Source organism: Rutidosis leptorrhynchoides, chromosome 4, assembly GCF_046630445.1.
Source record: "Rutidosis leptorrhynchoides isolate AG116_Rl617_1_P2 chromosome 4, CSIRO_AGI_Rlap_v1, whole genome shotgun sequence".
In the NCBI taxonomy this organism is placed as follows: domain Eukaryota; kingdom Viridiplantae; phylum Streptophyta; class Magnoliopsida; order Asterales; family Asteraceae; genus Rutidosis; species Rutidosis leptorrhynchoides.
Genome location: NC_092336.1, coordinates 341,859,376 through 341,931,464, shown reverse-complemented (window position 1 = coordinate 341,931,464; position 72,089 = coordinate 341,859,376).

The window sequence follows — 72,089 nt, the reverse complement described above, 5'->3', positions numbered from 1 at the left end:
TAACAAAATTGCATTAGGTAAAAAATTGGTAATTATCACAAAAACTAGGAATTTATAGAGTTTAGGGGTGTAATTTTTACCAATTTGCTGAAGAATGAGAATCTAGGCATGATTAGAGCAAGAAAAATGACGAATTACGGTGGAAAAATGGCAAAAATTGGTGAATTTTTGGGTGAGTTTCGTGAATGTGTGCGTGTTGTGGTGAGGAGGACAGAACAGGCTGCTGTATGTATCAGGTCTGATTTTTGCCTCCATGCGATCGCATGGAGGTATAGTGAAAATACCATGCGATCGCATGGGGGTCCGGGTACAGTGTTTTCAGCTTTTTTTTTTTTTTTTTATAAAACCTCATGCTTTATAAAACTTATAATTAATTAAATTTTAAAAATTTTGTTTTCCTTTAGGAGCGAGGGCGTTTCGGATCGTTGTCCTAGTCTGTCCCTCACAAAATTTTAAAATTTGTCAAATCAAAGCGCGGTTTTTAAAAGTAAAGATTTTTGGGTTTTTTAATGTTTTTGGCATACTTTAATTCAATAAGATTAAAAATAATGATAATAAAAGTTCTCTTCCCTCCCTCGGGTAAAGCAATTTCGGTTCAAAGACCTAGTCTTCAACTTACGACGAATTTTAAAAATCATATTTTTAACTTAATGAGATAAAGTAAATTTTTGTTTTTAAATTCACACAACTTAAATATAAAATTCAAAATTAATATTAAAAATTCACACCAAACTTAAAATTTGAAATGCATAAAATTAAAAATTCATATTTTAAAAATTAAAAATTCACACCAAATTTAATTTAAAAATTCAAATATTTACAATTTTAAAAATATTGTTTTTACAAAGTTTACAATATTAATTTAAGATTTAAATATTAATTTTAAAAACATGGTAAAAATAAAATTAAAAATCTTTTTGGCTTTTTATCCCACTTTAATCAATCAAATATTATCAAAAATATACGCCCCTCTTTTCGGTAAAGTAATTTCGGTTCCAAGACCTAATTTAACTCATGACGAATTTTTGAAATATTTTGGGTTGATTGATTAAAGATATTTATACCTTAAGAATAAACGTTAAATTTCGCAGTGATGTAATAAATTTTTTGAATGATATCAATAATTTCGGTCGCCAAACCTAATTTTATTTAATACCAATTTAATACTTTATAGCGAACAAATTAGCTTTTATTATCAAAAGGTTTAAAAATAAAAATAAATAAAAAAATAAAAACTGTACAGACTTACCTGTGAGATAGTATTCTTAGTTATATGATCTATCTCATTCATAAGATAGTCGGTTTAATTGGTTTTCCATAGCTACATAGGCGTAACCTCAAGCATTTAGTGTTTTTTCTTCTAAACATATGAACGGTCCGTCTCTGCATAAAGTAACAAATTCGGTGTTTGAATAGGTTTGATTATTTGAACATTTACCTCCATGTGACCATTTTCCGCATTTGTGACATCTTTCTAGGTGTCGTGCTCTTCTTTTCGCTGCGGATTTTGATTTTCCTTTACCAAATTGTAACTTATTATCTTCGCATCTGGATTCTTTTCTAACTCCGTCCATTCTTTCCCTGATTACTGATACTATTTCACTCAGAAGTGTGTCATTATTACGTTTAGTGATCAAAGCGTGTAGCATTAGACCATGGTTTAGTTCACAGGCAGTCTTCATTTCCTAAAAAAAATAAAAATTCAGAATGGGGGGAGAAGACTAGTTCTTTAGGGTCTGCTAGGGAAAGACCATTCGGGTTCCATTTTCGAGAACTACACGAAAACAGACAATCTAACTCTAACAGAAATACATATTATCCTTTAAAGACTTGATTCTCCCCACACTTAGTTAGCTGTGGTATCGGAATTGTGATTAACTTCATTGTCAACTTCCATCGGACCATGTATGTAATGTTTAACTCTGTGACCATTAACTTTAAATTCAATCCCATTTGAATTTATTAATTCTATCGTTCCGTATGGGAAAACTCTTTTGACTATGAATGGTCCAGACCATCTTGATTTCAATTTTCCAGGAAATAGCTTGAATCGTGAATTGAAAAGAAGAACTCTGTCTCCTTCTTTAAATTCTTTTGAACTTCTGATTCTTTTATCATGCCATTTCTTCGTTCTTTCTTTATAGATTAACGAATTTTCGTATGCTTCATGTCTTAATTCTTCTAATTCGTTTAGTTGACTTAATCGTAGACGTCCGGCTTCATGTAAATCAAGATTACATGTCTTCAAAGCCCAAAATGCTTTGTGTTCAATTTCTACTGGAAGATGACATGCTTTTCCATAAACAAGTCTAAAAGGTGTGGTTCCAATTGGAGTTTTGTAGGCTGTTCTAAAATCCCAGAGTGCATCCTCCAATTTAATGGACCATTCCTTCGGATTTGATCCTACGGTTTTCTCTAGAATACGTTTTAAAGCTCGGTTGGTATTTTCAACTTGTCCACTTGTTTGTGGATGATATGCGGTGGAGATTTTATGAGTTACTCCATATCTTTTAAGAACTTTCTCAAGTTGATTATTACAGAAATGAGTACCCCGATCACTTATTAAAGCTTTCGGTGTTCCAAACCTTGCAAAAAGACGTTTTAAAAAGTTGACTATAACTCGTGCATCGTTAGTTGGGAGAGCTTGTGCTTCCGCCCATTTAGATACATAATCAATGGCTACGAGTATATATAGATTATTATGAGATTTTGGAAATGGACCCATAAAGTCAATACCCCAAATGTCAAATACTTCACATACTTGGATGCCATTTTGTGGCATTTCATCACGTTGACTTATTTTTCCGGCCCTTTGACAAGCATCACAGGATTTGCAAAGAAGGTGTGCATCTTTGTAAATTGTAGGCCAATAGAATCCAGCATCATAAACTTTTCTTGCTGTTAGTTGAGGCCCATAATGCCCTCCTGTTGGTCCTGTGTGACAATGGTTTAAAATTTTACTAGCTTCATCTCCAAATACACAATAGCGTATTATTCCATCGGGACAACTTTTAAACAGATGTGGATCTTCCCAAAAATAGTGTTTTATATCACTGAAGAATTTCTTTCGTTTTTGGTACGATAATCCTTTTTCAAGGAATCCACAAACTAAGTAGTTTGCATAGTCTGCAAACCATGAGATTTCTTTATAATCTATCTTCAATAGATATTCATCAGGAAAGTTGTCTTGTATGGCCTATTCATTTAGAACTTCTAATTCGGGATTTTCAAGACGAGAAAGATGATCAGCGGCGAGATTTTCTGCTCCTCTTTTATCTCGGATTTCAATATCAAACTCTTGTAAGAGTAATATCCAACGGATTAATCTTGGTTTAGCATCTTGTTTTGAAAATAGGTATCTAAGAGTAGAATGGTCGGTATAGACCACCGTTTTTGCTAGAACGAGATATGATCGAAATTTGTCAAAAGCAAAGACAATAGCAAGGAGTTCTTTTTCAGTAGTTATATAGTTCGTTTGTGCTCCTTGTAACATCTTACTAGCATAATATATAGGTTGAAATCGCTTTTCAATCCTTTGTCCTAAAACGGCTCCCATTGCAAAATCACTTGCATCGCACATTAGTTCAAATGGTAGATTCCAATTTGGTGTTATCATGATCGGCGCATTAGTGAGTTTCTCTTTAAGAATATTAAAAGATTTGATACACTCATCTGAAAAGATGAATGGAGCATCCTTTTCTAGGAGTTTATTCATAGGAGTGGCAATTTTAGAAAAATCTTTTATGAAACGTCGGTAAAAACCGGCATGCCCTAGAAAACTCCTAACTCCTCTAACATTGGTGGGATGTGGAAGTTTAGCAATTACATCTACTTTAGCTCTATCCACTTCAATTCCTTCCTTCAAAATTTTATGACCAAGAACGATGCCTTCTTTAACCATGAAATGGCATTTCTCCCAATTAAGTACTAGATTTGATTGTTCGCATCTAATAAGCATTCGTTCAAGATTAGCTAGACATGTTTCAAATGTATCACCGAAGACTGAAAAGTCATCCATGAAAACTTCCATGCATTCTTCTATCATGTCATGAAAAATCGCCATCATGCACCTTTGAAAGGTTGCAGGGGCGTTGCAAAGTCCAAATGGCATGCGTTTGTAAGCAAAAGTACCATAAGGGCACGTGAATGTGGTTTTCTCTTGATCTTCGGGTGCTATTAGAATTTGAAAATATCCGGAAAATCCATCTAGGAAACAATAGTAACTATTTCCGGCTAATCTTTCCAACATTTGATCAATGAAAGGTAAGGGAAAGTGATCTTTTCTGGTGGCGTCATTTAATTTTCTATAATCAATACACACACGCCATCCTGTTACAGTCCTAGTAGGAATAAGCTCATTTTTCTCATTTGTAATGACAGTCATGCCACCCTTCTTAGGCACGCATTGAACTGGGCTTACCCATGGACTATCAGAAATTGGATATATCAAACCTGCATCTAGCAGTTTAATAATCTCTTTTTTAACTACATCTAGCATATTAGGATTTAGTCTTCGTTGGCGTTGCACATACGTTTTATGACCTTCTTCCATAAGGATTTTTTGTGTGCAATACGAAGGACTTATTCCTTTAATATCATGAATCTTCCATGCAATGGCTGGTTTATGAGCTTTCAACACAGAAATGAGTTGTGATTTCTCATTTTCAGTAAGAGAAGACGATATTATTACAGGTAATTCAGATTTACCATGTAAATAAGCGTATTCCAAATGGTTTGGAAGTGGCTTTAACTCTAATTTCGGAGGTTCTTCTATCGATGATTTGTATCGATATCTGTCTTCTTCTTTTAGCATTTGAATTTCTTCTGTTGTTGGTTCATATCCATTAGCTATAAGTGTAGCTAACATTTCAGCTTCATCAATTGGTTCATTACCTTCTCCTAAAGAACATTCTCCTGTTCCTTGTAATTCTAGAAATTCTTCTAATAATTCTGCATGTGCATCTATAGTTTGAATATAATAACATGTATCATCTGCAGATTATGGTTGTTGCATTGCTCTATCAACTGAAAAGGTAACACTCTCATCCTCTATACTTAGGGTCAATTTCTTAACGAACACGTCTATCATTGCTTTAGCCGTGTTTAAGAATGGTCTTCCTAATATGAGAGGAACTTGAGAATCTTCTTCCATGTCCAAAACAACAAAATCTACTGGAAATACTAAAGTACCAACTTTAACTAGCATGTTCTCCATTATCCTTCTAGGATATTTTATTGATCTATCGGCTAGTTGTATGGTTATTCTGGTTGGTTTCAATTCTCCAAGGTCTAGTTTAGCGTATAGTGAATACGGCATTAGATTTATACTAGCACCTAAGTCTGCCAATGCTTCTATTGAACTAAGACTACCCAGAAAACATGGAATTGTGAAACTTCCTGGATCAGATAGTTTTTCTGGTATCTTATTCAACAGCACTGTTGCACAATTAGCATTCATAGTAACAGCCGAGAGTTCTTCCATTTTCTTTCTATTCGTGACCAGATCTTTCAAGAATTTAGCATATCTAGGCATTCCTAAAATCACATCAATGAAAGGAAGATTTACATTTATCTGTTTAAACATATCCAAGAATTTGGATTGCTCGGCTTCAAGTTTCTCTTTCTTCATTTTACTCGGGTAAGGAAGTGGTGGTTGGTATGGTTTAACATAAGGTTTAGCCTTAACTGTGTTATCTTCATTAACCTTTTCAACTACCGTTCATTTTCCTTATCTTGATTAGGTCGTGGTTCTTGTGGAGTAGGAATAGCTTCATCAGAAGTTACAGGTATTTCAAGTGGTTTAAGTGTTGTACCACTTCTTGTGGTAATGGCTTTAGCTGTTTCATTCCGGGGGTTAGCATTTGTATCACTAGGTAGACTTCCCGGTTTTCTTTCACCTATTAACCTTGCTAGGTTACTTACTTCTTGTTCCAGATTTTGAATAGAAGCTTGTTGATTTCTAAATGCTTGAGCATTTTGTTCATTGGTTTGTTTTTGAGATGTGAAAAATTGCGTTTGAGTTTCAACTAGCTTCGTCATCATATATTCTAAATTCGGATTTTTATCATCGGTTTGCTGTGGAGGTTTGTTTTGAAAATTAGGTCTTTGCTGATTGTAAGTATTATTAGATACTTGTTGATTGCTAGGACCTTGTTGGTTGTTGTATGGAATATTTCTGTTATAATTTTGGTTTTGATTGTAAATCGGTCTTGGCGGTTGATAATTATTCTGATAATTATTTCCAGGCCTTTGGTTTATGTATGAAATATTCTCTCTTTGTTCCATTGTTAATTCAATACTGAGACAATCTTTTGTCAAATGTTGTCCTTCACACTGCTCACAACTAATTCGTATTGAGTGAATATCTTTAGTCATCTTTTCCATTCGTCTCTCCACATCATCTATCTTTGCAGAAATGGAATCTAAGTCATGGCTAGAATCGGCTCTAGCTGCTTTAGATGATCTAACGATATCTTTTTCTTGGTGCCACTCATGTGAGTGGGAAGCAGTGTTATCAATAATTTTGTAAGCATCAGTTTCGGTTTTCTTCATAATAGAACCACCAGCTGCTATATCTATGTCTTTCCTTGTAGTGATGTCGCATCCTTGGTAGAATATTTGTACTATTTGACAGGTGTCTAAACCATGTTGCGGACATCCTCTTAAAAACTTTCCATATCTTGTCCACGCCTCATATAGAGTTTCATTTGGTTTCTGTGTGAACGTAACAATTTCTGCTTGAAGTCTTACGGCTTTAGATGCAGGAAAGAATTGTTTAAGAAATTTTTCAACTAAAACATCCCATGTATCGATCGGCCCTTCAGGTAACGATTCCAACCAATCTTTGGCTTCTCCCTTTAAAGTCCAGGGAAATAACATGAGATATATCTGTTCATCCTCCACTTCTCGGATTTTAAATAGTGTGCAGATCCTATTAAAGGTACGTAGATGTTCATTTGGATCTTCCTTCGGCGCACCACTAAATTGGCATTGATTGGTCACCATGTGTAGAATTTGTCCTTTGATTTCATAATCTGGCGCATTAATGTCTGGATGAGTAATTGCGTGACCTTGGCCAGTGCGTTTAGCTCTCATTCGGTCTTCCATACTTAAAGGTTCCAGATTCTCCATAATTGAACTTGTTGAATCGGAATCACTAGAGGATTCTGATTTAATGGTTCGTTCCTCAACAATCTCTGTTTGAATGATTGGTGGTTCCGGAGGAAAGTTTAATGGTTCAGGATCTACGAATCGTTCCTGAATATTCTCCGGATTCTCAATTGTGAGGTCGGGTTCAAAAAATGGATTATCGGAAATTTGAACTGGAGTACTTGGTCGACTGGATGACGATTCTAAAGAAAAATCAACGGCGGTAATATTTGCTAGATGTCTTGATCTAGTTACAGGTGGTGAGCGTACAAAAGGTGGTGAATGTCTTGCTCGGTGCATTCACTGAATATCCTATTAGTTTTTAAAAGGAAAGAAAAATTATAATAAGTTATCCAATCAATAGACTTTTCTGATTTTGCCCACGTTTCGAATAGCCAAAAGATGCAGTAGAGGGGCAGGATTCGTTTGGTCTCAATATAATTGAGGACTGTTTGGCTCCAATAACCCAGTCCACGTACAAATCCAACTATTACTACGAACCAGAAAATTTTGATGTCTATCAATTTAACCACTTAAAATAAATTTTCGTAATTTTAAGAAATTTAGATAAGAAGTAGAATAAAAATCTATGTCCTAAAAACTAGAATAGCGAGAAATAAGAAAGAAAAAGAGTTCGTCGAAAAAGGTCGAAAAAGAAAAATGGTTAAAACATAAAAGGTGACGGAAAAATAAAAGAAACTTATAAAACTTAAAAACACTTGACTAACCTAACCTTATTACTACAACTAACTTAAAATTATAATCGCAAATTGAGATTACTAATTGGAATGATAATTAATACATAGGTAAAAGTCGTCTAAAAATATTAAAGCTTACAGGAAAAACTAAATCCCAAATGGAAATAACTTAAAAAGAAACTAGAACTTAAAAAGGCGTCGCAAAATTCTAAAGCACCTAAATCTTAGTCTAAAGAAAAAGCACTTAAGGAATTCTACGGCAAAGCCTAAAAATCTAGAAGTAAAAATAACTATGGCAAAAACTAAGTTTAAAACTAAATATGAGCGAAAAATACAAATATTACACTAAAACGATTAAAAAGGGACAAAATATAAAAATATACAAAAAGTTGTAAAAATTACAATTTTTATAAAAATATTATTTTTATATTATTTATTTTATAAAACTATTAATTTTACAATTTAATTAAACTAATTAAACTAAATAATACAAATTAATAATAAAAACTAAATTAATATATATAATATATAACCCTAATTAGGGTTTAAATATAATAATAATAATTATAATTATTAGCCGTAATTAATGCAGGCTGCAGTCTGGCGTGTCAGATGGGCTCATGCGATCACATGAGTCCTAAACTATCCGGCCATGCGATCGCATGGGCTAGGGTTTCGGGCCACAGAGTGGGCTGCTACAGTACCGGCCGAATTAATAAATTTTTTTTTTTTTGTAAAATATAAAATATATTTATAAATTAAATAAAACTTATATTTTTACAAACTAAAGAAAATAGAAATAAAGAAACTTTATAAAACTTAAATATTTACCAAACTCTTAAAAAAAAAATATTTATATTTTTGTTTTTCTTTTAATATTTTTGAATATTTAAAACGTATTTTTACAAAAGCGTACTAAAAATAAAAATCTTTTTTTTTTTATATATATTAGCGTTGCGCTTCCGGCTTTTAAGCTAGATTGATTCTCCGGCAGCGGCGCCAAAAATACTTTGATGTTTCGCGAGGTGTATATAAAATACTATTAATTTTAGCAAGAAAATACTATTAAATACGATACAATTTTACACAAGATATTTATTTATTTAGAGAATGGATATACTTAAACCTTACTACAACACTTATAGGCAGTGTACCTAATCGTACAGTAGTGTAGTTTTTAGTAAGTCCGGTTCGTTCTACAGGGAAAATCTTTAAACAAAGCTTAACGCTATATTAGTTTACTTTTATAAAAATACAAATATATATACAAGTAATATTATTATTATAAAGGGGGGTTTTTACCGTTTAATGACCGGTTTGTCGATTTTAAAACTTTAGTCGCAGTTAAAACCAAATGTAAAATATTAAAAATAAATACAAGACTTAAATTAAAGCGTAAAGTAAATAACAATAATGAAATTGCGAATAATAAAAGTGCGATAAAATAAACTTGCGATAATTAAAAAGTACGATAATTAAAAGTGCAATTAAATACAATAACAATAAAAAATGCGATAATTAGAAGTGCAATTAAATATAAAATAAAGGAAATTAAATATGAAATAAAAGAATTATGCTTATTTAAACTTCCGTAATCATGATGTTTGATGTGTTGATTTTAGTTTTATGCCCATGGGTTAATTGTCCTTTGTCCTGGATTATTTAATATGTCCGTCTGGTTTTTGTCCATAACAGTCCATCAGTCATAAATATAAAGTGTGAGTGTCCTCGTCAAATTATCCTTATACCCGAAGTTAAATATTCCAACTAATTGGGGACTTAAATGTAACAAGATTTTAATACTTTGTTTAATAATTACACCAGGATGTCGACTGAGTGTAATCCAAGGTTTTAATATTTTGTTATCAATTATACCAAGTGTCCTTGTACATAATTTCACCCCTGTTTTAATTATTCTAGTGGCTATTAATCCATTCCCGTGTCCGGTTAAATGAACGATTATTCGTACATATAAATACCCCGCCCATCGTGTCCGATCGAGTGTATATGGTAATTTATAGGGACGCCCAATTGTAAATCTTTATATTAACATTAACAAACTATCATTTAGTTAAACAAATATAAAGCCCATTAATAGCCCATAGTCTAATTTCCACAAGTGTCGTTCTTTTGTCCAAACCCCAATTATGGTACAAAGCCCAATTACCCAATTTTGGTAATTAGCTCAACATCATGATTACTTCGTTTTAAATAAGCATAATAATAACTTAGCTACGAGACATTAATGTAAAAAGGTTGAACATAACTTACAATGATTAAAAATAGCGTAGCGTTACACGGACAGAATTTCGACTTACACCCTTACAATATTCGCTAACATACCCTTATTATTAGAATTATAATTAAAATTAAAATTAAAATATAAATTATAAATATAAATATTACGTATGAATGGAGAGAAGAGAAAGATAGATGGATTTTGTGGTGCACCAAAGCTCGATTTTTATAGGCATGTGGGCTGGAACTGGGGCTCATGCGATCGCATGGATTTATGCCTTCCAGGCCATGCGATCGCATGGCCAGCTGGGGAGGCTCATATTTGGTTGTTTTCTTCTGCCGACGGTTTTATAAATAATATAATATATTAAATAATTATAAGAATTATTTAAATATTATATTATATTTATGTGCATAGTTGACTTGTAATTTTTAGTCCGTTGCGTCGAGCGTTGAGAGTTGACTCTGGTCCCGGTTCCGGATTTTCGAACGTACTTGCGTACAATTTAATATCTTGTACTTTTTGTTTTGAATCTTGTACTCTTGTAATTTTGAGACGTTTCTTATCAATAATTGGAACCTCATTGATTGTATTTTGTACTTTTGAGCTTTTTGGTCGTTTGCGTCTTCAATTCGTCGAATCTGTCTTTTGTCTTCACCTTTTATTATTTAAGCGAATATCACTTGTAAATAGGACAATTGTAACTAAAAGCTTGTCTTTCTTGAGGAATAATGCTATGAAATATATGTTTGTTTTTAGCATTATCACTCTTCAAACAAGAAGAACAAGAACAAGAAGGGTTCCGAAAGCATCAATAGCGTGAAGAGGGGCGCTACAGGTGGTATTTCTTATGCATGCTACAATTTTGGGCAACCGAGTCATATGGCTCGTGAATGTCCGAAACCATTTTCCGGAAACAAAATCACTTGTTTTAATTGCGGAAAAGAAGGGCATAAGAAGCCGGAGTGTCCCGACTTGCGAAACGATAATGTGAAGCGGTTAGAGAAGGCGGCGGGTACGGCTAGGGGTCGCAACTATTTGATGACCAATGATGAAGCCAAACAATCGCACGAAGTTGTCTCACGTACTTACATGGTTAATTCTAATCCGGCAAGGATTCTTTTCGATAGCGGTGCAAATTTGTCGTTTGTGTCTCCTAAATTTGTGCCTAAACTTAATAGACCATTAGCTAAGTTAAGTCGTCCGGTAGAAGTCGAAATAGCGGACGGCAAGACGGTGCTAGTGGTCGATGTGTGCAAAAATTGTGATGTTGTGTTTGATGCCGAAAACTTTAAGATAGATCTCATTCCGATGACTTTGGGCGACTTTGATATCGTTGTGGGTATGGATTGGCTTGATCGTAATAGAGCCGATATTGCATGCCATGAAAAATTTATTCATGTGAAGACCCCAGGTGGGGGAGAGTTAATTATTCATGGTGATAAGCGAAGGAGACCGGTGCCGATATGCACTTTTGCACGGGCACGTCGTTTTGTTGTTAGTGGTGGCATGGCTTTCCTTGCTCATGTTGTCGATACTCGTAATGAGCCGCCACCCATTCGTGAAATTCCGGTTGTTAGTGAATTCGAAGACATTTTTCCGGACGAATTACCGGGTGTTCCGGCGGAAAGACAAGTTGAATTTCGCATTGAGTTGGTTCCGGGAGCTACTCCCATTGTTAAAACTCCTTATCATTTAGCACCAACGGAAATGCAAGAGTTGTTAAATCAAACCCAAGAGTTGCTTAAGAAGGGTTTTATTCGACCGAGTGCTTCTCCATGGGGCGCTCCGATTTTATTCGTGAAAAAGAAGGATGGTAGTATGAGGATGTGCATCGATTATCGGGAGTTAAATAAGGTGACAATCAAAAATCGTTACCCATTGCCTCGGATTGACGATTTGTTTGACCAACTCCAAGGTGCGACGTATTTCTCAAAGATTGACCTACGGTCCGGCTATCACCAAATGCGAGTCCGTGAGGAAGATATTCAGAAAATGGCTTTTCAAACGCGTTATGGGCATTTTGAGTTCGTGGTTATGCCTTTTGGTCTTACGAATGCACCGGCGGCATTCATGGATCTTATGAACAGAGTGTGCCAACCTATGTTGGACAAGTCGGTAATAGTGTTCATTGACGACATACTAGTCTATTCGAAAAGTATGAACGAACATGAATGTCATTTGCGTGAGGTATTGAAGACGTTACGAAAGGAGAAGTTGTACGTAAAGTTCTCCAAATGTGAATTTTGGCTAAGGGAAGTCCAATTCCTTGGTCATATTGTGAACAAAGACGGTATTCAAGTAGATCCGGGGAAGATCGAGACGGTGAAGAGTTGAGGACGACCGACTACGCCTACGGAAATCCGAAGTTTTCTCGGATTGGCCGGTTATTATCGTCGGTTTATCCAAGACTTTTCTAAGATCGCTTCTTTGTTAACGAAGTTGACGAGAAAGAATGCTAAGTTTAATTGGGAGAACGAGCAAGAAATTGCTTTTCAATTGCTAAAAGGGAAGTTGTGTCAAGCTCCGGTGTTAGTATTGCCAGAAGGTGTGGAAGACATGACGGTTTATTGTGATGCTTCGCTAAATGGGCTCGGGTGTGCTCTAATGCAAAGAGGTAAAGTCATCGCTTATGCCTCACGACAATTAAAGGAACACGAAATAAGATACCCGACTCATGATCTTGAGTTGGCGGCGGTTGTGCATGCGTTGAAAATTTGGCGCCATTACTTGTATGGTGTCAAGTGTACGATTTATTCGGATCATAAGAGTTTAAAACATCTCTTTAATCAATGAGATTTGAATTATCGCCAACGTAGGTGGATGGATGTGGTGAAAGATTATGATTGTGAGATACTTTATCATCCGGGTAAGGCGAATGTTGTCGCGGATGCGTTGAGTCGAAAGAGTCAACATCCGGCGATAAAAGTGGGATCGTTACGTTTGATTAATTCCAACGATTTTCTTGAGAGGCTTGGCGAGATTCAAATAGAGGCTTACGTTCACAACAAGCATGCTGAACGAATCGTGGGCTAATCGGAGTTCATTACTATGAGCTCGCGTGGTTTGTTGTCTTTTCAAGGAAGGGTGTGGGTGCCTAAGATGGGTGATTACCGGCGGGTGCTACTTGATGAAGCACATAAGTCCAAATATTCCATTCATCCGGGTGCGACAAAAATGTATCATGACTTGAAGAAAGATTATTGGTGGCCGGGCATGAAACGTGATGTTGTGAAGTATGTTGAGCAATGCGTCACGTGTTTGCAAGTAAAAGCCGAACACCAAAAGCCGTATGGTAAATTGCAACCATTAGAAATCCCGAAATGGAAATGGGAGCACATTACCATGGATTTCATCACAAATTTACCTAAAACGGCGAGAACCCAATTTGATTCGATTTGGGTTATAGTTAATCGATTGACGAAAAGTGCTTTGTTTCTTCCCATTAAAGAAGCAATATCGTCGGAGGTCTTGGCTAAGTTGTTTATCAAGGAAGTGGTCTCGTGACATGGGGTACCTATATCAATTATTTCGGATCGAGATACTCGTTTTACATCTCGGTTTTGGGAAAAGTTTCATGAAGATATGGGTACACAATTAAAGTTGAGCACGGCGTATCATCTTCAAACGGACGGTCAAACCGAACGTACGAATCAAACTTTGGAAGATATGTTACGGGCGTGCATTATTGATTTCGATGGTAGTTGGGATGAGCATTTGCCTTTGGTGGAATTCTCGTATAATAATAATTACCATACTAGTATCGGGATGCCACCTTACAAAATGCTATATGGGCGAAGGTGTCGAACTCCCATTTGTTGGGGAGAAGTGGGTCAAAAAGAAATCGGGAGCACCGATTTGGTTTTAGAAATGAATAACACGATTGATATTATTCGGGATCATTTGAAGAAGGCTCAAGATAGACAAAAGTTGTATGCCGACAAACGTAGATGGACGATCGAATTTCAAGAAGGTGACATGGTGATGCTTAAGGTTTCGCCATGGAAAGGTATTATTCGATTTCGAAAATGGGGAAAGTTAGCTCCTCGGTTTATTGGGCCATTCAAAGTTTTAGCTCGTGTTGGTGAAGTTGCGTATCGCTTGGAATTACCCGAAGAGCTTGCAGGGATCTATAACACGTTTCATGTTTCCCATCTCCGTAAGTATCTTGCGGATGATTCTTCATGGATGCCATTAGACGAAATCGAACTAAACAACAAGTTAGAATATGTTGAAGAGCCGATTGCTATACTAGATGAGAAGGTGAAAATGTTGAGGAATAAAGAGGTGAGGACCTTTAAGGTTCAATGGCAACGGAGTAAAGGTTCCGAGTTCACTTGGGAGCCCGAAGAATTCATGTTGGTTTATCTTCCCTCTTGTCATGCGGCTTGGATTGCGAGGATGCAATCCGAATAAGTGGGGGAGAGTTGTAAGACCCAAATATTATCCTTGTATATAAGTGAAGTTAAAATACTTGAATTGGGGTTTTGGTTGTTCAAATTTAAAAAGAAATGCAGAATTCTGAACTGGGGGTGTCGCGCGCCGCGCTGTCTGTGACAGATTCCCCTTTTCTTTTTAATTAGATATTTTGAGGGCATTTTGGTAAAATCACTTTGGGGACCAAATTTAATGCCTTAGATCAGTTTTGGGAGCTCATTAACTCCATTCACAACCACCTTATCCTCTCCAATTCAATTCTAGTGAGAGAGTGCATTTCTTGAGTGAGAAAGCTTCATTAAAGGGTAAAGGAGGCTGAATCGGGTCTTAGTGCGAGTTCTAAAGTCGTTCATCTAGTCGCTAGCTACGTAGTGATTGTATTGGTAAGTTCTAAAACCTAGATTCTTACCTTAATTGCATTAAGGTTTTGGGTTTGGGTTAGTGATGCACACAAAACCCACTTGCTAGTAATTTGGGGGTTTTGGGTGAATTTGGGTCATGTAGACTCAAAGGTAACTAATTAGGGTTTTCAAAGTGTTAATTTATGTTTATGAACCTAATTAGTTAATTAAAGTACTAGAACACTTCAATGATATGTAAATGGATGTTAATTGGGCATGGATGACCCAAATGGGTGTGTTGACCTTGAAATGGGTCAAATGGGTCTTTAATGACCTAATTGGTCTTGCATGTGTGAAAATGAGTTAAATTGGTGATTTAAAAATGTAGTAAGACCATATTTGACTAGAGTTAGGGTTTTTGGTGAAGTTGACCCATTATTAGGGTTAATGGTGCAAAATGGGTCGGGATTGCACTTTGGGTCAAAATGACTTAGGAATGGTGAAAGAATTGGTTGACCGACTTGAGTTTTCGTTTGATAATATGTATAACGTGATAGGTACGTTACTTTGAGGTTTCTCAAGCTCGAGTATCTTTTCACAAGACTTTGAGGTGAGTGGAGTAATTATATGCGTAGGTATATAATGTATCTATTTGTTGTAGCGTGAAATGTGTAGTGTCGAGGTGTTAAGACACCACGTTTCACGTGAAGAGTGTAGCATCGAGGTGTTAAGATGCCACTCGGGTGTAGCATCGAGGTGTTAAGATGCCACCTAGGAGTGTAGTGTCGAGGTGTTAAGACACCACTCCGTAAAATAATTAGTGAAGCATCGAGGTGTTAAGATGCCACTAGGGGTGAAGTGCCGAGGTGTTAAGGTGCCACCCTAGGGGTTAGTGGTGCGAGGTGTTAAGTGCCCTAACGGATGTTGTGAATACCGATGGCGTTTTCGCGAGCGCCGTTCCCTTGTACTATTGGTTAACCATGGTTATTTGTGTTGTAAGCATATTATATTATTCGAGTTATATTTATATGCGGTTGTTATGCTAGCTTGGGGGTATTGGTGTATTATAGCTTGTTATTGCGACGATAAGCTAATGTTGTTTGCTAGCATGTTTGCGGTTGTGTAAGTGTATGCAAGTAGGTATAATTATATATGTATTCGTATAATTATTGCATTCACTAAGCTTTGCTTACCCTCTCGTTGTTTACTATTTTTATATGTTCGGTTGTGGACAAGGGTAAGGGCATTATCATGGAATAGAGATTCCCGCTTTGTTGATTAGGGGACGCTTTTTGGAAGTTTAGTTCTTGGAGTTTGACCGAGACTTGGGTAGTTTAATCCCAAACGCCATGCTCGTAGTGTAGTTTGGTACTTAAACTTTTTGGCGGTCGAAACTCATATTTTGTATTAAACTCGTAAAACGGCCGAAGTGGGCCCCGCTTTGTAAAACTCATTTTACGTTTGAATTGTGTTAGTTTTACATATTTGAATGTGTGGTTAAAAGTGTGTCGTCTAAAAATGTCGGGAACTAGTTGATCTTTTTCGCATTTTGAGACTTTCCGGACAGACCCGAATGGAGCGCAGCGCGGCCATCCTGGCGCGCCGCGCGGCCATCCTGGCGCCCCGCGCGGCCATCCTGGCGCGCCGCGCCAATTCACTGTGCTAATTTTTTTTTTTTTTTTGTATTTTTCACGTGGTTTGCTCGCGGGTTGGTTTGGGTTGTTACAATCTGATAATTCATATCCTAGCGTATCTGTTACTGTAGATTTGCCTGACATATGCCGTAAATTCCTCCGTAATCTACAAAATCTTTTGTTCTATATATATGAGTATTCTATATATTTAGAATACCATCAGATAGCCGGAAATCATTTCATATCGAAAAATCCTTTATTCAATCGTACGCAATGGAACTCACCACTAGTTCAAGTCCCTCGGATTCCAATATGGAGTCCCACTCCAGCTCCGAAAGCAGCGGCACCAGAATGAATCAATCAATCAGCCATCCCCAATTCATCTGATGAGTTCATAGATGACTTAATCAATGGAGACGAGAAGAATACGATACTTTCCATCAACAAATTCACCTTTTGGCAAAGAACCTGAAATATTTACCGGTGAACCTATTAGAAACACCATTTTCATACTCATTTCCCGAAATACCTCACCACGATTAGATTCTATCTAAAATTTTAAACCTTATTCACCCGCTTGCTTCAATCGACAATCATCCCGGAGTAATAAGTCAACGAGCTTCGCACCCGAGTTGTAACCTTGAAAAGTATGGTGCAAAATGTACCAGCTTCAACAACATTATCGGCATCAACAGTACCACCAACAACAACATCCGCATCCCAAGCCTCAATCTCACAATCTGTCCCACGAACATCAATATCATACGCACCATAGATACCAAAGAGTACCAACAGCAATGAACGATGAAGTATTGATCCATAACTTCATTAATATTCTGCGAAGAATATGTGGATCCTAATAGTTTTAGAGATTACTTATTCTAGCTCAAATTGAAAATCAAATGAGTCTAATATTATATTGACTCATTAAATCAATGATTTACATCTGAAGAAAATATATACGTAAGTATATTTTCATAATGATTGTGATTAAAAATTCTTTCGTACAAACTGTTAATGGTGAAAATATTTTAACTGGTAGGTAAAACCTGAGGAATATTTAGATTTCACATTAATAAGTTACAATGTACATTCTTCGAATCTGATTCAGCGGTCATTCACTATCCTACTTACTCTACAGATATACGTATCCGTTCACCAAAGAACAACTATTTTCATCCAAGTTCAATTTCATATTCGGATTTTGACCTATCAGAATCCAAGTAAAGATTTAACAAGTGGCATAATGAAGAAAACATTCGACGGAATAAAATTTTGTTAAGAATTCACGCTAACAAAATCCTAGCTAACTGTTCCTATATGACTATTTCCTTAAAATATACTAGTTTTGGTGGAACTATTGAACTATTGAACTATTGGACTACTATTATGGACAATTAAAAAGTATTAAAAGAGTAGGAAATACTAAATACAGTACATTTCGACTTAAAAGATTGTAAATAAGTTACATCTACTACAGTTAAATATTTTCTCAAGTTTGCCACTTGATTTTCATCTTAAACCTCATTTGTATCGTGATGATTACAATCTACGTTCAAACCTTTCGTGATTCCTGAAAACACCTAAATCGAGAGGTTGAACCGACCACACTTCATCTATGGAAGAAAAGATTTACGCATATAGCTATGCACCTGAAAAACACTCAGAACCTGAGTAAACATTTAACAAGTATCTGTGCTAGCTCCTTTAGCGTTGTTATTACCGAAAATAACTTTGCAATCCCTTTTCAAATTAGCCAATTTTGTCACAGCTCCAACAAGCCAACTTCGACTTTTCGTTCGAAACAACCTTATTATAATCTTGATATAACTGCGTGCTCTTTTATTGTTACCGGAGAACCTTTTATATTACACCATATTACCATTAGCGTTTAATCATCTAAAAACACCATTCTCCTGAAACCACCTCGGATTGATAACCGACGATTCAAATATGGCTGCATTAAATGCAGAGGAAAAAGTAAAATTGTAGATGGCCTAAATGGACAAGAGTTTGATGATAAAGAATGGAGTGTTGGGAACGCTCGATAGAAAATTTGGTATTGAAAAACGGATTGAGCTAACCGTGAAGAAGACCAAGGACAAATACAAGGACCAAACCCTATATTCAAAGAATCCAAGTAATTCTGGATCCGATGAAATCTTTAGAGAATATCTTGCTCCGAGGTCATGTTAAAATCTTGCGAAAAATTTTTCTTCATCAACCTTCGAACTTAGAAATTCCAAAATATCATCATAAATATCTTCGATATTTCTGAAGATATTTTCATAGCTATTCTTATCTGAAATCATTTATCTCGCCGTAATATCTGCAACATAAAAGAAACTGTGTTAGTTTCTAAATTCGGAAAAATTCGAATATGAATGTTTTTGAAGTGGTGTTGGGAACTGAAACATGAGTTAGTATAATATAATGACACTTGATCAACGTGATTATATTACAGTAATTCATGCTGAGTTTCTAATGGAACGTGATGATTCACAGTACCATCATCATGTGCCATTTACACGACTCTTACATTCTATCTAATCTCCAAACATATTAAGAACATATCTTCTTAATAGTTTTATCTTTTTGGATATTCTGGTAATTTGACAAATCAAGATCGTGCCATTACGATTTCCTTCTTAGAACATTAACTATGTTCATTTTAAAATCCATACCTACGAATTCTGGACCATTATTCGCTTGACTTGTAGTTGGGAAGAGGAGACAAAAGTTTGAAACCCTTGAATATAAAAGAGAATATAAAGCTCGACAACAACACATAAATTACAAAACGTGCATATCAATACGTATTGCCACGTAAAGGAACGGAAAAATAAATAACACTATAATCCCAAGATAATAGCAGAAGTAAATAAAATCCTCCGGTGGTAATAAAAAGAAGAATGACAGATATGAAGTTTAAGAGCATATCAAGGATCAGAATGGGATGGAGAATATTAACGAATGCTATAAAGTATGAATTGAGGAGAAAGAATGGAAAGTGTGAGTTGTAAGGAAAACGACGGGGGTGGATTTATAGTAAAATATCCGACAGAGCAATCATAACAGATGATCGCATTTAAAGCAGATCCTAATTTCCTGAATCGCCGAAGAACCAAATCTTATTGCAAAGATTTTCTTTAAATCCCATGAATTTCGGAAATCAATCATAACTACATCATCAGTTAAAACGAATATACATTTATTCATTGCACTCTCTTGCGATAGCTTCACTTATACTCTTCGTATAATCAAATTGTTTTATCTATATTACTCAATGATGATAAAACTCCATTTTCACCTCATATTCATCATGAAAACATTTTTTATAGTTAGCCATGACGACCACGATCAAATTTCGGGACGAAATTTCTTTAACGGGTAGGTACTGTGATGACCCGGAAATTTCCGATCAAATATAAACTCTAATCTTTAAATGTTTCCGACACGATAAGCAAAATTTGTAATGTTGAGTCTCGAAAGTTTTGAAATCTATATTCATGTAATCAATTACCCTTTGACCATGCCCGACGATTCACGAACAATTAATCGAATATATATATATATATATATATATATATATATATATATATATATATATATATATACATATATATATATATATATATATACATATATATATATATATATATATATATATATATATATATATATATATATATATATATATATATATATATATATATATATATATATATATATATATATATATGTATATATATATATATATGTGTGTGTGTGTGTGTGTGTGTGTGAAGTTCTATACATAAATATTATTATATGTGTGTCGTAGTATGTATATATAATTTATAAATATTAAATAATTAATATACATTATTATACTAGTCAATATTACAAAATTTATAATATGTAAGGTTAATACATTAGATTTTATTTCAAGTTAAAATAGAATGGCTATAGTAATATTATTATTTACTTTCAATATTAATATCAACATTTATATAATTAATATTATTATTTTAAAGACACAACATATAAATATGAAATTTGATATAAATTGATATATTATTATTACATATATTTATTAGTTTTAATTGATAGTATTATTATTATTATCAATTATCAATAATAATGTTATTATTATCATTTTTATTATTATTATTATTGTTACTTATTATTATTATTCTTGTAATTACTTGTATTAATATAATTTTGATAAGGTATTAGTAATATTATTATTCTTATAAATTCTATTATAATTATTATTAGGATTCTTATTAAAAATTAAAAAAAATAATAACAAGTTATATTAATAGATTTATATTATTAACTAAGATTACAGAAAATTAATATAATAGATATATAAATAAAGACAAATGCAGTTACAAGGATATATAAATACAGATATAAAGATATATACAAATGTATATATATGTACAGAGATACATACGTAAACATAATTACAGGAAAGTGAAATTCTGTTTTCCATCATTGTCAAAAGCTGTAGGTGATTAGCTTAAGTCGTACGAATCAGATTCTAAACACACAGATAAAACCAAAATCAGTTGCCCATCTCAATCTAATACTGTAATTGATTTTTGTTATGTTCCTAAAACGTTTTACATCATTATCACTCGTACAACTCAAATTAACATCACCATTAAATCATCAAACGCTGCAACTCTTCCTGTTTCCTCTTCTATTTATCTGTTGCAGTAAACCAAAATTGTACCACTAGGTACCTGATGTTTTAGCAGAGGGGTATAAAATACTATTAATTTTTTACAAGAAAATACTATTAAATACGATACAATTTTACACAAGATATTTATTTATTTATATAATGGATATACTTAAACCTTGCTACAACACTTATAGGCAGTGTACCTAATCGTACAGTAGTGTAGTTTTTAGTAAGTCCGGTTCGTTCCACAGGGAATCTTTTTCACAAAGCTTAACGCTATATTAGTTTAAATTTATAAAAATACAAATATATATATAAGTAATATTATTATTATAAAGGGGGGTTTTTACCGTTTAATGACCGGTTTGTCGATTTTAAAACTTTAGTCGCAGTTAAAACTAAATGTAAAATAATAAATAAATACAAGACTTAATTTAAAGCGTAAAGTAAATAACGATAATGAAATTGCGAATAATAAAAGTGCGATAAAATAAACTTGCGATAATTAAAAAGTACGATAATTAAAAGTGCAATTAAATATAATAACAATAAATAAAAGTGCTATAATTAGAAGTGCAATTAAATATAAAATAAAGGAAATTAAATATGAAATAAAAGAATTATGCTTATTTAAACTTCCGTAATCATGATGTTTTGACGTGTTGATTTTAGTTTTATGCCCATGGGTTAATTGTCCTTTGTCCTGAATTATTTAATATGTCCATACGGATTTTGTCCATAATAGTCCATCAGTCATAAATATAAAGAGCGAAAGCCTTCGTCAAATTATTCTTATTCCCGAAGTCAAATATTCCAACTAATTGGGGATTCGAATTGTAACAAGGTTTTAATACTTTGTTTAATGAATACACCAGGTTATCGACTGCGTGTAAACCAAGGTTTTACTACTTTGTTAACAATTACACCAATTACCCTTGAATGTAATTCACCCCTGTTTCAACAAGTCTATTAACTATTAATCCAGTTCCGTATCCGGTAAAATGAATAATTATTGGTATTTATAGATATCCCGCCCACCGTACCCAGTCAAGCGTATGTGGTTATATATAAATACGTTGAATTATAAGTTTGTTTATTAAATTAACAAGGTATTGTTTAGTTAATATAAAACCCATTAATAGCCCATAGTCTAATTTCCACAAGTGTCGTTCTTTTATCCAAACCCCAATTATGGTACAAAGCCCAATTACCCAATTTTAGTAATTAGCCCAACATCATGATTACTTCGGATTAAATAAGCATAATAATAACTTAGCTACGAGACATTAATGTAAAAAGGTTGAACATAACTTACAATGATTAAAAATAGCGTAGCGTTACACGGACAGAATTTCGACTTACACCCTTACAACATTCGCTAACATACCCTTATTATTAGGATTAAAATTAAAATTAAAATTAAAATTAAAATTAAAATATAAATATAAATATATACGTTTAGATAGATGGATGGATATATTATCTATTTTTGCGATCAGAATTCGTTTGTTTTTATAGGGAGTTTCAGTTTTTGGGGCTCCGCGACTCGCGGCCCATTCCTTCTTCAAACTCTGCGAGTCGCGGAGTTTGTTTTTACAGCTCACCCACATTTGGCTCTTTGTTTGCCGACGATTTATTTTATAAATATAATATATATATATATATAATTAATATAATTAATTATATATTATATTATATTTATATACATAGTTAACTTGTAATTTTTAGTCCGTTGCGTCGAGCGTTGAGAGTTGACTCATGTCCCGGTTCCGGATTTTCGAACGTCCTTGCGTACAATTTAATATCTTGTACTTTGCGTTTTGAATCTTGTACTCTTGTAATTTCGAGACGTTTCTTATCAATAATTGGAACCTCTTTGATTGTATTTTGTACTTTTGAGCTTTTTGGTCGTTTGCGTCTTCAATTCGTCGAATCTGTCTTTTGTCTTCACCTTTTATTATTTAAACGAATATCACTTTTAAATAGAACAATTGCAACTAAAAGCTTGTCTTTCTTGAGGAATAATGCTATGAAATATATGTTCGTTTTTAGCATTATCAAATATTCCCACACTTGAGCGCTGCTTGTCCTCAAGCAATATCGTCTTGAAATACTAGAATCACTTCTTTATTCTTCACACTTTGTACATCAGTGATTTCTATACGGCGGTATAAACAATGGTAGTAACGATATGGTTTACAGTCCCACATGACTATAAAAATTTAGATCCATTAAGGAAATTGGATCTTTATGAAAACATTTGATCTTTTTGAAAATTAAATCTAGTTTTTACCCTAGATAAGTTTTCTGGAATAACCCTTCACCGGTGTTTGCAAATTATTTTTGTGGGTTTGGTGGGTTTCAGATTTGAAGATTTTAGCTCAAAACTTGCAGTTTTGTGTCACCCACTTGCTAACCTTGTATTAGGAAAGCAACACGTCCAGTTTACTTGTCCCGTATATTACCTTTTGGTAAACTACCGTCCGGTTGTAAAGGAAAGCGTTGAACAAGCAACTGTTAAGGGAATGTCCTCTGACATGCTTTTAATTATGGTCTATAACGTGTCAGACGCAATTACTATCCTTGGTAGGAGCAATAGTAAAGCTCACCCTTATAATTTGTAGGTTTGGCACAAGGTCCTGTCTTTGACCATGCTATGCAACCACCGTTCTTACGGTTGACACCCGATTTGGTTCAGATGACCTAATGAATTCCCGGTGAATTCCTAGGATTTTACGTTCAATGGTAATGAACGCATTGAAAATGGGTTTTCAGAAAACAAATCGGTTTATAATTTGATCAAAATATTTTCTCGTTCAGGCTCGAGTTTAGATATCATTGAATTCCATGAGTTTGTAATCCTCAATCTTTAAGGTCAATCTCAAGGATTAAGTAATATCAGGCTTAAAAGCTGATTTTTGATCTTTTAAGGAGATTATCCTTTCTGAGGATCTGATTCATTAGTCTTATCCAGCTAATTTGCATGGTGCCCTCCCCATTTTACAAGACAGATCCTCTCATGGTTAGGATAAGTCTGACCACTTGGCGTCCCTGTTTGATGCTGAGGTCCGTGGATTTCCTGCTAATTTTAGTGATGACTTTTTCTAGGTTTTTCGTCAACCTACAGCTGGTCTGGACTACAACTTCTTGACCTAAATCAAGAAGCGCGTGTCTTTTTCGGAAGACTTTACTTCCTTTTAATGATGGAATTGATTCATCGTGTAGATCCATCTCTTCTTTTCTTTCATTGGGTAAAACAGTTTAGTTTAGTCCAAAGTAAAAGTATTTTCAGTTATTTGTTACAGATATATGTGACATATGTTTAAGATAACTTGGTAAATTTTCCCACACTTGGCTTTTATTTTCCTTTTTATTGTCCTTTATTCCATTTTAAATGAATTTTAACATTTTGGTTTGTTTCTCAATTTATGTCCTTTCCGAGGTAATAATAATTTCGGTATTAAAACCTAGTTTTATCGTTCATAAATATGTATAAACATGATTTTGAGTTCATTTAATTGAAAATTTTGAAAAATTTTACTAGAATTGGGTAGTCAGTATATAAGACTAGGGCTGTTCTTTATTATCAGAGAGCACTAGATTCTAATACAACTACTACTTTACTAGTATTTCTAATGGTAACCAAGTGTATAAAGTAAAAATTTTAAAATCCGAAAGAATTTAACCCCTTCCCACACTTAAGATCTTGCAATGCCCTCATTTGCAAGAAATCAGTAACAATTTAAATTATTGAGGGTGATTTGTGTGAAAATGATTAAATTTTACCAAAGTTTCCAAACATATTTGTGTTTGCTTGCTGAATGATAAATGGTGCATATCATTTGTTCATTCTGTCTTGTTGTTATTTCACATATATTTTGCATCTTGTCGTCAAAATTAGTTGCTTTTGCTTAACTTAATGCCAGTCTTTGAAAATGCGTTGTTTTACCCTGTTGTGTACATAAGATAAACTGCAAACATATATACATATTTTTGAAGTTTGGTATATTACCCCACATTCAAAAATTATTAAAAATCTAAGAATAAAAGTTAGAAAATAATAAAACTATTACAAATCCAACATAAGTATTAAATGTATCAACATTACAAATAATAAAATAAAAAAATAAAACTAAGTAGACTAGGGATGATACTGATACCAGTAGGGGTTCCATGTATAACCATAGGTGCTATAAAATGCTTCGGCTGGGTTATACGTAGGATACGATGGTTGAATCTCTATAGACCAGGGAGGGAATATGGGCTTTGGAGTAGGAATATAGTTTCTACCTATATGTTGGCAATAAGCTATGATTTGGTTTTGATGAACTTGCCAATCTTCAAATGCTCTATGTCTAGCATTTTTGTACTCCTGTGAAGCTATAAACCTTTGCATTTCTTGCATTTCATTTCCCCCTCCTACATTACCTTGCTGTTGGTTTCTCTCAACCTGTGGATGTCTACCATGGTATTGTACTGCGGCGTTATTTCGCCTCTTCAAAACTTTCGCACCATGGTATACATTTAAACCTATTGTATCGCGGGGTTCTGGTTCTTCGACTAATAATCCCCCCGACTTATATCCACACCGAGATATTCAGCAATCAAAGTAATAAATATACCACCTCCTATTATGCTATGTGGTCTCATCCCCCTATTCATAGCTGATAAATAATAACCCACACAATAAGGTATACTTACAGCGCTTTGTGGGTCTCGAATACACATATGGTAAAACAAATCCTGTTCATTTACCTTTTCCTTGTTCTTACCTCTTTGTGTAATCGAATTAGCTAAAAACCTATGAATTACTCTTAATTCAGCTCTATCTATATCCAAATAAGAGTAATTTCCCCATTTGAATCGGTGATGGCTTGTCATTTGACTCCATACGCCATGCGTATCAAAATTTTCGTCTATCTTCCTACCGTTCAATATCAACCCTCTACAATCGGCAGATGCTAACTCCCCAGGCGTATATATACGTAAAGCCTGAGCCATGTCTAGTAAAGACATGTGGCGCATCGAACCTCCTAACAAAAATCTAATAAAAGATCGATCGGTTAAACTAGCTACCCGATCATTTAATTCTATACTACACAACAATTCTTCACACCATACTTTATATACAGGTCTACGCATGGTGAATAAACGTACCCAGTCGTTAAAAGTAGAATTACCATACCTCTGTGCAAGTAATTCCCTAATTGGCCCGGCCAATTCTACAGCTTCTAATGGTCCCCATTCTATGACCCTAGGTACGTCAACAACTTTAGAATGAAGAGTATGCAAACCCCTTTGGTATTTTAGATAATCTATCCAAAGTCTGTCAAATCTCAGGTTCGGGTGCAAATCTTCCAAGTGCATATCAGAAAATGTCATGACTGGATGAGGTATATCTTGTTTGTAGTAGTTATCCACCTCCTGTTGTTCCGCATTCTCAGCAGGAGCATTGCGAGCTTGGGATGAAGATTCACCCCTTTCAGTCTGCAAAACACATCAAACACAATTTTTGTGCATCAAAATATGCATTAGTGTCAGCAAAATCATCAATCAAAATAATTACAATGACATGATCAATTTATATCAAACTTAAGCTCATTTTCATATTTTTATCAAATCTACACTTTTTCAAATAAGCATATACGAAAATGTTCGCCAAGTTCATAAGCATTCAACTCAAATAACATGTCAAAATAATCATTACTAGCAATTAAACAAGTTTCAAATGGCATTATCTTTCAAAAATCAAGTTCATGAATTTTAGACTTGAAAAAGTCCACTTTAATTCTCAAAATCATGTTTAGGCTCAAAGTTTGGATCATTTAACTACCTAAACATGTTACACTACTTAATTTAGCAACAATTCATGACAAAAATCGGCCATAACCTGTTTATATCAAAAAGCCCCAAATTTGCTCAAGAACACAAACCCTAGATTACTCAAAATTTGAAGTTTAAGGCTTCTAATCATGTTAAATAGCATCAATCTAGGTTATACAAGCATAATACATAAACAATTTAAGCATAATTACACTAAAAAGCATCAAAATCAAATTGGGTATAAAATTGCTCAAGAACACTAATTTTCGGATTAAATGGTGTTTAGTTGTAGAAATTTACCCTTTTTCTTGAGTAATTCCTTGATAGCATCCTTCTCAACATGATTTTAGTAAAAGATTTGATGATTAACGGTTAAAAATTGTGATTTTGGGAGTGTTTTTTTTGGGGTTTTTCGGCTGTGTTTCGCAGTATTTGTGGTGTGGGGATGTTCAACTGTCAGTTTTTGCGTTTTTATTTTTTTCTGAGTTTTGGTCCCTCCACGAGTCGCGGTGTTTGAACCTTCAAACTCCGCAAGTCACGGAGTTTGTATTTTTTTATTTATTTATTTTTTTTTTATTTTATTTTTTTTACATCTTATACTAATTAAAACAATTAAGTAATTAATTTTGAAATTTTGTTTCCCTTGTTATTTAGGACGAGGTCGTTTTGGATCGATGTCCTAATCCGTCCCTCGACAAAATTTTAAAATTTGTCTTTTTGTAGCGATTGTTTTAAAAGCTAAGATTTTTGGGTTTTTTTAATGTTTTTGGCATACTTTAATTCAATAAGATTAAAAATAATGATAATAAAAGTTCTCGTCCCTCTCTCGGGTAAAGCAATTTCGGTTCAACGACCTAGTCTTCAACTTACGACGAATTTTAAAAATCATATTTTTAACTTAATGAGATAAAGTAAATTTTTGTTTTTAAATTCACACAACTTAAATATAAAATTCAAAATTAATATTAAAAATTCACACCAAACTTAAAATTTGAAATGCATAAAATTAAAAATTCATATTTTAAAAATTAAAAATTCACACCAAACTTAATTTAAAAATTCATATTATAAATTCACATCAAACTTATATTAATTTTTCAAATATTTACAATTTTAAATATATTGATTTTACAAAGTTTACAATATTAATTTAAGATTTATATATTAATTTTAAAAACATGGTAAAAATAAAATTAAAAATCTTTTTGGCTTTTTATCCCACTTTAATCAATCAAATATTTATGCGCCCCTCTTTTCGGTAAATTAATTTCGGTTCCAAGACCTAATTTAACTCATGACGAATTTTTGAAATATTTTGGGTTGATTGATTAAAGATATTTATACCTTAAGAATAAACGTTAAATTTCACAGTGATGTAATAAATTTTTGAATGATATCAATAATTTCGGTCGCCAAACCTAATTTTATTCAATACCAATTTAATACTTTATGGCGAACAAATTAGCGTTTATTATCAAAAGGTTAAAAATAAAAATAAAAAAAATAAAAACTGTACAAACGTACTTGTGAAATAGATTTCTTAGTTATATGATCTATCCCATTCATAAGATAGTCGGTTTATTTAGTTTTTCATGGCTACATAGGCGTAACCTCGAGCATTCAGTGTTTTTTTTCTTCTAAACATATGAACGGTCCGTCTCTGCATAAAGTAACAAATTCGGTATTTGAATAGGTTTGATTATTTGAACATTTACCTCTATGTGACCATTTTCCACATTTGTGACATCTTTCTAGGTGTCGTGCTCTTCTTTTCGCTGCGGATTTTGATTTTCCTTTACCAAATTGTAACTTATTATCTTCGCATCTGGATTCTTTTCTTACTCCGTCCAATCTTTCTCTGATTACTGATACTATTTCACTTGGTAGTGTGTCATTATTACATTTAGTGATCAAAGCGTGTACCATTAGACCATGGTTTAGTTCACAGGCAGTCTTCATTTTGTAAAAACCTAACAAAAATAAAAATTCAGAATGGGGGGAGAAGACTAGTTCTTTAGGGTCTGCTAGGAAAAGACCGTTCGGGTTCCATTTTCGAGAACTACACGAAAACAGACAATCTAACTCTAACAAAAATACATAAACCCCCTATACTTAGTTAGCTGTGGTATCGAAATTGTGATTAACTTCATTGTCTTCTTCCATCAGACCATGTATGTAATGTTTAACTCTGTGACCATTAACTTTAAATTCAATCCCATTTGAATTTATTAATTCTATCGTTCCGTATGGAAAAACTCTTTTGACTATGAATGGTCCAGACCATCTTGATTTCAATTTTCCAGGAAATAGCTTGAATCGTGAATTGAAAAGAAGAACTCTGTCTCCTTCTTTAAATTCTTTTAAACTTCTGATTCTTTTATCATGCCATTTCTTCGTTCTTTCCTTATAGATTAACGAATTATCGTATGCTTTATGTCTTAATTCTTCTAATTCGTTTAGTTGACTTAACCGTAGACGTCCGGCTTCATGTAAATCAAGATTACATGTCTTCAAAGCCCAAAATGCTTTGTGTTCAATTTCTACTGGAAGATGACATGCTTTTCCATAAACAAGTCTAAAAGGTGTGGTTCCAATTGGAGTTTTGTAGGCTGTTCTAAAAGCCCAGAGTGCATCCTCCAATTTAATGGACCATTCCTTCGGATTTGATCCTACAGTTTTCTCTAGAATACGTTTTAAAGCTCGGTTGGTATTTTCAACTTGTCCACTTGTTTGTGGATGATATGCGGTGGAGATTTTATGAGTTACTCCATATCTTTTAAGAACTTTCTCAAGTTGATTATTACAGAAATGAGTACCCCGATCACTTATTAAAGCTTTCGGTGTTCCAAACCTTGCAAAAAGAAGTTTTAAAAAGTTGACTACAACTCGTGCATCGTTAGTTAGGAGAGCTTGTGCTTCCGCCCATTTAGATACATAATCAATGGCTACGAGTATATATAGATTATTATGAGATTTTGGAAATGGACCCATAAAGTCAATACCCCAAATGTCAAATACTTCACATACTTGTATGAAATTTTGTGGCATTTCATCACGTTGACTTATTTTTCCGGCCCTTTGACAAGCATCACAGGATTTGCAAAGAAGGTGTGAGTCTTTGTAAATTGTAGGCCAATAGAATCCAGCATCATAAACTTTTCTTGCTGTTAGTTGAGGCCCATAATGCCCTCCTGTTGGTCCTGTGTGACAATGGTTTAATATTTTACTGGCTTCATCTCCGAATACACATCGACGTATTATTCCATCTGGACAACTTTTAAACAAATGTGGATCTTCCCAAAAATAGTGTTTTATATCACTGAAGAATTTCTTTCGTTTTTGGTACGATAATCCTTTTTCAAGGAATCCACAAACTAAGTAGTTTGCATAGTCTGCAAACCATGGAATTTCTTTATAATCTATCTTCAATAGATATTCATCAGGAAAGTTGTCTTGTATGGCCGATTCATTTAGAACTTCTAATTCGGGATTTTCAATACGAGAAAGATGATCAGCGGCGAGATTTTCTGCTCCTCTTTTATCTCGGATTTCAATATCAAACTCTTGTAAGAGTAAGATCCAACGGATTAATCTTGGTTTAGCATCTTGTTTCGAAAATAGGTATCTAAGAGCAGAATGGTCGGTATAAACCACCATTTGTGCTAGAACGAGATATGATCGAAATTTGTCAAAAGCAAAGACAATAGTAAGGAGTTCTTTTTCAGTAGTTGTATTGTTCGTTTGTGCTCCTTGTAACGTCTTACTAGCGTAATATATAGGTTGAAATCGTTTTTCAATCCTTTGTCCTAAAACGGCTCCCATTGCAAAATCACTTGCATCGCACATTAGTTCAAATGGTAGATTCCAATTTGGTGTTATCATGATCGGCGGATTAGTGAGTTTCTCTTTAAGAATATTAAAAGATTTGATACACTTATCTGAAAAGATGAATGGAGCATCCTTTTCTAGGAGTTTATTCATAGGAGTGGCAATTTTAGAAAAATCTTTTATGAAACGTCGGTAATAACCGGCATGCCCTAGAAAACTCCTAACTCCTCTAACATTGGTGGGATGTGGAAGTTTAGCAATTACATCTACTTTAGCTCTATCCACTTCAATTCCTTCTTTTGAAATTTTATGACCAAGAACGATGCCTTCTTTAACCATAAAATGGCATTTCTCCCAATTAAGAACTAGATTTGATTGTTCGCATCTAATAAGCATTCGTTCAAGATTAGCTAGACATGTTTCAAATGTATCACCGAAGACTGAAATGTCATCCATGAAAACTTCCATGCATTCTTCTATCATGTCATGAAAAATCGCCATCATACACCTTTGAAAGGTTGCAGGGGCGTTGTAAAGTCTAAATGGCATGCGTTTGTAAGCAAAAGTACCATAAGGGCACGTGAATGTGGTTTTCTCTTGGTCCTCGGGTGCTATTGGAATTTGAAAATATCGGGAAAATCCATCTAGAAAACAATAGTAACTATTTTCGGCTAATCTTTCCAACATTTGATCTTTGAAAGGTAAGGGAAAATGATCTTTTCTGGTGGCGTCATTTAATTTTCTATAATCAATACACACACGCCATCCTGTTACAGTCCTAGTAGGAATAAGCTCATTTTTTTCATTTGTAATGACAGTCATGCCACCCTTCTAAGGCACGCATTGAACTGGGCTTACCCATGGACTATCAGAGATTGGATAAATTAGACCTGCATCTAGTAGTTTAATAATCTCTTTCTTAACTACATCTTGCATATTAGGATTTAGTCTTCGTTGGCGTTGCACATACGTTTTATGACCTTCTTCCATAAGGATTTTATGTGTGCAATACGAAGGACTTATTCCTTTAATATCATGAATCTTCCATGCAATGGCTGGTTTATGAGCTTTCAACACAGAAATGAGTTGTGATTTCTCATTTTCAGTAAGAGAAGATGATATTATTACAGGTAATTCAGATTCACCATGTAAATAAGCGTATTCCAAATGGTTTGGAAGTGGCTTTAACTCTAATTTCGGAGGTTCTTCTATCGATGATTTGTATCGATATCTGTCTTCTTCTTTTAGCATTTGAATTTCTTCTGTTATTGGTTCATATCCATTAGCTATAAGTGTAGCTAACATTTCAGCTTCATCAATTGGTTCATTACTTTCTCCTAAAGAACATTCTCCTGTTCCTTGTAATTCTGGAAATTCTTCTAATAATTCTGCATGTGCATCTATAGTTTGAATATAATAACATGTATCATCTGCAGATTATGGTTGTTGCATTGCTCTATCAACTGAAAAGGTAACACTCTCGTCCTCTATACTTAGGGTCAATTTCTTACCGAACACGTCTATCATTGCTTTAGCCGTGTTTAAGAATGGTCTTCCTAATATGAGAGGAACTTGAGAATCTTCTTCCATGTCCAGAACAACAAAATCTACTGGAAATACTAAAGTACCAACTTTAACTAGCATGTTCTCCATTATCCCTCTAGGATATTTTATTGATCTATCGGCTAGTTGTATGCTTATTCTGGTTGGTTTCAATTCTCCAAGGTCTAGTTTAGCGTATAGTGAATATGGCATTAGATTTATACTAGCACCTAAGTCTGCCAATGCTTCTATTGAACTAAGACTACCCAGAAAACATGGAATTGTGAAACTTCCTGGATCAGATAGTTTTTCTGGTATCTTATTCAACAGCACTGCTGAACAATTAGCATTCATGGTAACAGCCGAGAGTTCTTCCATTTTCTTTCTATTCGTGATCAGATCTTTCAAGAATTTAGCATATCTAGGCATTCCTGAAATCACATCAATGAAAGGAAGATTTACATTTATCTGTTTAAACATATCCAAGAATTTGGATTGCTCGGCTTCAAGTTTCTCTTTCTTCATTTTACTCGGGTAAGGAAGTGGTGGTTGGTATGGTTTAACATAAGGTTTATCCTTAATTGTGTTATCTTCATTAACCTTCTCAACTACCGGTTCTTTTTCCTTATCTTGATCAGGTTGTGGTTCTTGTGGAGTAGGAATAACTTCATCAGAAGTTACAGGTATTTCAGGTGGTTTAAGTGTTGTACCACTTCTTGTGGTAATGGCTTTAGCTGTTTCATTCCGGGGGTTAGCATTTGTATCACTAGGTAGACTTCCCAGTTTTCTTTCACCTATTAACCTTGCTAGGTTACTTACTTCTTGTTCCAAATTTTGAATAGAAGCTTGTTGATTTCTAAATGCTTGAGCATTTTGTTCATTAGTTTGTTTCTGAGATGTGAAAAACTGCGTTTGAGTTTCAACTAGCTTCGTCATCATATCTTCTAAATTCGGCTTTTTATCATCGGTTTGTTGTGGTGGTTTGTTTTTAAAATTAGGTCTTTGCTGGTTGTAAGTATTATTGGATACTTGTTGATTGCTAGGACCTTGTTGGTTGTTGTATGGAATATTTCGGTTATAATTCTGGTTTTGATTGTAAATTGGTCTTGGCGGTTGATAATTATTCTGATAATTATTTCCAGGCCTTTGGTTTATGTATGAAATATTCTCTCTTTGTTCCATTGTTAATTCAATACTGAGACAATCTTTTGTCAAATATGGTCCTCCACACTGCTCACAACTAATTCGTATTGAGTGAATATCTTTAGTCATCTTTTCCATTCGTCTCTCGACAGCATCTATCTTTGCGGAAATGGAATCTAAGTCATGGCTAGAATCGGCTCTAGCTGCTTTAGATGATCTAACGATATCTTTTTCTTGGTGCCACTCATGTGAGTGGGAAGCAGTGTTATCAATAATTTTGTAAGCATCAGTTTCGGTTTTCTTCATAATAGAACCACCAGCTGCTATATCTATGTCTTTCCTTGTAGTGATGTCGCATCCTTGGTAGAATATTTGTACTATTTGACAGGTGTCTAAACCATGTTGCGGACATCCTCTTAATAACTTTCCAAATCTTGTCCAAGCCTCATATAGAGTTTCATTTGGATTCTGTGTGAATGTAACAATTTCTCCTTGAAGTCTTACGGCTTTAGATGCAGGAAAGAATTGTTTAAGAAATTTTTCAACTAAAACATCCCATGTATCGATCGCCCCTTCAGGTAACGATTCCAACCAATCTTTGGCTTCTCCCTTTAAAGTCCAGGGAAATAACATGAGATATATCTGTTCATCCTCCACTTCTCGGATTTTAAATAGTGTGCAGATCCTATTAAAGGTACGTAGATGTTCATTTGGATCTTCCTTCGGCGCACCACTAAATTGGCATTGATTAGTCACCATGTGTAGAATTTGTCCTTTGATTTCATAATCTGGCGCATTAATGTCTGGATGAGTAATTGCGTGACCTTGGCCAGTGCGTTTAGCTCTCATTCGGTCTTCCATACTTAAAGGTTCCAGATTCTCCATAATTGAATTTGTTGAATCGGAATCACTAGAGGATTCTGATTTAATGGTTCATTCCTCAACAATCTCTGTTTGAATGATTGGTGGTTCCGGATGAAAATTTAGTGGTTCAGGATCTATGAATCGTTCCTGAATATTCTCCGAATTCTCAATTGTGAGGTCGGGTTCAAAAAATGAATTATCGAAAATTTGAACTGGAGTACTTGGTCGATTGGATGACGATTCTAAAGAAAAATCAACGGCAGTAATATTTGCTAAATGTCTTGATCTAGTTACAGGTGGTGAACGTACAAAAGGTGGTGAACGTCTTGCTCGGTGCATTCACTGAATATCCTATTAGTTTTTAAAAGGAAAGAAAAATTATAATAAGTTATCCAATCAATAGACTTTTCTGATTTTGCCCACGTTTCGAATAGCCAAAAGATGCAGCAGAGGGGCAGGATTCGTTTGGTCTCAATATAATTGAGGACTGTTTGGCTCCAATAACCCGGTCCACGTACAAATCCAACTATTACTACGAACCAGAAAATTTTGATGTCTATCAATTTAACCACTTAAAATAAATTTTCGTAATTTTAAGAAATTTAGATAAGAAGTAGAATAAAAATCTATGTCCTAAAAACTAGAATAGCGAGAAATAAGAAAGAAAAAGAGCGTGTCGAAAAGGGTCGAAAAAGAAAAATGGTTGAAAAATAAAAGGTGACGGAAAAATAAAAGAAACTTATAACACTTAAAAACACTTGACTAACCTAACCTTATTACTACAACTAACTTAAAATTATAATCGCAAATTGAGATTACTAATTGGAATGATAATTGATACATAGGTAAAAGTCGTCTAAAAAATATTAAAGCTTACAGGAAAAACTATATCCCAAATGGAAATAACTTAAAAAGAAACTAAAACTTAAAAAGGCGTCGCAAAATTCTAAAGTACTTAAATCTTAGTCTAAAGAAAAAGTACTTAAGGAATTCTACGGCAAAGTCTAAAAATCTAGAAGTAAAAATAACTATGGCAAAAACTAAGTTTAAAACTAAATATGAGCGAAAAATACAAATATTACGCTAAAACAATTAAAAAGGGACAAAATATAAAAATATACTAAAAGTTGTAAAAAGTACAATTTTTTATAAAAATATTATTTTTATATTATTTATTTATTAAAACTATTAATTTTATATTTTATTTAAACTAATTTAACTAAATAAAACAAATAAATAAAAACTAAACTAAACAATATAATATAAATAAACTAATTAGGGTTTAAAATTAATTAAAATTAATAAAACCCGTAATTAATGCGAATTAGGGTTCCTGTGTACCCGTGTCAGGTCTGCTCCGCGAGTCGCGGTATTCGATGCTTCAAACTCCGCGAGTCGCGGGGTTTCAAAATTCAACTCAGGTACAGTTTTGAAATTCGACGCGTGTTTTCTTTTTTATTTTTTTATTTTATATTTTCTGTTTTATATTTTCTGTTTTAAAATCTAAAATATTTATATAATAAAAACTTATATTTAAAAAACTAGAATAAAAATAGAACTACTTTATAATTTTATAAATATCTTAAAAATAGATTTATATATATATATTAAATTTTTTTTTTATGTTTTAATTAAAAACAAAATACTTAAATAAAACTTATATAAAAATAAAGAAACTTTATAAAACTTAAATATTTAACAAAATCTTAAAAATACTTATATTTTTGTTTTTCTTTTTATATTTTCGAATATTTAAAACGTATTTTTATAAAAAACAAATTTTAATAAAAGTAAACTAAAAATCTTTTTTTTTTTAAATATTTAGCGTTGCGCTTTCGGCGTTTAAGAGTTCCCGGGCAGCGGCGCCAAAAATACTTGATGTTTTAGCAGAGGGGTATAAAATACTATTAATTTTTTACAAGAAAATACTATTAAATACGATACAATTTTACACAAGATATTTATTTATTTATAGAATGGATATACTTAAACCTTGCTACAACACTTATAGGCAGTGTACCTAATCGTACAGTAGTGTAGTTTTTAGTAAGTCCGGTTCGTTCCACAGGGAATCATTTTCACAAAGCTTAACGCTATATTAGTTTAAATTTATAAAAATACAAATATATATATAAGTAATATTATTAATATAAAGGGGAGTTTATACCGTTTAATGACCGGTTTGTCGATTTTAAAACTTTAGTCGCAGTTAAAACCAAATGTAAAATAATAAATAAATACAAGACTTAATTTAAAGCGTAAAGTAAATAACGATAATGAAATTGCGAATAATAAAAGTGCGATAAAATAAACTTGCGATAATTAAAAAGTACGATAATTAAAAGTGCAATTAAATATAATAACAATAAATAAAAGTTCTATAATTAGAAGTGCAATTAAATATAAAATAAAGGAAATTAAATATGAAATAAAAGAATTATGCTTATTTAAACTTCCGTAATCATGATGTTTGACGTGTTGATTTTAGTTTTATGCCCATGGGTTAATTGTCCTTTGTCCTGGATTATTTAATATGTCCATACGGATTTTGTCCATAATAGTCCATCAGTCATAAATATAAAGAGCGAAAGCCTTCGTCAAATTATTCTTATTCCCGAAGTCAAATATTCCAACTAATTGGGGATTCGAATTGTAACAAGGTTTTAATACTTTGTTTAATGAATACACCAGGTTATCGACTGCGTGTAAACCAAGGTTTTACTACTTTGTTAACAATTACACCAATTACCCTTGAATGTAATTCACCCCTGTTTCAACAAGTCTATTAACTATTAATCCAGTTCCGTATCCGGTAAAATGAATAATTATTGGTATTTATAGATATCCCGCCCACCGTACCCAGTCAAGCGTACGTGGTTATATATAAATACGTCGAATTATAAGTTTGTTTATTAAATTACCAAGGTATTGTTTAGTTAATATAAAACCCATTAATAGCCCATAGTCTAATTTCCACAAGTGTCGTTCTTTTATCCAAACCCCAATTATGGTACAAAGCCCAATTACCCAATTTTAGTAATTAGCCCAACATCATGATTACTTCGGATTAAATAAGCATAATAATAACTTAGCTACGAGATATTAATGTAAAAAGGTTGAACATAACTTACAATGATTAAAAATAGCGTAGCGTTACACGGACAGAATTTCGACTTACACCCTTACAACATTTGCTAACATACCCTTATTATTAGGATTAAAATTAAAATTAAAATTAAAATATAAATATAAATATATACGTTTAGATAGATGGATGGATATATTATCTGTTTTTGCGATCAGAATTCGTTTGCTTTTATAGGGAGTTTCAGTTTTTGGGGCTCCGCGACTCGCGGCCCATTCCTTCTTCAAACTCCGCGAGTCGCGGAGTTTGTTTTTACAGCTCACCCACATTTGGCTCTTTGTTTGCCGACGATTTATTTTATAAATATAATATATATATATAATTAATATAATTAATTATATATTATATTATATTTATATACATAGTTAACTTGTAATTTTTAGTCCGTTGCGTCGAGCGTTGAGAGTTGACTCATGTCCCGGTTCCGGATTTTCGAACGTCCCTGCGTACAATTTAATATCTTGTACTTTGCGTTTTGAATCTTGTACTCTTGTAATTTCGAGACGTTTCTTATCAATAATTGGAACCTCTTTGATTGTATTTTGTACTTTTGAGCTTTTTGGTCGTTTGCGTCTTCAATTCGTCGAATCTGTCTTTTGTCTTCACCTTTTATTATTTAAACGAATATCACTTTTAAATAGAACAATTGCAACTAAAAGCTTGTCTTTCTTGAGGAATAATGCTATGAAATATATGTTCGTTTTTAGCATTATCAGTACCTGCTACTTTCTGTTATTTAAAACCAAAGAAACCAAACCAACACCCACTTATACCATCGAACTCTTGATATCGTTCTTGATCACACCACCACCATATCCTTATTTCATGTATGCACATATAATACATGATTTGAACATAAGCACCACCATTTATTTATTTAGAGTACTTGAGTCAAGATCAAACCCGAATAATCTTTTAGTACTCGGTTCACCCTACAACCTTTAATCACTCTCACCACTTTCATCTCTTTCTCTCTCATCTTTCTAGCTTCGACAAATTAGTAAACGACTTGCTATTCTTTTACAGTCGGCCAACCAGCAGAAACACGATGCTAGTATCGAACAAATTGGACAATTTATGCAACAACCAAAAACCTTTATCCATCACCGTTGATTGCTGCTACCTTTTGCATCCACTAATTGCCGCCACCACTTCAACAACTCCACAGCCACCGAACACCACATAAACCGTCCCCATAACTTTTGCTTTCTCCTTCTCTCTCTTATTTTGCTGCTGCAACCAAACTGGATCAATACTCCTGCGATTTTATATACGCAAAGAAAGATAAAAATTATGATTCATGATGTATGATTTTTCCTTTATAGTAGTGGCCAAGAAAAGAAAAAGTCTGAATGATGATTATGTTTTAGTGGAACGTCTGTTTAAGAAACCAAGTGAGACCCTCCAATATTTCTTTTCGGTAGCTGCTATATCATGTTCCACTTTTTCTTTATGATCCGAACCCCACCCCACTAATCCTTGTCCAAACTAAAATAAGCATACCGATGGACCTTTGAATTAGTTTATACGTTGAATATGTGGCTGCCAATTTACTTGCCGACAACCACAAATAAACAAATCTCAAAATCCCTGATATGTATCCTCATATATAACTCACAATTCGGATTATGGATCTAGTTGTTGGGCACCGTATTTTTTTTTAGTTTGAATAAATTGTGGGGCTTATCTAATTGCTAATCGAGCTGCTTGAATGTTACGGCCCATTTAAAACTTGTGGACTTTTGATTAGATTATTAGTTATGTTGGGCCGAAATTTCTGTTGGGCCGTATAAGTAGTTGGGCCGAAACTGGTTGCTTTTGTTCTCGGGTTGAATCAAAAGAAGATAGAAGAAGAAAACGTATAGATATGGCAGGAATAAATTATTATTCGAGTATTAGTAGAAAAACAGAAATAGATGAGTGGTTTGTGGTATTAGTGAGTTAGCAAGAGGTCTTGGGTTCGAGCCCTGTCTGAGACGTTTCTTATTTCTTTTATGAAAAAGCTTGAAGGTAGCCTACTCATTTTAACTATTATTATTATTATTATTATTATTATTATTATTATGGAAATGGAAATTATATTAACTTAAAAGTTTTAAAACTTACAAAAAATTAGTGGGAAGCCTAGAGACAATCTGGGCCCCCACACCTCTAGCAATAGCAAAACCTATCCTAGTAAAAATATGAGCAGCAGCACCGGCACCAATATCTTGCGCCATCGAAATCTTCTGAACCCGCTTTAGCAAAGAAACAGCCTCCTTCTCTAATTCCCCAAGCGAAGAAAATGAGAAAGGAATGAAACCATAACCAATCGCCTGACAGCTAGATTCGTACTTGTCCCGCTTCCGACGAGCCGCATCAACCACAGCACGTCCAGGGACGAAGTTAGAAAGCCCAGACTGTGTCAAAGGAGAAGACCCTGTCAGGTCAACACAAACATCACGACCACGATCCCAGGAATAAAGTAACACATCTGCAGGTCTGAGGGCCCTGTCGTTCCCTCCAGACAACCCAATGTCAACCTCCTTTCTCGCTGAAATCCCAGATCGATAACAAACATCAACAAGGGAATCCCGAACAACATTATGTCGATGCTTAATACCCACCATACCAGCACAAGACACCGCGTGATCCCCGAAAATATCCCCATTAAAAACCCGTGAACAGGCAGAGCATGCCGTCGAGACAGAGAACAAAGGAACACCCAACCGGTAACACAACACACATCGGTAAGTCTTTGCGTTCATCGTCTGACCCAACCCCAAAATAGGGACTGCCCTTAGCCAAGCAGAGGTGTGATCCCCCTGTTGTGATTTCCACAATGCCGATTGTCGTGGAGATAAGGAAAAAGTGGATTCTGCAGAAGCGGTAACCTTTGTGAAATAAACATCTGCCAATTTCCTCATGAGTATTGGGGCAGCGACCTCACTCTGATTACCCAAAAAATCAAACCCAACCGTTTGATTAAACAGACCCAAAGCATCTTCGAAAGCACGACCAAGACCAACAATACCAGCATGTCGTAGGAGCTTGGTCTGCAACCCAGCAGACTGTAATCGAGATGCAAGGAAAGCATAATGACGAACATCTCCCGCAGAATAAACACCAAGCCCTCCAAATGCAAATGGCAAGGTGGCAAGCCGCCACTGCCAATCACCAAACCCAGGCCCTGAAGCAGTAACAATACGCTCCAAGGAAGATCGAAGGGCTCCATCGAAAGCGCGTTGAGCCGCCTCAAATATACTAGGAGGACAAGTACGCAAGGAAAAGTAGAGTTTAGAAACTCCAGTACATGCCCTAAGCAACAACAACTCACACTGAGGATCATCAAGCTTAGCAACCTTATCCATAAGCGCAATGGACTTGGTCACCCTTTGCATCACAAGATCACCAATAAACCCAGGATCGGAACTAGCGGGTGCCCCAAGCAACTTAACACCATTTAAAGGTCGAGCAATATTAGGAGGAAAGACACCTACGAGCCTGCTGCGAGGGTCCTCCGTAGGCCAGAAAATTTCAGTTTTTTCAACGTTGAGATGTAGCCCAAAACGAGGCCCGTCCTCCATAATCAAATCCAAAACCTTCCCCACCACCAAAGTGTCCCCAATAATAGTGCCATCATCCAAATACCACGCCTGAAGACATACCTCAAAATTATCTCTGATTTTAGAAACCAAGGGTTGTAAGACCAAAGCAAAAAGTAGCGGACCAAGGGGATCACCCTGTTGCACCCCCTGAGAAGACCATAAGGTGTGGTCCCCATAATACAATCTGGCTGGATTAGAGTAGCAAAATTCAACCCACTGAGAAATGCTCGGACAAAGGCGACGAACTTCACATAACATGACCGTACGATCAACTAGATTGAATGCATTCTGAAAATCAACTAATAACATCGAAAGGCCAACATCAGAACCACGATCCTCAATCAACCGATTCACAGCATGAAGAATGGCCTCACCACCTGAAGAAACACCAACACCAAATTGAAGACCATCGAAGTAACTTCCCAATGACTGGCCAACCATAGCAGCGCCAACCTTCGAAACAAGACGTCGCCAAACAGTACCCACAGCTATAGGACGAATACCACCACCGGGCTTGACAAGTGGTGTGAGGGGAGCACTAGCTATATACTCTCCTAATTCCATAGGGCACCTTCCAGCTAGAAAGAGATTAACCACCCCGGTAATTGAGTCAACCAACTCATCTGAGACTGCCACAGCAGCACCACTCAAGCAATCCATAAGGTGTTGAGCACGCAAACCATCCCTACCACATGATGTGCCACGAGGAAAACTTTTAATCTGACCCAAAACAACAGTAGAAGTCGTAACGAGATGAATGTGATCAACCGGCATATCAGGCAATGATGGAGCTATAGAGGAAGGGTGCTTAGACTGTAAATCCGCAAGTGTGGCATCATTATAAGGAGCAACGCCTGATGAAGAAAGAACACGAGCTGCAGCGGTGTAATGGCCATCACAAATCTTCCTACGACACTGTTTGATATTACGCTGTTCCAAATCAAGGCCCTCATCATCAACCACTGACAAAATAGGAGAATCCTCTGCCAAAGACTCTCTCACAAGCTGTAAACTACCACCCGCTGTCCCCCAAGAGCGAATAGCACTGGAAATATTCTCTTCCTGATGCCGACGCTTTATCGAAGACCGAGACTCACGACTACTCCGTGGCCGAAAGGTTTTAAGGGTACAAAGGGGTAACACCAACAAAGAGACCCAAGTAGAAATGTCATCAGGCTTAGAGATCACCTTATCAAGAGCACCTTTCAAAACCCGAGAAAACCCCAAACGACACTTGGGAGGGATAGACTTAACCGTGCGAAACCCCTTAGAGAACAAACGATCAAGGAGAGCCACGTCAAAACCATCGTTATGATCTCGCACCGAACCATCGTTATTATTATTATTATTATTATTATTATTATTATTATTATTATTATTATTATTATTATTATTATTATTATTATTATTATTATTATTATTATTATTATTATTATTATTATTATTATTATTATTATCTATTTGTTATTAATATTGTATTATTAATATTATTGTTGTTTAAAACATGATGATTATATTGATGGATATAATTATAATTTTAATTATATGAAGTATATGATTCAAGTATTACGAGATAACTAAGATTAATGTAATATATACGTATAGTTATGAATATAATTAAGCTATGATTAAATGAATTATCATTATTATTAAAAATATCATTTTTTTATTAAAAACTATTATTATTATTATTATTATTATTATTATTATTATTATTATTATTATTATTATTATTATTATTATTATTATTATTATTATTATTATTTTTACTACTAGTATCATCATTATTATTATTATTATTACAACTATATTATTATTAAAAGAATCATTTTAGTAAAAATTATCATTTTTATTAAAGTTACTATCTTTAATAAATTACCATTTTAAAAATTAACATTTTATTATTACTATTATTACAATCATTATTATTATTATTATCCTTAATCTACTATTATTACAATTATTAATTTAATAAATAAATGATCTTTATATAAAAATATACTTAACTATATTAATACATCTAATACACATAACCTAACTCTATTTTTATATATTTTTTTAGTAAGATATATAAAATGAATATATATTTAAGTTATTAAAAGAACACATAAATCATAAATAACATATATATCACTAATAATAATATATAAACTTGATTGATTACGATTATATGTGTTAACATATATATATATATATATATATATATATATATATATATATATATATATATATATATATATATATATATATATATATATATATATATATATATATATATATATATATATATATATGAATGATATAGGTTCGTGAATCCGAGGTCAAACCCTGCATTGTTCAGTATCGTCGTATGAATATTTTTACTACAAAATATTGGATTGTGAGTTTCATTTCCTCCCTTTTTAAATGCTTTTGCAATATATATTTTTGGGACTGAGAATACATGCGCTTTTATAAATGTTTGATGCAATAGCCACAAGTACCTTAACTGCATTCTATGATAGAATTATCTGGGATTGGGGATAATTATTATGACACGCATTAGTCCCCGGTTTCCGTTAGAGCGTATGAGCTCCCGAGCCGGGTGGATGGTTTATTATTTATGACATTTTGGCACCGGTTGGCCTATATTTTATAAACATGTGTTCAGCCGTGGGGTGTAAAGACCGGCACAGAGGTTCTATATTTTGAAGGCACATGTATTCAGCCGTGGGGTGAAAGACCGGCACAGATGGTTACTATTATATTTTGAATCCTCACCAGGTGTTTTCATATGAAAGATATTTTTTTTTGTGCAGTTGGAATGGGACTTCTGCACGTTTTATAATATTTAAAATCTTGTGGTCTTTTAAAATGATGAAAATGAAATGATTACTATAAACTGATGAACTCACCAACCTTTTGGTTGACACTTGAAAGCATGTTTATTCTCAGGTTTGAAAGAAATCGTCCGCTGTGCATTAGCTCATTTTAAGGATATTACTTGGAGTCATTCATGACATATTTCAAAATATGTTGCATTCGAGTCATTGAAGTCATTAGAGATTATTAAGTAAATGACGGATTAGGTCATTTATAATTGGATATTATGAAATGGTATGCATACCTGTCAACTTTCGATGAAATGAAAGTTTGTCTTTTAAAAACGAATGCAATGTTTGTAAAATGTATCATTTAGAGGTCAAGTACCTCGCGATGTAATCAACTATTATGAATCATTTATAATCAATATGGACTTCGTCCGGATGGATTAGGACGGGGCGTTTCAGAGATGATGGAACCCGGTATTTTATCGACAGAATATGGGTACCGAAATTTGCGGATTAAGGGAGCTAGTGCTAGAAGAGGCACATAAAACAAGGTATTCTATTCATCCTGGATCCGACAAGATGTACCAAGATCTTAAAGCAATGTATTGGTGGCCTAATATGAAAGCTGAAATCGCTACTTATGTTGGTAAGTGCTTGACTTGTGCTAAAGTTAAGGCAGAGCATCAGAAGCCGCCAGGACTACTGACACAACCAGAGATTCCCCAATGGAAGTGGGAGAATATTACGATGGACTTTATCACTAAGTTGCCGAAAACGGTAGGAGGTTATGACACCATATGGGTTATCGTGGATCGTCTTACGAAGTCTGCTCATTTTCTACTGATTAAGGAAACGGATAAGATGGAGAGGTTGGCACAGATTTACATAAAGGAAGTAGTTTCACGACATGGAGTGCCACTATCTATTATTTCCTACAGAGACATTAGATTTACGTCCAGATTTTGGCAATCTTTGCAAGAAGCTATGGGAACTCGTTTAGACATGAGTACTGCATACCATCCTTGGACTGATGGTCAAAGTGAGAGAACGATTCAGACACTAGAGGACATGTTAAGAGCTTGTGTGATTGACTTTGGAATTGGATGGGATAGACATCTACCGTTAGTAGAGTTTTCCTATAACAATAGTTATCATGCGAGTATAAAGGCAGTGCCTTTTGAAGCACTGTATGGCAGAAAGTGTAGATCGCCTTTATGTTAGACTGAGTTAGGAGATAGTCAGTTAACTGGTCCGGAGATTGTACATGAAACGACTGAGAAAATCGTGTAGATTCGAGAAAGAATGAAAATAGCACGATATCGTCAAAAGAGCTATGCAGATCTTAAAAGGAAAGATTTAGAATTTCAGGTTGGAGACAAGGTTATGCTTAAAGTGTCACCTTGGAAAGGTGTAGTGCGCTTTGGAAAAAGAGGAAAGTTAAGTCCGAGGTATATTGGACCGTTTGAGATTACCGAATGAATTGGACCGGTAGCGTATAGATTGAAACCACCGCAGGAACTTAGCGAGGTTCACGATACTTTTCATGTTTCCAATTTGAAGAGATGCTTATCAGATGAAAGTTTAGTGATTCCATTTGATGAAGTGCAAGTAGATCCTAAGCTTAATTTCATTGAAAAACCTGCTGAGATTATGAATCGCGAGATTAAGCAACTAAAGCAAAGCAGAATTCCATTGGTTAAGGTTAGATGGAATGCCCGAAGAGGACCAGAATTCACGTGGGAGCGTGAAGACCAGATGAGGCTTAAGTATCCGCAACTGTTTCCCGAGGAGACGACTACGGTGGATGACCACTAAAATTTCAGGACGAAATTTTTTATAACAGGTGGGTAATGTAACAACCCGACTTTTTCCGTTTACTATCGTTAGTTGTCCGTTAAGTATTTAACGGTGGTTACTTAGACTTGTGTGTTTAATTAAATTAAATACATACTTAATAGAGAAATGTTTGAATTAATATGTTATATTAATTTACGATTTATTTCGGATAGCGAAAGAACTAGAAAACGTTATGATTAAGTTTATCGTCTAGAAGACTTTTCAGTTTACGGAACTCAGAAAATGACACAATAATTATTTTCGATAATTATTGACTTTAAGAAAATTATTTTTAATTTATTATTTATTTAATGAATTAAACTCAGTGATTGCGTTTCAACGACTAGTTAACGTTCCGGAGACCCGGTACGGTTAACGGCACTCGAAACGAACCACGCGCGTACCAAGAGTTAAGCAAAAATGAGCCCGAACACCCCTAGAAGGGCCATTCGGCCGACCCCCCCCCCCCAATGGACACCTTAGTGGACTTGTTTGATTAAGTGGGTCATTAGTTTAATTAATTTAGGCCCTAAACTCAAGGTATAAAAGGCTAGAGCTCTTAAGAAAATCCTCATTCTTATTTTTTTTTGGCCGATTGCTTCCCCCTCCCCTCTCTTTGTCGTCAATCACCAACCATACCACCATAGCCATCAAAACTCAAAATTAGAAGAAAGCTTGCATACGAACGTTGTTCGAATCGTCGTTCTCTACGCGATAGTATAAGAAATTTGATTGTTTAAGGTATAATTGTTAACCCTAATTTCATTAATTCAGTTTTTTTGATCAATTACATAGTGTATTAGAGTCTAGTGCTCAATTAATGGTGTCTAGTATTGCTAACTGTTGATTGATTGCGAAATTAACGTTGTATGATTGAAAAAAGAATTTGTTTATTGATGATTTGATTAAATTGATATGAGATCTGACTTTTTAATATGTTTAATTGGAAGGTTATCGAAAAGTTATTAATTTTAGACTCCGATTTTGCGTGATTTCCTTATCGTATGCTCAAGATATGCATAATCGAAGTTTACGTTAGGGTTTGCATGAAATCCGAATTTTCTGAGTTGCATGCTATGTGTTTTAGATTATGAAAGTTGTTCTACTGTATTCCTTGTGAAAAGTTATACAATTTAGACTAAATATTTGCATTAAAAGGTTATGTAATGCTTCCGATATGATTAAACGAAGTTTGGGTTCGTAAAGAATGTTGAATCTGTTTTTAAGTTTACATAAAAATTGTTAGAATGAATTAGGAATTGTTTTAGACTTTGAGCTTCTGGAATATGTTACTTTAGATGTTCATTGACATGTTTCATTTGTATACGAACTTGCAAGAACGTGATTTTTCATGAGATAAATGCTAGTCCAAATGATATGTTCGATTGATGGTCAAAAACTGATGAGTCTGTAATGTTTTGCAACTATGTACTAATTGGCTAAAGCAATGCTTTTGATTATTTTATCACTTAAATTTTGAGATGTCTTGAGATGACACCAATTGGCCGTTCATTAAAATCTATTTTCTATATTTTATGAAAAATGTCTTTAATGAACCTGAACTTGAGCCTTTCTGATATTGGACTTTTATTTATCGTATGAGGCCCTGGCTGGACTTTTTGGAATTTATTTTAAGTCTAGTTAAGATCTGGAGTTGATCATAATTTTATGAATTATGTGCTATGCGCTATGAGTGTATTTCTTTACGACGTATGATTTTCGAAGGTTTACTTTAGGATGTGGAAAATGCGATTTACTAAATTATGAGCGATAACATGTTATATGACTTAAGTATGATTCGTTGACTATGTTTGCATGACTTACTGAGATGTTTGACTTTAGTTGACCTATTTGACCGAGTTGACTTTTGGTTTGACTTTGGTTGACTTTCGTTGACTTGCTTGGATTAGTTGACTTTTACATGTTTGTTGAGTCAGTCTGAGCACTAGGAATTTACGTACACTATGGGTTGACTAATTTTGACCAATTAGTGTATACTTAAGATGATTTACTTATTTAGGTTGTGTTGTTCAGTCGAGAGTGTTCGACTACAGTACAGTTTGCTAAGATCTTTACGAGTGCTTTTGCTAAGGTGAGTCTACAGTTCCTACTACGTTTTTACAGGGATGAGATGCATGCTTTTTACAAATGTTTTACGTGTTTGGCACAAGTAACTTACTAAGATTATACATATGAGTTCAGATCAAAAATCCCTTAGCTTGATTATATTAGTTACTTTGTAAGCTCGACTTATAGGGACGGTACCATTAGGTTTGACAAACCTCACCGCAACGTTAAACAGGTGCTTATGTAGTTGTTAAACGTACACTTGATCAGTGTATCGCCAGTATAGGGTAAACGAAAGATGTGGGCTCGGCCTACGCAAAGGTTAAAGTTTTATAATCAAGTGCTCATGATAATGTATACTTTTCCTATGATGTTTTCCAAGAAAATCTTGTGGCCTAACTTACGAAATGATTTACTAAACCTGTAGATTCACTCAACGTTTTTTGTTTCCATTTTGCATGTTTCATCTCAGGTACATAGAGCTAGTGCTTCCGCTTTATTTGAAGTTATGTGTTATTTGCTGCTAGAACTGGATGGCGTCCAGCATGATTTCTATTTTTATTTCAAGAACAAATATTCACATTTAAACAGTTTTTTCTAATGTTTTGGGTTCATATACTTTAGTCATTGATGTCAAATGTTTCCAGTTACATTTTGTTTAATAAATGACTTGTTTTCATGATTAATGCGAATACTTTTTGGAAACGTCTCGTATAGAGGGCGTGGCCGCTAAACTGTGGGACCAGGAGTTAATATTCCGTTAGTGGATTCTGACGGGGTATTACATTTGGTATCAGAGCAGATCGGTTACCTAGGACTAGGCTGTATTAGAGAGTCGAACGTTGGGACAACTAGTGCGTCTAGACTGTAACCGTAGACTCGTTAAGTTGCATGAACCCTAATAGATGAAATTGCTATGATTACTTGGTATCTAATATGATATGATTACTAAGTGACTAACTTTGTGTTTTCTTTGAGTGCTAGATGACTTCTTCTAATCCTATCATTCTTACCGACTCCGACATGGAATCCGAGGAAACCGTGCAAGCGCAAGGAAACACGATACTCGAGTTTGTGGATGATACCAAATCGGAACCCGAGATGGAGACCGAGCATGAGAATGAGCCTAAAGGAAAGGAACCTGCAGAGGATTCCGGAGAAGATTCGGAACCCGAATCCGAATCCGAACCAGAAGTACCCGATTCACCCCAAACACCTTTTGTTAAACCCGATTATGTTAACCCCTATGGACCGAGAGGCCACCGTAGGATACCGAAAGGACCTGCTCGGCGTAATAACCCATTTTATAAGAGTTTTCGTTATGATAATCAGTCACTTGAGATGTGTCTTCGTTTTCATACCTATGATGCTTCTACATCTACTCCTAAGCCTAGTACCTCCACTGCTGCTACTAATGACAACAACCCAAATGATCTCACCGTACGAGTTGAAAATTTGGAGAAAATGGTCGAGTACTTGTTGAAGGAACTCCAGAAACGCAAATAGAGATCGCTCGACTAGATTGTTCCACGCAATCAAATATTATTTGATTATTACTGTTTATTATATGATGTTCACACATACATTAATAGTTGTGGCTTTGCTTATGTGGTTTTACTTATGACATGAGGAATATGTTACTTGTAACAACCCAACCCATATTCCATACGATAAATAAATTTTTTTTTTATAACACACATTTACACGCCAATTAAATATGTAACCCATTCCGCAAGTTCCATTTAAACGTACAACAATTTAAATGTTTACAAAAGGCACGAAGGCCATTAATTAAGTTTAATACAAGTTTGACCCACTACAAATGATAGTTTATAATCCAAACGACACTTCGAGCATGGTTTGGGACTAAACTACCCAAAACGTTAGGCCAACTTCCAAGCTTCCAACAAAACATCATCACGGGACACCTAATGCCCGATAACCCTTTGCCCTTATCCGCACCTGCAACTAAAAAGATAAACAACGAGAGGGTTAAGCTAATGCTTAGTGAATGCAATAATTATACATACATATATATAACCCATCTATTTGCAATCACATCCAACAAATACGTCACACGAACTTCTATCTCAATTAGCATGTCATCATACCCGTAATACTAACAAGTCGTGTATTATCACAAAATTGCATTAGCATATACTCAACACAATATATATATATAAACAATATGCCGAACAATCAAAAATCTCAATATGGTTAACCATAAATGCTATGGTGCTACCGGCTAGTGGTTCACACCATATGCAATTGAGTCATACTCTTTTATAGTGCAACCGGCTCGTGGTTCACACTCGATGCTACCGGCTCGTGGTTCACATCTTAGTTTATAGTGCTACCGGCTCGTGGTTCACATCTTAGTTTATAGTGCTACCGGCTCGTGGTTCACACTCGATACTACCGGCTCGTGGTTCACATCTTATCGCACACATGTTATGGCACTACCGGCTCGATGGTTCATGCCATAACACCCACAAATAAACATGCCATATACACATACGTATAATTACTCCACTCACTTTAACGGTTCGGTGACGGTTTTGTACTTCCGCAAACTTCAATGCAAGGTACCTGGTAAAATAAGTACTCAATCAACACACAACTAGATGGCTAACACCAATACTTAACACATGTGCATTTAATGGCTTAAATGCACCAAATGCCCCAATTATACTAAAACCGCCCATTTAAGGTCAAGACCGCCATTCATCAATAAAAGTTAGTGGTTTAGGTCTATAAACACCAACTAACATAATCTAGGGTCTTTCATACCCATCATGCCCAAACTAGGTCAACATCACCCATTTTGACTCATTTTAACACTTTGACTCACAATCGAGTCAAACTTAGTTCATTAACTATTTTCTCATCATTAACAAGTGTATTAGTGACAAGGAACACCATTTAACACTTACAACCTCAAATCTTAAGACCAAACCCTAGATTATAGCTATTTAGGGTTTCCTTTCATCAACACGACCCATGTTCACCCATTTTAACCCCAAATGGGTCACATAAGTTCCAAATGAACCAAAACCCTAGCATAAACTAATTAAAACTCGAAACATAGAGTTAGGACTTACCCAGACTATCAAATCGTAGCTAGAGACGCAAGGAACAATTTTGAAACGCGACATTTGATCAGAAGTGAGAAAACCCTAACCATCGCGTTCCAATACAGTTTGTCGCGATACGCGACGAACTGGGTCTTGACACACTAAACCAAAACGCGACAACCTTACTGTTGAATTCTCCTAGATACCCATCGCGTTTCAACCTATTTCGTCGCGTTACGTGACGTACCAGAACATGATAGACCTTGTTCAGACGCGACACAAGGCCTGATTGAACATTTTCTATATTTTAGACACCTAATCAAACATAGTCCACTACGGATACAATATTAAATGTTTACGAGGGTAATTACGCACCTTAATACACATTCGGAAAGAACGGGATGTTACAACTCTCCCCTACTTGAATCGGAGCGCGTCCTCGCGATCCAAGCCGCATGACAAGACGGAAGATAAACCAAAACGAACTCTTCGGGTTCCCAAGTAAACTCGGAACCTTTACTACGACGCCATTGGACCTTAAAGGTCCTTACCTCTTTGTTACGCAACATTTTCACCTTCTCGTCGAGTATAGCAATCGGCTCTTCAACATATTCTAACTTGTTGTTTAGCTCAATTTCGTCTAATAACATCCATGAAGAATCACCCGCAAGACACTTACAGAGATGGGAAACATGAAATGTGTTATGGATCCCCGCAAGCTCTTCGGGTAATTCCAAACGATACGCAACCTCACCGACACGAGCTAAAACCTTAAATGGTCTAATAAACCGAGGAGCTAACTTTCCCCGCTTTTGAAATCGAATGATACCCTTCCATGGCGAAACCTTAAGCATCACTTTGTCGCCCTCTTGGAACTCAATCAAGGGCCTACATTTATCGGCATAATATTTTTGCCTATCTTGTGCCTTTTTCAAATGTTCCCGAATAATATCAATCTTGCTATTCGTCTCCAAAACTAAATCGGTACTCCCGATTTCCCTTTGACCCACTTCACCCCAACAAATGGGAGTTCGACACCTTCGCCCATATAGCATCTCGTAAGGTGGCATCCCGATACTAGTATGATAACTATTATTGTACGAGAATTCCACCAAAGGTAAGTGCTCATCCCAACTACCACCGAAATCAATAATGCACGCCCGTAACATGTCTTCCAATGTTTGATTCGTACGTTCGGTTTGACCGTCCGTTTGAGGATGGTACGCCGTGCTCAATTTCAATTGTGTACCCATATCTTCATGAAACTTTTCCCAAAATCGAGATGTGAAACGGGTATCTCGATCCGAAATAATAGATATAGGAACTCCGTGTCGAGAGATGACTTCCTTGATAAACAACTTAGCCAAGGTCTCCGACAATATCGCTTCCCGAATGGGGAGAAACAAAGTACTTTTCGTTAATCGATCAACTATCACCCAAATCGAATCAAATTGGGTTCTCCCCATTTTAGGTAACTTTGTGATGATATCCATGGTAATGTGCTCCCATTTCCACTTCTGGATTTCTAACGGTTATAGCTTACCATACGGCTTTTGGTGCTCGGCTTTAACTTGCAAACATGTAACACATTATTCAACATATTTTACAACATCACGTTTCATGCCCGGCCACCAATAATCCTTCCTCAAATCAAGATACATTTTCGTCATGCCCGGATGAATGGAATACTTTGACTTATGTGCTTCATCAAGTAGCACTTGTCGATAATCACCCATCTTAGGAACCCACACTCTTCCTTGAAAAGGCAACAAACCACGCGAGCCCATAGTAATGAACTCCGATTGCCCCACAATTCATTCCGCATGCTTGTTGTGAACGTAAGCCTCTATTTGAATCACACCAAGTTTTTCAAGGAAATTGTTAGTAATAATCATACGTAACAATCCCAATCGTAACGCCGGGTGATGACTCTTTCGACTTAACGCATCCGCGACCACATTCGCCTTGCCCGGATGATAAAGTATTTCACAATCATAATCCTTTACCACATCCATCCACCTACGTTGACGATAATTCAAATCTTGTTGATTAAATAGATGTTTCAAACTCTTATGATCCGAATAAATCATACTCTTGACACCATACAAGTAATGGCGCCAAATTTTCAATGCATGCACAACCGCCGCCAACTCAAGATCATGAGTCGGATATCTCGTTTCGTGTTCCTTTAATTGTCGAGAGGCATAAGCGATGACTTTACCTCTTTGCATTAGAACACACCCGAGCCCATTTAACGAAGCATCATAATAAACCGAAATGTCTTCCATTCCTTCCAGTAACACTAACACTGGAGCTTGACACAACTTTTCTTTTAACAATTGAAAAGCAATTTCCTGCTCGTTCTCCCAATTAAATCTCGCGTTCTTCCTCGTCAACTTTGTCAATGAAGAAGCGATCTTACAAAAGTCTTGGATAAACCGACGATAATAACCGGCCAATCCGAGAAAACTTCGGACCTCCGTAGGCGTAGTCGGTTGTCTCCAACTCTTCACCGTCTCTATCTTCCCCTGATCCACTTGAATACCCTCGTTGTTCACAATATGACCAAGGAATTGAACTTCCCTTAGCCAAAATTCACATTTGGAGAACTTAGCATACAACTTCTCCTTTCGTAACGTCTTTAATACTTCACGCAAATGACGTTCATGTTTATTCATACTCTTTGAATAAACAAGTATGTCGTCAATGAACACAATTACCGACTTGTCCAACATAGGTTGGCACACTCGGTTCATAAGATCCATGAATGCCGCCGGTGCATTCGTAAGACCAAAAGGCATAACTACAAACTCAAAATGCCCATAACGTGTTCGAAAAGCCATTTTCTCAATATCTTCCTCACGGACCCGCATTTGGTGATAGCCAGACCGTAGGTCGATCTTATAGAAATACGTCGCACCTTGGAGTTGGTCAAACAAATCGTCAATCCGAGGCAATGGATAACAATTCTTGATCGTCACTTTATTCAAATCCCGGTAATCGATGTACATCCGCATACTACCATCCTTCTTTTTCACGAATAAAACCGGAGCGCCCCATGGCGAAGCACTCGGTTGAATAAAACCCTTCTCGAGCAACTCTTGGGTTTGATTTAACAACTCTTGCATTTCTGTCGGTGCTAAACGATAAGGAGTTTTAGCAATGGGAGTAGCTCCCGAAACCAACTCAATGCGAAATTCAACTTGTCTTTCCGCCGGAACACCCGGTAACTCGTCCGGAAAAACATCTTCAAATTCGCTAACCACCGAAATTTCACGAATAGGTGGTAGCTCATCACGAGTATTAACAACATGGGCAAGAAAAGCCATGCCACCACTAACAAGAAAATGACGTGCCCGTATAAAAGAACATATCGGCACAAGTCTCCTTCGCTTATCGCCATGAATAATTAGCTCTCCCCCACATGGGGTTTTCACACGAATAGATTTTTCATGGCATGTAATATCGGCTCTATTATGATCGAGCCAATCCATACTAACAATGATATCAAAATCACCCAAAGTCATCGGGATGAGATCAATTTTAAAGTTTTCGGCACCAAACACAACATCACAATTTTTACACACATCAACCACTAGCACCGTCTTGTTGTCCGCTATTTCGACTTCTACCGGACGATTTAACTTAGCTTACAGTCTATTAAGTTTAGGCACAAATTTAGGAGACACAAACGACAAGTTAGCACCACTATCAAAAAGTATCCTCGCTGGATTAGAATTAACCATGAAAGTACCTAAGACAACTTCGTTGGATTGTTTGGCTTCATCATTCGTCATCAAGTAGTTGCGACCCCTAGCCGTGCTCGCTGCCTTCTCTAATCGCTTAACATTAACATTGTTCAAATCGGGACAATCCGGCCTCTTGTGCCCTTCTTTACCACAATTAAAACAAGTGATTTTGGTCGACGCCTTGGTGTAATCACGGGCCATGTGCCCTCTTTGGTTACAATTATAACACGTGGGTCCGAAACCCCCGGAAGCACTCTTCTTCACACTATTAAAACTTTCGGAGCCTTTCTTGTTCTTTTTATTTGAAAAGTTCAAATGGCTCGAACCTTCAAACTTTCTCTTAGAAAAAGTGAAATCACTCTTCCTTGGAACCTCCGGCTCAAAACCCCGAGCCAATTCAAATAACTCCTCAAAAGACTTAGCCATACCCCAACTAATCTTACCCTTCAACTCATCGCTTAAAGTACGGTAAAAATCTTTCATTAACTTGTGATCATCACCAATATATTCCGGACAAAAAAGAGTCTTTGCCAAGAAGGTAGACTTGAGAGTAACCAAGTCCATTGATCCTTGTTACAAATGGTGTAACTCGTCCCGGATTCTATCAAGATCGGAAGAAGTTCGGTATTCTTTGAAAAATTCCTTCTTGAACTCTTCCCACGTCAAGCTCATACATTGCTCTTCACCATATAAGTTGATTTTATCATCCCACCACAACTTAGCTTCTTCCCGCAACATACTAGAACCATACCTTGTTTTCTTCTCGGGAGGACATTCCACGGTACGGAAGGCCCCCTCGATATCAGAAATCCAACAAGTACTCTTCAAAGGATCTCGCACCCCATTAAACATAGGAGGTTGAGCATCCTTGAAGTTTTTGTAGTGGAAGTCCTGCCTTCCATTCCCACCAATACCATCACCCCCTTCGCCACGAGAATGCAAGTTTCTAGCTTCAAATGAATCTTCAATCGCGGCATTCATGCGTTCATTGATTAAATCAGTTATTTGTTCATCAACCGATTCTTTGAAAACCTTTCTAACGCTAACGAGAAAATCCTCCTTGTAGTTCTTTAAGATGGCCTCAACCTTGGCCGTGAATTCGGAGTCCTCGCTCGTACCCCCGTTATCGGTATCGTGTTCGTTTCTCATCTTCATGCTATAAAACGTAAAGGGTTAAACAATGGAATGAAAAGAAATGACACATATATTCACACATACAACTTACCGCCCCATCTTGCTCAAAAATCATCGTACATCGCTTGTTTGATACGATTTGCACCCGTAGTAATGGTAGCTAGTCATTACCTCGCGAGCACATCGCATTAACTCACTAGTACAACGTCTATCTTGCTTGATGATTGTAAATACAACACAAAACAATTAGTACGAGGTTAAATCACATAAACCTAAGCACTAACAATTCCCGATCCGACCCGAAGTCCTACAAGTCTCGCATAAAAGTGCATACACAATAAAGTCTAAGTCTAGGCACCTATCTCAAGTCGCCTAAATCCCTTAGACCATGCTCTGATACCACTTGTAACAACCCAACCCGTATTCCATAAGATAAATAAATTTTTTTTTTATAACACACATTTACGAGCCAATTAAATATGTAACCCATTCCGCAAGTTCCATTTAAATGTACAACAATTTAAATGTTTACAAAAGGCACGAAGGCCATTAATTAAGTTTAATACAAGTTTGACCCACTACAAATGATAGTTTATATTCCAAACGATACTTCGAGCATGTTTTGGGACTAAACTACCCAAAACGTTAGGCCAACTTCCAAGCTTCCAACAAAACATCATCAAGGGACACCTAATGCCCGATAACCCCTTTGCCCTTATCCGCACCTGCAACTAAAAAGATAAACAACGAGAGGGGTAAGCTAATGCTTAGTGAATGCAATAATTATACATATATATATATATATATATATATATATATATATATATATATATATATATATATATATATATATATATATATATATATATATATATATATATATATATATATATATATAACCCATCTATTTTCAATCACATCCAACAAATACCTCACACGAACTTGTATCTCAATTAGCATGTCATCATACCCGTAATACTAACAAGTCGTGTATTATCACAAAACCACATTAGCATATACTCAACACAATATATATATAAACAATATGCTAAACAATCAACAATCTCAATATGGTTAACCATAAACGCTATGGTGCTACCGGCTCGTGGTTTACACCATACGCAATTGAGTCATACTCTTTTATAGTGCTACCGACTCGTGGTTCACAGTCGATGCTATCGGCTCGTCGTTCACATCTTAGTTTATAGTGCTACCGGCTCGTGGTTCACACTCGATGCTACCGGCTCGTGGTTCACATCTTAGTTTATAGTGCTACCGGCTCGTGGTTCACACTCGATGCTACCGGCTCGTGGTTCACATCTTATCGCACACATGTTATGGCACTACCGGCTCGATGGTTCATGCCATAACACCTACAAATAAACAAGCCATATACACATACGTATAATTACTCCACTCACTTTAACGGTTCGGTGACGGTTTTGTACTTCCGCAAACTTCAATGCAAGGTACCTAGTAAAATAAGTACTCAATCAACACACAACTAGATGGCTAACACCAATACTTAACACATGTGCATTTAATGGCTTAAATGCACCAAATGCCCCAATTATACTAAAACCGCCCATTTAAGATCAAGACCGCCATTCATCAATAAAAGTTAGTGGTTTAGGTCTATAAACACCAACTAACATAATCTAGGGTCTTTCATACCCATCATGCCCAAACTAGGTCAACATCACCCATTTTGACTCATTTTAACACTTTGACTCACAATCGAGTCAAACTTAGTTCATTAACTATTTTCTCATCATTAACAAGTGTATTAGTGACAAGGAACACCATTTAACACTTACAACCTCAAATCTTAAGACCAAACCCTAGATTATAGCTATTTAGAGTTTCCTTTCATCAACACGACCCATGTTCACCCATTTTAACCCCAAATGGGTCACATAAGTTCCAAATGAACCAAAACCCTAGCATAAACTAATTAAAACTCGAAACATAGAGTTAGGACTTACCAAGACTATCAAATCGTAGCTAGAGACGCAAGGAACAACTTTAGAGCTTGGGTTCGGGTGAGATTCGGTCTCCTTCTTCTCCAAATGGCCTCTCTCTCTCACTAGGATCTCCACTCTCTCATTAGAATTCAATTTGGGGTAGATGAAGAAAGTGTTTAATGAGATGAGATAAGGTTGAACTAGCCTTAAAGTCTCAAAAACCGGCCATAGGTGAAAAGTCCTAAACACCCCTAAAAGATTCCATTTTAAATGGACAAAAATGTAAAACAGCGACCAGCATCGCGTTTCGCGACAACAAATCGCGTTCCGCGATAACACGACGCGATGAACAATTTTGAAACGCGACATTTGATCAGAAGTGAGAAAACCCTAACCATCGCGTTCCAATACAGTTTGTCGCGATACGCAACGAACTGGGTCGCGACACACTAAACCAAAATGCGACAACCTTACTGTTGAATTCTACCAGATACCCATCGCGTTTCAACCTATTTTGTCGCGTTACGCGACGTACCAGAACGCGATAGACCTTGTTCAGACACTACACAAGGCCTGATTGAACATTTTCTATATTTTAGACACCTAACCAAACATAGTCCACTACGGATACAATATTAAATGTTTACGAGGGTAATTACGTACCTTAATACACATTCGGAAAGAACGGGATGTTACATTACTTTTACTGGTTATGCATGAATTTTGGAACAAGAAGTTTATTTCTTTAAGTGTTAGTTTACTAATGGCAATTTGTGTTAGTGATAATGTTACTAGTGTACATTGTTCTTACTACTGCTACTACTAAACGTTATGTATCGCTATTATATATCACTAGTGCTACTAGAATCGCTACGATTTAATATTAGTTACTATGCATCGTTCCGTTGCTAGTATATTTTATATGTCGATTTCATTGACACTAACCGAATGTGTCATCTTGACCAGAAAGATAATGCCGCCCAATCCAGTTTCCCAAGTTGATGTTCGTCGGTGGATTTTCGAAGGAATAACCGAAGCTGTGGCAGAACTCTGAAACGGAACTAATAGTAACAATGTGAAGGCTACAAATCAACGAAATCAAGATACGACTAATACTCGAAACAATGGACAAGTAGGGTGTACGTATAAGACTTTCTTGAGTTGTGAACCACACTCTTTTAATGGCACCGAAGGTCCAGTTGGTTTGACCCGTTGGTTTGAGAAGCTTGAGTCAGTTGGTTTAATAAATGACTTGTTTTCATGATTAATGCGAATACTTTTCTGAAACGTCTCATATAGAGGGTGTGACCGCTAAACTGTGGGACCAGGAGTTAATATTCCGTTAGTGGATTCTGACAGGGTATTACAATAAATATCCTCTATATTTCTGAAGATATCTTCATAACGATTCTTGTCCGCATTTAATTATCTCTTTGCGATATCTTTATTACATCATAAAAGAAACTGTTTTAGTTTCTATATTATGTAAAATTCAAGTTTAAATTATGAATGATTTGAAGTAGTGTTGGGAATTGAAGCATGAGTTAGTATAATATAATGAGGTCAGGCCAACGTGATTATATTACAGTAAGTCATGCTAAATTTTAATGGAAGATGATGATTCATAGACTTTATAATCATCATTTGTCATGTTACACGACTCTTACATTCTACTAAACCTCTGAACATATCAAGAAAATATATTCTTGATAGTTCTATCCTCAGTAATTCTAGTAATTTAACAAATCAAATCATATTATGTTCCTTTCTGCTTAGAACATTAAGTTCATTTGAAACTCCATACCTACGAATTCTGAACCATTACTTGCTTTACAAAAGCATGAAGCTCCGACATATAAGGGAAAATATAAAGCCCGATAACAACACCGAAATTACAAACCATGTATATCAATGCGTATAGTAATATAAAGACATGGGAGAACTAAAAACACAATAAATCCAAGAGCATAGTAGAAGTTGTGAAGACCCGTCCTAATCCATTCGGACGAAGTCCATATCGATTATAAACGATTCACAACAGTTAATTACATCACGAGGTACTTGACCCCTATATGATACATTTTACAAACATTGCATTCGTTTTTAAAAAGACAAACTTTCATTACATCGAAAGTTGACAGCAGGCATACCATTTCATAATAAATCCAACTATAATTGACTTAATAATAATATTGATGAACTCAACGACTTGAATGCAACGTCTTTTGAAATATGCCATGAATGACTCCAAGTAATGTCTCTAATATGAGTTAATGCACAGCGGAAGATTTCTTTCGTACCTAAGAATAAACATGCTTTCAAGTGTCAACCAAAAGGTTGGTGAGTTCAATAGTTTAACATAAATAATCATTTCATAATTTTAATAGACCACAAGATTTCATATTTCCATTTCTCGTAAACATACGTCCCATGCATAGAGACAAAAATATCATTCATATGGATTGAACACCTGGTAACCGACATTCACAATATGCATATAAGAATATCTCCATCATTCCGGGATCCTCCATCGGACATGATATAAATTTTGAAGTACTAAAGCATCCGGTACTTTGGATGGGGCTTGTTGGGCCCGATAGATCTGTCTTTAGAGTTCGCGTCAATTAGGGTGTCTGTTCCCTAATTCTTAGATTACCAGACTTAATAAAAAAAGGGCATATTCGATTTCGATAATTCAACCATATAATGTAGTTTCGATTACTTGTGTCAATTTCGTAAAACATTTATAAAAGCAGCGCATGTATTCTCAGTCCCAAAAATATATATTGCAAAAGCATTTAAAAAGGGATTAATGAAACTCACACATATAATTATTGTAAAACAGTTAATAAAAGCATTTGCATGTATTCTCAGCCCAAAAATGTAATGAGTAAAAAGGGAGTAAATGAACTCACCTAACTTTATTTTGTAGTAAAAATGCATATGACGTCTTTAAACAAGTGTAGGGATAACCTCGGATTCACGAACCTATATCATTTGTGTATATTAATACATATAATGGTAATCAAATAATTTCATTTATTAATCTTATAATATTTATATGTTAAGTGTTGTAATTATATGAAATTTATGAGAAATCCTAAGTAATATATATACTTTATGTATATTTTATATCCTAGATTATATATTATCTATTTTCATTTTGTATATACTTTTAAATAATTAATATTTATACTTATGATTATATATATATTTATATGTAATTAGTATTTTTATCAAAAGTCAATAATTTGCTATATGTAAGAATGTTAATATACTCAATATATAATTATATTTAATATGAATGTCAGTATATTTTTATATACATAATATTTAGTTGTCATGAAAATATTAATGATAATGATAAAAATGATAGTTTTCAAACATAATAATAATTATACTAATAATAATCTTAATGATAATACTAATATTAATAATAGTGTTAAAAATAATAACTAATACTTATTTTGGCATTGATAATAATAATAATTATGATACATGTGATAATAATAATAACAACTAATGATAAAAATACTAATAACAATGACAAGAATAATAATTAATAATTAATAATAATAATAATAATAATAATAATAATAATAATAATAATAATAATAATAATATTATTATTATTATTATTATTATTAATAATAATAATAATAATAAGTAAATAAATAAATAAATATATTGGCTACCTTGATGAAATAGCTAAAAAGATAAAAACTGCCATCGGCCGGGCTCGAACCCGCAACCTCCCGCTCATACCAAACACTCCTAACCATCTGGCTATTTCTATATTTCTGTTATAACATCACAGACTAATAGATATAACTCGTAATCTATCTGTCTTTCTTATTCTTAAACTTACAATCCCACTCATCATCATTCATTCTTAACTCTATATCATCATCATCGTATCATCTTTTGTTTCATTAATAACGCCATCATTTATCATCATCTTCTCATCATCATACCCACTTATTCATCACCATCGTTCAAATAGGAAACAAATGGAATTGATTTGGGTGTGACAACTTATGAAGCCCACTAAGCTAATCTTAGATTAAATAAGGTCCGGTTGGTTTAAAATGGATCTTGGTTGTAGTGAGTGCTTTGAAATAACCAGAAAAAAACAAAAGAACGATTGTAATAGGAGCAGGAAGAGGCTAATGATGTTGGTGAGGTTGGTGATCCATGATGACATTAGGTTGATGGGTTGTTGTAGTATCGGTTGAACAGAACAAGGGAGTAGCAGCGTATTAATAATAACTCAAAGGGGTTCCCGTATGGCCATAGAACATGCATACATAAATTAGTAGACTGATTACCTAATGGATTAGGGTTAATAGCGGGTTCAAGTTCATCCAAGTCCAAGTTTTAATTTAATCAAGCCCAAAGGACAGAGAACCCATTCGAGTAAAATCTATGAATATAATGATTCACACTAACCTTACTACTCAAATAAAGGAGGCGCAACAAGGAGTTTTAAAAGAGGGAAATTTAAAGGATGAAATACCCAAAGGATTGGAGAAGCATCTTAATATTCGGGAAGACGGAACCCGGTATAGGGCTGAAAGAATTTGGGTACCAAAATTTGGAGATATGAGAGAAATGGTACTTAGAGAAGCTCATAAAACCAGATACTCAATACATCCTGGAACGGGGAAGATGTACAAGGATCTTAAGAAACATTTTTGGTGGCCAGGTATGAAAGCTGATATTCCTAAATATGTAGGAGAATGTTTGACGTGTTCTAAGGTCAAAGCTGAACATCAGAAACCATCAGGTCTACTACAACAACCTGAAATTCCGGAATGGAAATGGAAAAACATTACCATGGATTTCATTACTAAATTGCTAAGGACTGCAAGTGGTTATGATACTATTTGGGTAATAGTTGATCATCTCACCAAGTCAGCACACTTCCTGCCAATAAGAGAAGATGACAAGATGGAGAAGTTAGCACGACTGTATTTGAAGGAAGTCGTCTCCAGACATGGAATACCAATCTCTATTATCTCTGATAGGGATGGCAGATTTATTTCAAGATTCTGGCAGACATTACAGCAAGCATTGGGAACTCGTCTAGACATGAGTACTGCCTATCATCCACAAACTGATGGGCAGAGCGAAAGGACGATACAAACGCTTGAAGACATGCTACGAGCTTGTGTTATTGATTTCGGAAACAGTTGGGATCGACATCTACCGTTAGCAGAATTTTCCTACAACAACAGCTACCATTCAAGCATTGAGATGGCGCCGTTTGAAGCACTTTATGGTAGAAAGTGCAGGTCTCCGATTTTTTGGAGTGAAGTGGGGGATAGACAGATTACGGGTCCAGAGATAATACAAGAAACTACTGAGAAAATCATCCAAATTCAACAAAGATTGAAAACCGCCCAGAGTCGACAAAAGAGCTACGCGGACAGTAAAAGAAAAGATATAGAGTTTGAAATTGGAGAAATGGTCATGCTTAAGGTTTCACCTTGGAAAGGAGTTGTTCGATTTGGTAAACAGGGGAAACTAAATCCAAGGTACATTGGACCATTCAAGATTATAGATCGTGTCGGACCAGTAGCTTACCAACTGGAGCTACCTCAACAACTCGCGGCTGTACATAACACTTTCCACGTCTCAAATTTGAAGAAATGTTTTGCTAAAGAAGATCTCACTATTCTGTTGGACGAAATCCAAATCAATGAAAAACTTCAATTCATTGAAGAACCCGTCGAAATAATGGATCGTGAGGTTAAGAGACTTAAACAAAACAAGATACCGATTGTTAAGGTTCGATGGAATGCTCGTAGAGGACCCGAGTTCACCTGGGAGCGTGAAGATAAGATGAAGAAGAAATACCCGCATCTATTTCTAGAAGATTCGTCAACACTTTCAACAGATTAAAATTTCGGGACGAAATTTATTTAACGGGTAGGTACTGTAGTGACCCGAACTTTTCCATGTTTATATATATTAAATGAAATTGATATTTACGTGATTAAGTGTTTCTAACATGTTAAGCAATCAAACTTGTTAAGACTTGATTAATTGAAATAGGTTTCATATAGACAATTGACCACCCAAGTTGACCGGTGATTCACGAACGTTAAAACTTGTAAAAACTATACGATGACATATATATGGTTATATATATAGTTAACATGATTTTATTATAAGTATGTATCTCATTAGGTATTTTAACAATGAGTTATATACATAAAAATGAGACTATTAATTTAAGAAACTCGAAAACGATATATATAACGATTATCGTTATAACAACGTCTTACTAGGTACATATGAATCATATTAGGATATTGATACACTTGGTTAATTATGTTAAATGATAAGTAAATATATTATTAAGTGTATTAACAATGAAATACATATGTAAAAATAAGACTAATAACTTAATGATTTCGAAACGAGACATATATGTAACGATTATCGTTGTAACGACATTTAACTGTATATATATCATACTAAGATATATTATATATCATAATATCATGATAATATAACAATTTAACATCTCATTTGTTATAATAAACAATGGGTTAACAACATTCAACAAGATCGTTAACCTAAAGGTTTCAAAACAACATTTACATGTAACGACTAACGATGACTTAACGACTCAGTTAAAATGTGTATACATGTAGTGTTTTAATATGTATTCATACACTTTTGAAAGACTTCAAGACACTTATCAAAATACTTCTACTTAACAAAAATACTTACAATTACATCCTCGTTCAGTTTATCAACAATTCTACTCGTATGCACCCGTATTCGTACTCGTACAATACACAGCTTTTAGATGTATGTACTATTGGTATATACACTCCAATTATCAGCTGTTAGCAGCTCATGTGAGTCACCTAACATATGTGGGAACCATCATTTGGCAACTAGCATGAAATATCTCATAAAATTACAAATATATGAGTAATCATTCATGACTTATTTACATGAAAACAAAATTACATATCCTTTATATCTAATCCATACACCAACGACCAAAAATACCTACAAACACTTTCATTCTTCAATTTTCTTCATCTAATTGATCTCTCTCAAGTTCTATCTTCAAGTTCTAAGTGTTCTTCATAAATTCCAAAAGTTCTAGTTTCATAAAATCAAGAATACTTCCAAGATTGCAAGTTTACTTCCAAGTTTTCTAAATCCATTCCAAGTAATCATCCAAGATCAAGAAACCTTTGTTACTTACAGTAGGTTATCTTTCTAATACAAGGTAATAATCATATTCAAACTTTAATTCAATTTCTATAACTATAACAATCTTATTTCGAGTGGAAATCTTACTTGAAATTGTTTTCGTGTCATGATTCTGCTTCGAGAACTTTTAAGCCATCCAAGGATCCTTTGAAGCTAGATCCATTTTTCTTATTTCCAGTAGGTTTATCCAAGGAACTTGAGTTAGTAATGATGTTCATAACATCATTCTATTCATACATATAAAGCTATCTTATTCGAAGGTTTAAACTTGTAATCACTAGAACATAGTTTAGTTAATTCTAAACTTGTTTGCAAATAAAAGTTAATCCTTATAACTTGACTTTTAAAATCAACTAAACACATGTTCTATATCTATATAATATGCTAAATTAATGATTTAAAACCTGGAAACACGAAAAATACCGTAAAACCGGATTTACGCCGTCGTAGTAACACCACGGGCTGTTTTGGGTTAGTTAATTAAAAACTATGATAAACTTTGATTTAAAAGTTATTATTCTGGGAAAATGATTTTTATTATGAACATGAAACTATATCCAAAAATTATGGTTAAACTCAAAGTGGAAGTATGTTTTCTAAAATGGTCATCTAGACGTCGTTCTTTCGACTGAAATGACTACCTTTACAAAAACAACTTGTAACTTATTTTTCCGACTATAAATCTGTACTTTTTCTGTTTAGATTCATAAATTAGAGTTCAATATGAAACCATAGCAATTTGATTCACTCAAAACGGATTTAAAATGAAGAAGTTATGGTTAAAACAAGATTGGATAATTTTTCTCATTTTAGCTACGTGAAAATTGGTAACAAATCTATTCCAACCATAACTTAATCAACTTGTATTGTATATTATGTAATATTGAGATACCATAGACACGTATACAATGTTTCGACCTATCATGTCGACACATCTATATATATTTCGGAACAACCATAGACACTCTATATGTGAATGTTGGAGTTAGCTATACAGGGTTGAGGTTGATTCCAAAATATATATAGTTTGAGTTGTGATCAATACTGAGATATGTATACACTGGGTCGTGGATTGATTCAAGATAATATTTATCGATTTATTTCTGTACATCTAACTGTGGACAACTAGTTGTAGGTTACTAACGAGGACAGCTGACTTAATAAACTTAAAACATCAAAATATATTAAAAGTGTTGTAAATATATTTTGAACATACTTTGATATATATGTATATATTGTTATAGGTTCGTGAATTAACCAGTGGCCAAGTCTTACTTCCCGACGAAGTAAAAATCTGTGAAAGTGAGTTATAGTCCCACTTTTAAAAATCTAATATTTTTGGGATGAGAATACATGCAGGTTTTATAAATGATTTACAAAATAGACACAAGTACGTGAAACTACATTCTATGGTTGAATTATCGAAATCGAATATGCCCCTTTTTATTAAGTCTGGTAATCTAAGAATTAGGTAACAGACACCTTAATTGACGCGAATCCTAAAGATAGATCTATCGGGCACAACAAGCCCCATCCAAAGTACCGGATGCTTTAGTACTTCGAAATTTATATCATATCCGAAGGGTGTCCCGGAATGATGGGGATATTCTTATATATGCATCTTGTTAATGTCGGTTACCAGGTGTTCACCATATGAATGATTTTTATCTCTATGTATGGGATGTGTATTGAAATATGAAATCTTATGGTCTATTGTTACGATTTGATATATATAGGTTAAACCTATAACTCACCAACATTTTTGTTGACATTTAAAGCATGTTTATTCTCAGGTGAATACTAAGAGCTTCCGCTGTTGCATACTAAAATAAGGACAAGATTTGGAGTCCATGTTTGTATGATATTGTGTAAAAACTGCATTCAAGAAACTGATTTCGATGTAACATATTTGTATTGTAAACCATTATGTAATGGTCGTGTGTAAACAGGATATTTTAGATTATCATTATTTGATAATCTACGTAAAGCTTTTTAAACCTTTATTTATGAAATAAAGGTTATGGTTTGTTTTAAAAATGAATGCAGTCTTTGAAAAACGTCTCATATAGAGGTCAAAACCTCGCAACGAAATCAATTAATATGGAACGTTTTTAATCAATAAGAACGGGACATTTCAGTTGGTATCCGAGCGTTGGTCTTAGAGCACCAGAAAATTTGCATTAGTGTGTCTTATTGAGTTTGTTAGGATGCATTAGTGAGTCTGGACTTCGACCGTGTTTTCTTTAAAAATGATTGCTTAACATTTTTGTTGGAAACTATATATTATTAACATGTATATATTATGTGATATATTAATCTCTTAACATGTTTGATATTGTGTGATAGATGTATACCTCTAGCACAAATCCCATTGACTCACCTAATAATAACGAAGAGTCGAATATATATTGGACTGATTCACAAGTTCCCGAAGAAGAACCGGAAGAAGAATCAGAACCGGAAGAAGAATCAGAACCGGAATAGGAGGAACCGGATTAGGAAATAGAACCGATGGGGGAAATAATAAAACGGTTAAGTAAAAGAAAATCCTCAATCAACCGACCAAGGTTAATTATGGTCAATGGTGTTTCCGCCAAGGAAGCAAAATATTGGGAGGATTACCAATTCTCCGATGAATCGGATTCCGATGAGAATTCCGATGATGTTATAGAAATTACCCCAACTGAATTTAAAAAGGCAAAAGAAAATAATAAGAGAAAGGGCATAAAAATAGAGAAATCTAATTCCAACCCCGATGAACTTTATATGTATCGTCAACCCCAGAAGCCCTTAAGTTGTAATAATGACCCGGGAACCTCTAAACCACCAGGTTTTTCTAAACCGTTGTGGAAAATGACAGCTCGTATTAGGGGAACATCATATATCCCTAGAAACTTGGTAAAACGAACCAAAACTGAATAAGAAGAAACGAGTGAGTCGGAATAAGATAGTTGTATTCGTGTGGTGTAATATATGTAATATATGTAATATAGTGTGCTTATGCTTTATGATATATGTAAAAATTGCTTGTATTAATAAGTATTTTTTTTATGAATCTAACTCTTGTCTATTTTACAGTATAAAAACACAAAATGGATAGACAACCCAATATTTTAAGAGACCTACCCGGAGACATGATTGATGAAATCTTGTCTAGAGTCGGTCAGAATTCTTCGGCACAACTATTTACGGCAAAATCAGTTTGTAAGACATTCGAAGAACGTTCCAAGAATATCTTGGTTTATAAGAGACTTTCGTTTGAAAGATGGGGGATATCACATTGGGAAACCCATAAGTTACGATGCGTTTACTTTGACGCATATATTGCGGGGAACCCAAATGCTATTTTACGCAACGGGTTAAGAAATTATTTTGACTCAATGTATCCGAATATAGGACTTCATGATTTAGAAAAAGCGCCAAACATGAAACATAAAGAAGCATGCTATGCTTATGGGTTAGTAATGTTCGCTTCTCACCAAAGTGAGAAAAAGAACATCGGGCTGCAACTATTAAACAAAACGTTCCCACAAGTGACGGAGTCAGTAATTGGGGTAAGAAATGAGGTTTTTAGGTTATTACGAGACTGTTGGTCATTACGTAACCCTCGTCCCTTTGACGACTTTACAACACGCTGTCTTATCAACGGCCATAACGGTTATGTTCCACAAGACCAAGGATGGGAAGTAGTCCTAGTAAAACCAGAATGCATGACTTGTTTCTGGACGTATGAATTACGTGTCTTTATTTCCTTTGCTGAACGACTTGTGTACTAGCTAGAATTATCTTCACAACTATCTTGTATCAAAGTTATTGTGTGCTATATTTCATGCTTTATGTAAAATAAGCGGTATTGTAAGTTTGTAAAATATTGTATAAAAGTTTGAACGCGAAATATTATTATAATCAGTTTTTCATATAGAATTGTAGTAGTTGAATTGTATATTAGCTACTAAGTATGAACTTAACGGGTAGGTACTACCCGAATTTAAACTTATAAAACGCTAATATGAAGAAAAAGCTTTTATAAATGAGTTCATATTATGCTACGAAATACTATTAACTACTCTTAATATTCTGTATGATTAACTTGTTCCATTTGACTATTTTGAAGGAAATGGCACCGACTACTCGACACACCGTGAATATGAATGAAGAGGAATTCCGTACTTTTCTAGCTTCAAACATAGCCGCAGTACAGGCTGCGCTACATACCAACAATAACCTTGGATCTTGCAGTACAGGAAATCGTGTAGAATGCACCTACAAAGAATTCACTGCCTGCAAACCTTTGGAATTTGATGGAACCGAAGGACCGATCGGATTGAAACGGTGGACCGAGAAGGTCGAATCGGTGTTTGCCATAAGTAAGTGTACTGAAGAGGACAAAGTGAAGTACACTATGCATACCTTCACAGGTTCTGCGTTAACATGGTGGAATACCTATCTAGAGCAAGTGGGACAAGATGATGCGTACGCACTACCGTGGTCAGCATTCAAGCACTTGATGAACGAGAAGTACCGTCCCAGAACCGAGGTCAATAAGCTCAAGACAGAACTTAGAGGGTTACGAACCCAAGGATTTGATATTACCACGTACGAAAGACGATTCACAGAATTGTGCCTATTGTGTCCGGGAGCATTCGAAGATGAGGAAGAGAAGATCGACGCGTTTATGAAAGGATTACCGGAAAGAATCCAAGAAGATATAAGTTCACACGAGCCCGCCTCCATACAACAGGCATGTAGATTGGCTCACAAACTAGTGAACCAGATTGAGGAAAGAATTAAAGAACAGACGGCTGAAGAGGCCAATGTGAAGGAAGTCAAAAGAAAGTGGGAGGAAAACGGTGATAAGAATCACCAATACAACAATAACAGCAATTCCAATAATAATCGCAAAAATTATCCCAACAATCGCAACATCAATCGCAAATACAACAAACGGCCCAACAACAACAACAACAACAACAACAACAGCAACTACAACAATCATCCCAACAACAATAACAACCGCAACAACAACAACAATCTGAAGCAGCTATGTCAAAGGTGTGAAAAGTATCACTCGGGGTACTGCACCAAATTTTGCAACAAGTGTAAAAGAAATGGTCATAGCGCGGCGAAGTGTGAGGTCTACGGACCAGGGGTTAATAGAACGAAAGGAACAAATGGTGTCGGAACGAGTAATGGTGGAGCAAGTAGTGTCGGAGCAAGTTATGCCAATGTAGTTTGTTATAAATGTGGAAAATCGGGCCACATTATTAGAAATTGCCCGAACCAGGAGAACACGAATGGACAAGGCCGCGGAAGAGTTTTCAATATTAATGCGGCAGAGGCACAGGAAGACCCGGAGCTTGTTACGGGTACGTTTCTTATTGACAATAAATCTGCTTACGTTTTATTTGATTCGGGTGCGGATATAAGCTATATGAGTAGAGATTTTTGTGCTAAATTAAGTTGTCCATTGACGCCGTTAGATAGTAAATTTTTACTCGAATTAGCAAACGGTAAATTAATTTCAGCAGATAATATATGCCGGAATCGAGAAATTAAACTGGGTAGCGAAATATTTAAGATTGATTTGATACCAATAGAGTTAGGGAGTTTTGATATAATAGTTGGCATGGACTGGCTGAAGAAGGTGAAATCAGAGATCGTATATTATAAAAATGCAATTCGCATTGTACGAGAAGAAGGAGAACCCTTAATGGTGTACGGAGAAAAGGGCAACATGAAGCTACATCTTATTAGTAATTTGAAGGCACAAAAACTAATAAGAAAAGGTTGCTATGCTGTTCTAGCACACGTTGAGAAAGTACAAACTGAAGAAAAGAGCATCAATGATGTTCCCGTCGCAAAAGAATTTCCCGATGTATTTCCGAAAGAATTACCCAGACTACCTCCACATCGATCTGTTGAATTTCAAATAGATCTTATACCAGGAGCTGCATCAATAGCTCGTGCTCCTTATAGACTCGCACCCAGCGAGATGAAAGAACTGCAAAGCCAACTGCAAGAACTATTAGAACGTGGTTTCATTCGACCAAGCACATCACCATGGGGAGCTCCTGTTTTCTTTGTCAAGAAGAAGGATGGTACATTTAGGTTGTGTATTGACTACAGAGAGTTGAACAAACTTACCATCAAAAACCGTTATCCACTGCCAAGAATTGACGACTTATTTGATCAACTACAAGGCTCGTCGGTTTATTCGAAGATCGATTTACGTTCTGGATATCATCAAATGCGAGTAAAGGAGGATGATATTCCAAAAACTGCTTTTTGGACGCGTTATGGTCACTACGAGTTTATGGTTATGCCATTTGGATTGACTAACGCACCAGCTGTGTTCATGGACCTTATGAACCGAGTGTGTGGGCCATATCTTGACAAGTTTGTCATTGTTTTCATCGATGGCATACTTATTTACTCAAAGAATGATCAAGAGCGAAGAACATTTGAGAAAAGTGCTAGAAATATTGAGGAAAGAAAAACTGTACGCTATGTTTTCAAAGTGTGCATTTTAGTTGGAAGAAGTTCAATTCCTCGGTCACATAGTGAACAAAGAAGGTATCCAGGTGGACCCGACAAAGATCGAAACCGTTGAAAAGTGGGAAACCCCAAAAACTCCGAAGCATATACGTCAATTTTTAGGATTGGCTGGTTACTATAGAATATTCATCCAAGATTTCTCCAAAATAGCAAAATCCTTGACTGCGTTAACGCATAAAGGGAAGAAATTTGAATGGAAGGATGAACAAGAGAAGGCGTTTCAATTATTAAAGAAAAAGCTAACTACGGCACCTATATTGTCATTACCTGAAGGGAATGATGATTTTGTGATTTATTGTGACGCATCAAAGCAAGGTCTTGGTTGTGTATTAATGCAACGGACGAAGGTGATTGCTTATGCGTTTAGACAATTGAAGATTCACGAGCAAAATTATACGACGCATGATTTGGAATTAGGCGCGGTTGTTTTTGCATTAAATACTTGGAGGCACTACTTATATGGGGTCAAAAGTATTATATATACCGACCACAATAGTCTTCAACACATATTTAATAAGAAACAACTGAATATGAGGCAGCGTAGGTGGATTGAATT